The following is a 72,089-nucleotide window of genomic DNA, read 5'->3' on the forward strand; positions in this document are numbered from 1 at the left end:
TGAAAATTTCTTTTCTGAAAATATTTGTGCTTGTCTTCAACCTTTCCACTCTCTGTTTCTTCACAAAAGTTTAAAGGGAATTCTCCCTTCGATTTCTGGTTGTTTTAAGTCAAGAAAATGACTTGATCTGAAGCTAGTGTTGGTTATTACTGCTACATCTTTGTTGCTGGTTCTACTGCTTCCTGTGGTCCCTTCTTGAATTCAGAGATTTATTCCCTTATTTTGTTTGTTGTGTCCAGGTATGTAGGATGAATATCTTTTGGCTATCTAATCATGAACATAAAGCTTTGGATCATTTGCCTCTTCTTTCTAAAATGTCATATTGACTATGTAGATTGATTTATATTTTTTGATTTTGTTCTTGTTGTCCTTACTTTGTTTTCGATGTTCCCTTTTAGCGAGCTAGAATCTAGCTGTGAATGTATGTAGTAATTGTCCCAGTTTACGTAGGATTGAATGTTGTAAGAATTTTGTTTTGTTTAAAAGCTTAGTGGGATAGGATTGTTAAGGGTGATGGCCAAATATGAACTGCATGTTGATGTCCTGGTAAATTACATTGAGTACATGAGTTTCATTTTCTCAAGGATTTGATGCAAAGATGCTGTTTAGATTGATGAGTATCATGTTCTGTTTGTTTTACTTTAGCTATGATGGTAGTGTGATGCCAAAATGCATAAATAGATGTCCATCAAATCTGAATTGGTTTGAATAAGAAGAGTTCATGTAATAGTTCAAGTCTATTTTCTCACTATGTGGTTAATGCATGAGTATTGCTATATGAAGGGAAGATGATATAAAGTTAGTCAAATGATTCCTTTGTAATCTTGCCATGCTTCAACCTGAGTGAAATTTTTATTAACTCGTTTACCTCTTGGATCTACTTGCTGTAAAATTGATATTCATTTACTAGTTAGTTGAAAGTGGCATTTGTTGCCATTGGACCAAAAGAACAGAACAAGGCCATAATAGATAAAGCTATGTGACAATGAAGATTTTCCTGCTTAGGCCCAATGGTTCAGAAGCTTTAAAAGCATGTGCCGATCTAAATACTTTGGTAGTAATCTAGCTTGTTATCAAACTTTGAATTAGTCTTGAGGATGCGTGAATCTCGTAGTTTGCTTTAGGCGTGTTAATTAAATAATTGTCATAGCTACGGGTACGGTTCCCGTAACGTGGTCATGACATTTGATTTCTAAAAATTCGGGGGTATATTCATGTAACCCAGCCACAATTTAATCTTTTTTAATAAAATAAACATGTTGTGGATTGTGGGTACGGTTCCCGTGACATGATTCGCAAACGTGTAATCAACAATTAGCTGTATAATAATTGGATTATTAAAGAAATTTTTTAAAAAAAGAGTTTTAAAATGCACATAGGTCTCAAAGATGTTTAAAATCAAGTAAATAGGCCAATAATAACAGTTGAGCGACCGTGCTAAAACCACGGAACCCGAAAATGCCTAATACCTTCTTTCGGGTTAACAGAATTCCTTACTCAGATTTCTGTGTTTTGGGACTGTAAAACAGAGTCAATCTATTCCTCGATTTGGGATTTAAAATGGTGACTTGGGACACCATAAATTATCCTAAGTGGCGACTCTGTTTTTAAATAAATAATCCTGTTTCGATTGTCACTTAAATTGGAAAAACTCTCTTATATCCCTTCCGGGGGTACGAAAAGGAGGTGTGACAATCTCTGCTCTCTCTCTTGTGCTATCTGCTACTGTTAGTTGAATGCAAGCCGAGGCTAACCATTTGTGCTCTCTTGTTCTTTCATTTTGCTTACTCTCCTCTTCACTGGTATGTCCTAGTTTCAATTTAAAGTTCCAATAACAACATGCTTCTCCTATTGTTTCAGTTTCTCTGGTTTCTGGTTTGTTTCTATTTGTGGTTCTGTTGTGAAATTTGTAGTTAAGAGTTACATTATCAGCATGTTATTATGTCTTCCCCTTCCTTTAGATTAGTACATTCCCCTTATGTGTATTTATGAGCATGCCTTACCATTTATCTCTTGCTTGTTGTGTACTTACCATTCTATATCCTATGGATCCCCAAATCCCTATCACCCTTCTATGTGTTTGTGTTTTTCATGACTGGTTCTGTGACTATGCCAGTGTTACTGTTTCTGAGCTTGTCTCAACCAGCCCTAAAACCTTTGCTGGGTTATGTGTTTGCAGCCAAATGTTCTATGTGACTCAAACCCCTTAACCCCTGTGTGACTACTGAATTCACTTGGTTCTGTGAACTAGCTGTGTATGATCCTATCCTAAGGGGTTTTGAACTTTGTTTACTACTCCAATCTCTTTTCCAAACAATCTCTGTTGCTTTACTAAATTACTTTCAACACAGATTTTCTAATAGTCTTTTATTGAACCTTTTTAAACTTGTGTCCTTCACTTTCACTCTACCCTTAGTCAATAAGTTCTGCCCCCTCTAGTATGTGTACTGCCTTGGGATCTTTTTGAGAGCCCTCTGAACTCTGGCATACTGAGGCGACCTTTTCACACTACACTTGTTCAATTCTTTGGTTATTAAGTCTAGGTGTAAGCATTGCCCGGGGTCCTTGAGACCCTTAAGGAACTTTGATGCACCTAGACTCTATTTATCTATGGAACTGAGGCTTATGAGACCATTGGAGGCTTTGGGAAACCAGGGCCTACTTGAAGGCTCCCTATAGAATAGCTTCTTGATTTTCTATTTCTACTTATGTAATTCATTCATTGGTCTATAATAATTTGTATACAGATATTTGGGGTATTTAGTAAAAGGGATGGGTAGATGTATACTTTATGGGGTAATACGGGTAGAAATCCTGCTCTTAGGATCTTACTTTTAGAGTATGTCTGCTTTACTCAATAGAAAACATGCTCATAGGGTTTCACTCTTTAATCTGATTGCTTTAATAGAAAACATGCTCATAGGTTTGCTCTTTAATCTGATTGCTTCGCCTAATAGAAATCATGTCAATAGGATTTCACTTTTATGTTTGTTTGCTCATCAAGTAGAAACCATGTCTAGAAGGTTTGCATTCTGACATGTTAGAAACCATGTTTATAGGTTCCAAACAATCATGTCTTAAATTAGTTCAATAATAGATGCCATGCCTATAGGACTCAATTCCAATTCAGTTATAATGAGTATTTCTTTATGTTGCTGCAAATCGATTAAAATCAGTAATCTACCTAGATATCATGCCTATATGGATCTCTACTCACAATACTGTCTGATAATTTAATTTAGTCTAACAAATCAACTTCATTACGCCTAGTTCATTTTTAAACTGGTCTTATTAAGTATTAAGCATTTTTTGAAACAAGCTCTTTCAAATTGTCTCAACCTCATTAGATATCATGCCTATAGGTATTTAAGGAGATTATTTCAAAATCTGTTTGATTTCTGCATTAACATAGACACCATTATTCTGTATATAGGCAAGCCTAAGGGCGTTTTCAACAATTGCATTTCTCTGAAACTGTCTCTGTCACTTAACGTTTCTGATTCTAACAGGCTTTTAAAAAGAGTCCCTAGGCAACCACTAGGGTGTAACTTCTGAGTCTAAAAAAGGGGGTTGTTTGTTTCTACATATTCACTTGGATATCCTGCTTTAGGACATTTTTTAATAAAAGACCTTAACTGTGTTTGAGCCGTGCTGCTTATGTGTTTGTTTGAGGAGGAAACTCTGAGCCTCTTAATTGCTCCCATTATGTGAAAGTCCTGAATATTTTGACTGTTGCCTTAGAATTTTCGCCTTTCTAAACCTTAGGGGTATGTCTAGAACTACCTATAGGTAGAGGTCCTAACTCCCTGTAGGACCATTAAGAAGGGACGGGTAGCAGCACGCAATAGGAACCATTGACCAATCACTCGCTTTGCATGACCAATAAGGGGATGGGAAAGGTAGACATGGGATATGATGACTACGCAATAATATTATGTGTAGCCCCTCATTGAGGAGTGTTTACTGGACATTGCGTAGGGTGATCCTATAGGATAACCAACCTAGGACCCATCCTTACCTAAATCATCTCTTTATTTAAACCTTTGTTTTACAACTTGTCCAAACCTTTATCTTGTTACTTGAGTTATCCAACGGGCTTTGCTTGCAATTTATTTGATTCAACTATTTATATGGACTAATTTGTGAATCTAAGTTCGGTCGGGACCCACAGTTGTGGATCAAGAGGGGTGCCTAACACCTTCCTCTCGATGTTACTTCGAGCCCTTACCCTAATCTCTAGTAATGTAAACCAACCCAAGAGTTAATCGCTCTAGGTTCCCTAACGCACCATAATCCGTTAGGTGGCGACTCTTCAAATACCCATCCCAAAAGGAAATGAGTCATTACACCCCGTGAATGTCGAAACCCGGACCTCTTCCCCCGTCAAAAAGGGGAGGGAAAAAGGGGATGCGACAGCATGGCGACTCTACTAAGGATATTTTTAGGCTCTTACCATAACGAACTTGTCTTTTACAAATTAGTCTAAGCATGCTTATCCCATACCCTGCACCCTTATTTGAATTTAATTGTCTATTTATCAAGTATTTATGATTTCTTTATTGCCCTGAAACTGACTTGTCTCTTTGTTTTCTTTTTCTTGTAACTGTCTTTCAATCATTTAAATGTTGTATTTACTTTTCCTACATAAAACTACTTGCCTACATGTTATTAATTGCTGTATAAATCATGCTCCACATCATATTCCACTCGTGCGTCTCAAATCCTATAGCAACGCTTTAATGAGTGGTTATGCTCTTCCTATTTACTACCCTTAAATTTGGAAAGGCTTATTTGCGGTAAAACCAATCGATCAACGGTGCAGTCGACGGTTCTGTTCCTTCCCCCTCAAGTTGTCCGCTTGAGGGTACCAGTCTAAAACCCCATAGAAACCTTACTCTATTTAAATTTTCCATGCATCATGGTCAAACCTAGTTGGATCAGTTATGTTATCCACATAATGATCCTTTAAGATAAGCCTTATCCAAAGTCCATCAGGTTTTTCATAATCCCAACGGATGAAGCCACGTTCCGTGCATTAATTTGGAGAACTAAATGCCTATATGCTGATCATAAATGTATAAATAGTCAAGTCCGATGGGGGGTAAGGTCTAACCTTTTGTTTTGCAGGAAATGAGGCATGAGGTCCCCAGATTCGGTATGGTTAGCACACCTTCACTCTTGCTAGACTGGTGGAGGAATCTCCTATCAAGTGACCAAATCAATGAATGGAAAGAGAGTGCCATCAAATCTAGTGAGAAACTGGAATATCTGGAATACAGCCTGCTAGAATTTGAAGGAAAGTGAGGAAGAGAGTCACCGACTGCCAGAACACTAAGGGAAACGAAGGAGAACATTTGGAAAAGGCATTCTTACTAGTGAACCTACGCAAACTGGAGGCTTTGATTAACGAGAACATTCAACCTGAGGAAGGTCCTTCTGGGACCAAATAGATTAGACTTACTTGTTTTTCTTAAAATGTAATAAGGCCAAGTGCCAGTAGCAACTTGTTTTATTTATTATGTTAGTGTTGTTTTGGATTCGTCTACTTTTATATTATGAAATGAAACATTTATTGGCATTTGAAGTTCTCTAAATCTTTTTGTCACTAGGCCTACCTCGGGCATAACGAGGATCCCAAATTAGGATACGAGTTTACATTTCGCAATATGTGTTTAAATACTGCAAACATTTCAGAATCCTCGCTAACTTGTTACTTTTTGTTTTTGTTTATTTTTATTATTATTCCCATCCCCTTAGGTTGGTTCGCTCATACTAGCCTCATCAGCATATCATACTAGATCTAGAGGCCCTCCACCTCCTCCTCCTCCTCCAAGCAACACAAAAGGCAGAGGAAAATCAAAGATGGACGACTTAAGTGGAATCCGAAAGGAAAACGTTGAGAAGCAGAGACTTCCGACGGCTGCAGTACTCCGACCCCTAATGACCTGGTTTTTAGACTAGAATAGAAGATACTAGAACTGCAATGAGAACTTGAGCAGGTCCGCAATTTGGCAAACTTATCACTCACCCTCAATGTCCCTGATATCCACCAACAGAATGCAAAAACCCGACACCTCCTCAGAATACACAAAACCAACAGCCACAAAATCCTACCGTACCAAATTAATAAGCAACTCCACCCCAAAATATCAATCCATTGCCAATACCAACTCCACCACAACAACATCATCAACCAATTTAGTACCCACCAACTACCACTTATCACACTCCCCAAAATATACTTATTCCCGATCCACAAAACTCCACCAATGACCATCATTATACCCAAGTCCCTGGTACCCATCAGAGCAACCCCATATACGTGGAAACTATACCACATTCTACCCAACCAATCTCCCATGCACCAGAATCCTCCGAAAAGGACCTGCTCATTAAGAACATGGTCGAAGAACTCAAGAAGTTAACAAGCTGAGTTCAAGGTGATAAAGGAATAGAAGGTTTGAACTACGAAGATCTGTGCATACAACCCGATGTGGAATTGCCAGAAGGGTACAAACCTCCCAAGTTTGAAATGTTCGACGGTACAGGTGATCCTAGGGTTCACCTAAGGACCTACTGTGACAAGCTTGTCGGGGTTGGAAAGGATGAAAAGATTCGAATGAAGCTCTTCATGATGAGCCTTACTGGGGACGCGTTGTCTTGGTATATCAGCCAGAATCCCAAGAAATGGTCAAATTGGGTAAGCATGGCGTCAGATTTCATGGACCGGTTTAGGTTCAACACAGAAAAGGCACTTGATATCTTCTACATTCAGAATCTCAAGAAGAAGCCTACTGAGACTTTCCATGAATATGCTACTCGTTAGAGGTCGGAAGCCACCAAGGTCAGGCCCGCTTTGGATGAAGAACAAATGAATAAATTTTTCGTCAGAGCATAGGATCCACAATATTATGAGAGACTGATGGTCATCGAAAATCACAAATTCTCTAATATCATCAAGCTTAGGGAAAGGATCGAGGAAGGAATCAAGAGCGGGATGGTAACAAATTTTGAGGCACTGCAAGCCACGAATAAGACACTCCAATCAGGCGGCATATCGAAGAAGAGAGATGTTGGGGCAGTAATGGTGGCCCAGGGCCCAAAAACTCCACTCACATATCAAACACCTCAACCCACCTATCAAACACCTCCACCCACATATCAAGTATTGCCACCTACATATCAACCTTCATCTCCCAAATATTCCCAACCAGTCATTGTCCATCATACCTACAATTCCCAACCATCCCACTTCCAATCACCACCAACTCGCCAAAATTATCCAAGACCAAGACCCAACTTCGACCGCAAGCCACCTAGACAATACACCGCCATTGCTGAGCCCATCGACCAATTGTATAAAAGGTTAAAGGCTGCAGGTTATGTCACTCCTATTCCCACTGTGGCGCTAGAAAATCCATCCCAATAGGTCAATCCGAACAAAACCTGTGCATACCACTCCGGTATGAAAGGGCACACCACTGTTGAGTGTTGAACACTGAAGGATAAGATCCAAACACTCATTGACAACAAGGTCATACAAGCAAAGGAAGCCTCGCCTAATTTCCTCAACAATTCCCTCCCTGATCATAGAGGTAACGGTGTGCATGTTATAGAAACAAATGAGGAATGGGACCCTGAGGGGTCAATCGGGCTTATCCGAGAAGGCGATGACTATAAGGTTGCATTTACACTCAATCCTATCGTGGTTCAAACTCAGGCACCTATTGGTATTGAGGTAACTGCATCAGTTCCATTCGAGGTGGAAGTAGCTCTGCCCGCAACCACCTCCGCTCCATTTGAAGTAGAAGTGGTCACACCTTTTACTGTGACAGTGTCAACCATACCCCCATTCAACTCAAAAGCAATACCCTAGGATTATGTCGCCGAGTCTCAGCAAAAAAGGAAAACTAAGATAGAGGAATCTGATGCCGTACAAGGAATGACTAGAACTGGAAGAGTCTACACACCTGAACACCTGGGAGGTTCAAGTAAGAATGCCACTACTAGGCGGCCTGTCATTGAGATCGGGCCAGATGACCTATGGAGGAAAGTACATGCAAAAGATTATTTTGTTATTGACCATCTGAACAAAGTCCCTGCTCAGATATCTATCCTATAACTATTACATAATTCATAGGCACACAAGAATGCCTTGATGAAAGTACTGAGCGAGGCTTATGTACCCAATAATATCACTGGTGGAGAAATGGCCAATATGGTTGGTCAAGTGCTGGAGAGCCATAAGATTATCTTCCACAAAGATGAGCTACTGCCCGAAGGTCTGAATCACAATCGAGCATTGCATATTACAGTGCAATTTAAAGATAAGTTCATTGCCAGGGTCTTAGTTGATGGAGGTTCTAGCCTGAATATTTGTCCACTGGATACCCTGAAAAGGTTGGACAAAGGTTTCCATGAAATACGGACCAGAATCATGAATATGAAAGCTTTCGATAGGTCCTAGAGGGCCACGATCGGGGAAATCAACCTTTGCTTGCAGATGGGGCCAACTTGGTTCGACGTTGAATTCCAAGTGCTCGATATACCGGCCTCATATAATCTTTATTGGGCCGCCCATAGATCCATGTTGCTGGAGCCGTGCCCTTCACACTACATCAATTCATAAAATTTAAATGGAACCGTCAGGAGGTAATCATTCATGGAGATGGGAATAACCCCATCTACACTAGTCAATCTATTCTAGCCATTAGACAAAGAAGGAGGCTAGGAGGGAAAACCTGTCATCATATTGAACGGGTCAACACCGTCGAGAAGGATAAGTGGTGGAGTAACAAAATAGAAAGCATACCAGCATGGTCTAGATATGAACCCGACAAAGGGTTGGGAAAGAACCTCTAGGGTATCACCAAGCCGATACAACTGAAAAATCCTGGTACCACCTTTGGGCTCGGATACTAGTATACATGGCAAGAGTACAGAGAGTGGTTGCCTCTATGGCGTGGACCATATTACCTTCTTGAGCAGCCGGTACCACGTTTGGAACAAGCTTTTCATCAGGCAGACACAATATAGGGAACTGCAGAAGAGGAAGCACTAGCTGGACTAAAGGATTTGTTCTTGGAAGATGAGCATATGGAATGCGGTGCCATAATTGAGGAGGAGGAGGAAGAAGGCCTCACCATTCAGACTGTGGCAAAAGGAGCTATTCTCATAAACTAGACCGCCACACCATCCCGAGCCCGCCGAGTCCCTGGGTAGCTTGGCAGAATTTATAGCTGTTCTAGGCATTTAAATTTTTTCAGTAATTTTGTTTTAATATTTCTTTGTTTCAAAATAAATGCTCGATCTACCGAGCCAAGCTTTGTTTGAACAATTTTTTCAGTTTTAATCAAACACATTTATCCTTTATCATTAATCATTACTATTTTTATACTTTTCCCTTCTACAGTATTATTATTACTTTTCCTGATGAACCAGTGACTGTGACATGTAATAGGGCAATGCAACATGAGAATAGTGACTCAGAGGAAGAAGATGAGATACCTGAGAAAATTGTTAGAGAAGTTGAGAATTTTGAGAACAAACCTAAATCCAATTTGGACGAAACAGAAGCAGTAAATCTAGGAGACGTCAAGACCGTCAAAGAAACCCGCATCAGCATTCACTTGTCACCAACAGAAAAGGAAGAGTACATCCATTTTCTAAAGGAATAGGAGGATATCTTCGCATGATCGTATGATGATATGACCAGTTTGAGCACATATATAGTAGCTCACAAGTTGCCTACCAATCCCATGTGCCCGCTAGTCAAGCAGAAATTCAGAAAATTCAAACCAAACATGAGTCTGAAAATCAAGGAAGAAGTTACCAAGCAGATCAAAGCCAAGGTTCTCAGGGTGGTTGAGTATCCAACATGGTTAGCTAACATTGTGCCAGTTCCAAAAAAAGACGGGAAGGTCCGAGTATGTGTTGATTATCGGGATTTAAACAGAGCAAGTCCCAAAGACGACTTCCCACTGCCAAATATACATATCCTGATCGATAATTGTGCCAAGCATGAACTCCAATCCTTTGTAAATTGCTTATCAGGTTATCACTAGATCTGGATGGATGAAGAAGATGCCGAAAAGACGGCTTTTATTACGCCTTGGGGTGTATACTGTTACAAGATGATGCCATTCGGTCTAAAGAATGTTGGGAATACTTACATGAGGGCCATGACAACCATCTTTCATGATATGATACACAAGGAAATAGAGGTATATGTGGACGACGCCATTATCAAATCCAAGAGAGCCGCAAATAACATAGAAGACTTGAGGAAATTCTTCGACAGGCTCAGGAGGTACAATTTGAAGTTGAACCCCGCAAAGTGTGCATTCAGGGTTCCCGCAGGAGAGTATTGGGATTCATTGTCAGTCGTCGAGGGATCGAGCTAGATCCGACTAAAGTCAAAGCTATTCAGGAGTTACTACCACTAAACGCAAAAAGGACTTGATGAGCTTCCTGGGACGACTCAACTACTTCAGTCAATTCATAGCACAGTCCACAGTAATATGTGAGCCCATCTTCAAGATGTTGAGGAAAGATGCCGAGACGAGTTGGACCAAGGATTGTCAGAAAGCTTTTGACAAGAACAAGGAATACCTGTCCACACCACCAGTTCTGGTCCCGCCAGAACCAAGATGACCTTTGCTACTTTATCTATCCGTGTTAGATGGAGCTTTCGGATGTATTCTGGGTCAACATGATGAAACAGGAAGAAAGGAGCAAGCCATATTTTACTTGAGTAAGAAATTCACACCTTATAAAGCACGCTATTCTCTACTTGAACGCACTTGCTGTGCTTTGACCTGGACAGCCCAGAAATTGAGGCATTATTTTTGTGCCTACACCATATACCTTATATCCAGGATGGATCCCCTAAAGTACATATTTTAGAAGCCCATGCCTACTGGGAAGTTAGCTAAATGGCAGATACTACTGAGTGAGTTCGACATCGTCTGTGTAACTCAAAAGGCAGTCAAGGGACAAGCATTGGCAGATCACCTCGCTGAAAATCCGGTAGGAGGAGAATACAAACCTTTGAAAACATATTTTCCTGATGAAGAAGTATCATTCGTAGGAGAAGACATTACTGAAGCATATGGCGGTTCGAGGATGTTCTTTGATGGAGCTGCAAATTTCAAAGGAGTAAGCATTGGAGCAGTTTTGGTGTCAGAAACGGGTCAGCATTATCCCGTATCTGCTAAACTCAGATTTCCCTAAACCAACAACATGGCGGAATATGAAGCATGCATTCTAGGGCTCAACATGGCAGTCGACATGAGCATTCAATTATTGGTGATCGGTGACTCAGATTTGCTTGCGCACCAGGTACAAGGAGAGTGGGCCACCAAGAATTCCAAGATATTTCCATATCTGCACCATGTGCAGGAATTGAAAAGGAGGTTCACAAAGATAGAATTCCGACATGTGCCAAGAATTCAGAATGAGTTTGCCGACTCATTAGCCACTTTGTCATTCATGATACAACATCCAGATAAGAACTATATTGATCCCATCCTGGTGAGGAACCGTAATCAGCCGGCATATTGTGCTCATGTTGAGAAAGAAGTGGATGGAAAGCCTTGGTTCCATGACATCAAGGAGTATTTATCAAAAGGAAAATACCTAGAGCATGCAAATCACACTCGGAAACACACGCTCCGGAAATTTTCAAATCACTTCTTCTATAGCGAAGGAAACTTGTACAGAAGAAACCCGGATTTGGGTTTACTAAGGTGTGTCGATGCAAAGGAAGCTTCTAAGCTACTTGAGGATGTGTATGCTAGGACCTGTGGTCCGCACATGAACGGCTTCATCTTGGCTAAGAAGATACTTAGAGTCGGTTACTTCTGGATGACCATGGAGACGGATTGTATTTAGTATGTCCGCAAATGCTTTCAGTGTCAAGTGCATGCCAACATGATAAAAGTGCCGCCAAGCGAGCTCAATGCAACAAGCTTACCTTGGCCTTTCGCCGCCTGGGGAATGGATGTTATTGGTCTGATTGAGCCCACTGCTTCAAACGGACACCGGTTTATTCTAGTAGCCATTGATTACATCACAAAATGGGTAGAAGTTGCATCTTACAAAGCTATAACCAAGAAAGTCGTTGCAGATTTTGTCAAGAATCATATTGTCTGCCGATTCGGAGTTCCTGAGTCCACTATTACTAACAATACCGCCAACCTCAACAGTGATCTGATGAAAGCTATATGTGAAACTTTCAAAATCAAACACAAGAATTCCACCGCCTACAGACCTCATATGAATGGAGCCGTAGAAGCCGCCAACAAAAACATTAAGAAGATACTAAGGAAAATGGTAGAGAATCACAAGCAGTGGCATGAGAAGTTACCCTTTGCTCTGTTAGGGTACCGCACCATAGTTCGTACATCAGCTGGGGCAACCCCCTACATGCTGGTTTATGGTACCAAGGCTGTCATCCCAGTCAAGGTAGAGATTCCTTCTTTAAGAGTCATACAGGAAGCTGAGATCAGCGATGCAGAATGGGTAAGGAGATGCTATGAACAATTGGCCCTTATCAATCGAAAGAGAATGAACGTAGTGTGTCACGGCCAACTTTATCAGAACAGAATGTCTAGAGCTTTCAACAAAAGAGTCAAACCAAGACAGTTCGCACCAGGGTAGCTGGTATTGAAGAAAATCTTCCCACACCAAGACGAAGCCAAAGGGAAATTCTCTCCCAACTGGCAAGGATCGTACATGGTTCACAGGGTCCTGACAAGGGGAGCATTCATACTTGCAGAGATGGATGGAGAGATCTGGCCAAAACCAATCAATTCAGACGCAGTCAAGAGATACTATGCTTAGATTAATTTGCATTTTCTTTCTGATGTAATTGAACTACCCTTGACCTTATTCCCGTTTAAGAGGGGATAAGTAGGCAGCCTTATGGGTTCGGTCATATCATAATAAAATTTTATTTTCCCTAAAAACATATATTGGGCCAGAATTTTGAGGAGAGTCCTCAAAATTCTAGAGCAAGCCCAACCAGTGCCATCACATGCCAGGAAGTCAGTAGTCAGTCAAGAACTGGGGCAGAATTTTGAGAAGGATTCTCAAAATTCCGAAGAAGATTAAGCAGGGTCCGCCATCCGCAAACAATTAAAATCATCTACCATACTAGGGCAGAATTTTGAGGAGGACCCTCAAAATTCCAACATAAGAGAGCTGCAATGCCTTTGAAATGTGTCACAGTCGTTAAGTTCATCAAAAACTACTTGATATATCAATACGCTTCCAGAACGATTCTATTTTATCAATGAATGCATATTTTTCGAAAATTCTATTTTCATAATGGTCAGGTGTTATCTAAGGGGGCTTCCAGAGCGGAGCGGAGCAAGGCCGGCAGACGAAGCAAGAACCAAAATCCCCTCATAAAACTTACAATTATTCTTTGAACGCAGGAACATTTGACATAATGGTAGCATTCGCAAAACATATGTGCACAAAGCAAATTCCCCATCCATCCGGCCATCAGACACTGAACATATCCTAGCTAAGACATACTCTACCCTTATCTGTTATTCTCTCTTTGCATGAGTCTAATCTCTGACTCCACATTTGCATGAGTCTAATCCTTGACTCCACATTTTCATGAGACTAAGCTCTGTCTCCAATCTTGCATGAGTCTAATCTCGGACTCCATATTTGCATAAAGCTAAGCACTGCCTTCTTTTTGTATGAGTTTAAGCTAGAACTCCATATTTGCATAAGGCTAAGCACTGCCTTCTCTCTGCATGAGACTAAAACCTGTCTCCATATTTGCATGAGTCTAATCCCTGACTCCATATCTGCATAAGGCTAAGCACAGCCTTCTCTTTGCATGAGACTAAGCTCTGTCTCCAATCCTGCATGAGTCTAATCCCTGAATCCATATTTGCATGAGTCTAATCCCGGACTCCATATTTTGCATAAGGCTAACCCCTGCCTATTATTCGCATGAGTCTAATCCTTGACTCCATAGTTGCATGAGTCTAATCCCGGACTCTATATCTACATAAGGCTAATCCTTGCCTCCCCGCTTGCACGGGACTAAGCAATGTCCCCGTTTGCACCAATATTGCTCTATCTACTTGCTTTTCAATAGGGCTAAGCTCTACCCTCCACTTAGCAAGACTAAGCCTTGTCTTGTTACATCATACTATTGCATATCATGGGCTGAAACATCGCCAATCTATCCAAAGGCATCATAGTCTAAAGGCACCATCCTCATAGCCGGAAGACAACATGCCATGGCCTGAGGATCTCTCAAATTTGCATATCATTATTCAAAGGTGTCATGGTTCGGAGGCACCATTTTCATGGCCCGAGAACACCATTTCATGGCCTGCGAATCCCTCACTAAACAATTCATGGCCCAGAACGTCATGGTCCAAGGACGTCATCTTTAATCCTCCGAAGACAACCTTCATGGTCTAAATGGAATCTGCATCATGTTTAAATTTTCGCAAATATGTTTGTAGCATCTTTTATCTGCAGGTAACCAGTAAGCAACCGCTATCCTAGAAGGAGTGATCTCGCTCCAGTTCCCTCTAGCCGTCCCGAGCCTTAACCGCTCATCATAGCCGCTTCCACATCTCGTGTCCGTTCTTGCAATAATTTCATCGGCATACTCCACGAGTGAATCCAGAACTACACAGGGCCTAATTCCTGTAAAACCAGGGATATGTAGGCAACTCAAAAACCAGAGTCCGGCCTTTGTCTTTCAAAACATCCCATCTGGTCAAAATTGGCCATCATTTCTTTACCCGAAAACTCTTTCATCCTTCCCGGGTAAAGAGGGGCAGTTGTTGATACCCAATTTTTCCCTATATATTTTTTATATGCATAAATACCTTCAAAATAGCATATATATATATATATATATATATGCATATATAAGCATGCACAAGGTTTATAATTTTCCCATAATTTTAAGGATTTAAATTGATTTATTTTCTCCCTTTTTATTCATGAAATCCCCGATAATTATTTCCAAAATTATAGTTATAATGATTTATTCATATAATTTCTATACTTATACCAAAATATGGCTAATATATTTTTTTATGCATTTTTATAATTACATTTAGTATTTTTAAGCTAAATTGCACATAATTGCAATGTTGACACATTTTAATGTATAATTATATTTTATATGTGTAAATTTTGGCCCCTATATTTTTAAAATGATAGTTACATATTTTAAATCATTTTTTTATATAAAAATTATTTTCAGAAAACTATTTATTATTTATTATAATTAAAATAGGGAAAATGGCTATTTAATTTATAGCCAGATTTGGCTTTCAATTTTAGCCAAATTGGACCCAATCCCCAACCCAATTTCCTGCCCAGTCAATCTTACCCAGACCCTATAAACTCCTACCCAAACCCGGAACCCATTTACCCGATTAAATCCTGGTCGTTGATCTCCTAGATCAACGACCCACATCACTTCTTACCTTTTTTAATTCATACAACCCCTAACCCTAGGTCATTTCCCAAATTTGCCGCCTTCAGATGCTCTCATCCTTCTCTTCTCTCTCAACCTAACCCTAATCTTTCTTCAACCACTGCCTCCCGCTTCGGCCATCTCCGGCGACCACCTTTCAACCCCAAGCCTCCAATGGTCCCTCCATCGCCTTGCTCATCATCTCTGAGGTCTTCAAGGGCCCTGGTCCATGCCGATTTGTATCTAGGATTTCTGGTTTGGTTGTTCACGGCTTCTCCGGTGTGATTTTGGGCAAAATCACACCATATATGTTACGATCTTTGAAGCTTATAGCAGGTTTCCTTTGAAACCCTAACTTTTGTTTATATCTCTCAGATCTGTCCTCTTTATAACTATTTAAGTCTGTTTCTTTCTATGTTTTACACTATTCTCAAACTTCTTCTGAAAAATCCTCAACTTTAAACTGTTTTACTTTCTTTAAAGTTAAGGTTTCTCGGAGTTTCTTCTACACTTGTTTAAACATATTTTTCTTTATGTTTAAACCTCTTTCCTCGCATATCTTGAATGATTTTATGTTCTTAATGCTTTTTCAACTCGACTCTTTTAAAAGCCCTAATATCATAGATCTTCTTTGTTTTGTTCTGTATGTTAGCATGACTACTTGATTTTTGTTAAGTTTCTATGGTTACCATGCTTCGAATGAGTTTTCTACTGAGTCTTTAGCCTACTTGTATCACCTCTATGTGATTGTATTCATCTTGATTATTCATCTCTTGCTTCTTTCTGTCGATATGGTTGACCTTGCATGTTTGCTACGTCTGTTGTTCTTCTCTATTTATATGTTAAAATATAGAATCATGACTCCCTCTTGATAGATTATGATTTCCTTAATTGATGATTTGATTGAAATATTTTCTTTTAAAACCCTAAAATTCTACCTCGTCTGTTTAAATTGACTGATTCTCTACCTTATTTGTTGTGGTATTTTATTCTGACTGAATCCTTTCCTTAATTAGAATTTGCTGAACTTAGTCCTAATTGACTACTCTATGCTTATTGAATTTTGATTCTTTCCCTATAAATCATGTACTTATCTTTCTTGCCTTATATATTGGTTCTTACCGTTTGAGTTAACTCCCTTAACTTAAGGAGTACTTGCCTTGATTTCTGACTGACTCATTCTGAGTTCCTTAATTACCATGCTACTATGATTCTTACCTCATTTTACTACCTGTTTTAACTATAAATACTCTAGTCTTTCATTAGCATAAACAGGAACACTTGGTTTTAAAAACTATCTCTCTTACTAAAAATCTCTGCTCTCTCGTGTATTATCTGCTACTGTTAGCCGGCTGCAAGCCAAGGATAACCATTTATGCTCTTTTGTTCTTTCATTCTGCTTACTCTCCTCTTCACTGGTATGTCCTAGTTTCAATTTAAAGTTCCAATAACAACATGTTTCTCATATTGTTTCAGTTTCTCTGGTTTCTGGTTTGTTTCTATTTGTCTTTCTGTTGTGAAATTTGTAGTTAAGAGTTACATTATCAACATGTTATTATGTCTTCCCCTTCCTTTAGATTAGTACATTCCCCTTACGTGTGTTTCTGAGCATGCATTACCATTTATCTCTTACTTGTTGTGTACTTACCATTTTATATCCCATAGATCCCCAAATCCCTATCACCCTTCTATGTGTTTGTGTTCTTCATGATTGGTTCTATGACTATGCAAGTGTCAGTTGTTTCTGAGCATGCCTAAACCAGTCCTAAAACCTTTGTTGGGTAATGTGTTTGCAGCCAAATGTTTTATATATCCCAGACGGGTAGAAATTTGGGGTATTTAGTAAAAGGGATGGGTAGATGTATACTTTATGGGGCGGGTAGAAATCCTGCTCTTAGGATCTTACTTTTAGAGTCTGCCTGCTTTACTCAATAGAAAACATGCTCATAGGGTTTCACTCTTTAATCTGACTGCTTTAATAGAAAACATGCTCATAGGTTTGCTCTTTAATCTGATTGCTTCGCCTAATAGAAATCATGTCCATAGGATTTCACTTTTAAGTTTGTTTGCTCATCAGGTAGAAACTATGTCTAGAAGGTTTGCATTCTGCCATGTTAGAAACCATGCTTATAGGTTCCAAACAATCATGTCTTAAATTAGTTCAATAATAGATGTCATGCCTATAGGACTCAATTCCGATTCAGTTATAATGAGTATTTCTGTATGTTGCTGCAAATCGATTAAAATCAGTAATCCACCTAGATATCATGCCTATAGGGATCTCTACTTGCAATACTGTATGATAATTTAATTTAGTCTAACAAATCAACTTCATTACGCCTAGTTCATTTTTAAACTGGTCTTATTAAGTATTAAGCATTTTCTGAAACAAGCTCTTTCAAATTGCCTCAACCTCATTAGATATCATGCCTATAGGTATTTAAGGAGTCTATTTCAAAATCTGTTTATTTTCTGCATTAACATAGACACCAGTATTTTGCATATAGGCAAGCCTTAGGGCATTTTCAATAATTGCATTTCTCTAAAACTATCTCTGTCGCTTAACATTTCTGATTCTAACAGGCTTTTAAAAAGAGCCCCTCGGCAACCACTAGGGTGTAACTTCTGAGTCTCAAAAAGGGGGTTGCCTGTTTCTGCATATTCATTTAGATATCCTGCTTTAGGACATTGTTTAATAAAAGACCTTAACTGTGTTTGAGTCGTGCTGCTTATGTGTTTGTTTGAGGAGGAAACTCTGAGCCTCTTAATTGCTCCCATTATGTGAAAGTCCTAAATGTTTTAAATAATGCCTTAGAATTTTTGCCTTTCTAAACCTTATGGGTACGTCTAGAACTACCTATAGGTAGAGGTCCTAACTCCCTCTAGGACCATTAAGAAGGGACGGGTAGCAGCACAGAATAGGAACCATTGACCAATCACTCGCTTTGCATGATCAATAAGGGGATGGGAATAGTAGACATGGGATATGATGACTACGCATTAATGTCACGTGTAGTCCCTCATTGAGGAGTGTTTACTGGACATTGCGTAGGGTGATCCTATAGGATAACCATCCTAGGACCCCTCCTTACCCAAATCCTCTCTTTATTTAAACCTTTATTTTACAACTTGTCCAAACCTTTATCTTTTTACTTGAGTTATCTAACGTGCTTTGCTTGTAATTTATTTGATTCAACTATTTATGTGAACTAATTTATGAATCTATGTTCGGTCGGGACCCATAGTTGTGGACCAAGAGGGGTGCCTAACACCTTCCCCTCGAGGTTACTTCGAGCCATTACCTTAATCTCTGGTAATACAAACCAACCCAAGAGTTAATGCTCTAGGTGCCCTAACGCACCATAGTCCGTTAGGTGGTGACTCTTCAAATACCCAATTCCCAAAATAAAATAAGTCATTACACCCCGTGAATGTCGAAACCCGAACCTCTTCCCCCATCAAAAAGGGGGGCGCGACATCATGGGATTGTTTTCTTCCATTAGCAGAGTTCGCCTACAACAACAGCTTCTAGTTGAGTATCTATATAGCTCCTTATGAGGCCTTATATGGGAGGAGATCTTTGGTTGTTTGGTTTAAGACTAGGGAGGCTAAGTTATTGGGAAATGATTTAATCTGTGATGCCTTAGAGAAGGTATAGTTGATCCAGAAGCGGCTTCGCATAGCACAATCCAAATAGAAGAGTTGTGCTAATAGGAAGGTTGCATATATGAATTTCAGCATGGTTTAGTTAGATGGGGATTTGACTTATAATGTGGAGCCGGTGGGCATTTTGGATCGACAGATTCGGAAGTTGAGGTCAAAGAACATAGCGTCAGTAAAGGACAATGGAGAGGTCAGTCGGTCGAGGATGCTACATGGGAGACCAAGCAATAGATGCAGAGTAGATATCCACACCTATTTGAGACTCCAGGTATGAGTCTAGACCCATTCGAGGATGAACATTTGCTTAAAAGGGGGAGAACATAACAACCCGACAGGTCGTTTTGTGTATTGTCCCTAATTATTGCCTCTTCTATGTTTGTTTGTGGTTTTGTCTCTTGCCGGAGTGGTTGGTTTGGGTTCTGGGATGTTCCGGAGTGAATTGAAACACTTAGTCTCAAGGTTGGAAGCTTAAGTTGGAAGAGTTGACCAGAGTTTGACTTTTGTGTAGACGACTCTGAAATGGAGTTTTGATGGCTTCGATAGTTTTGTATGATAATTTTAGACTTAGGCGTATGTCCTGATATTAATTTGGAGGTCCGTGGATTGGTTTGAGGCTTTTTGGCGAAAGTCGGAAAGTTGAAGGTTTGGAATGTTGGGATGTTTGATCGAGAATTGATTTTGTCGATATCGAGTGTAGATTTCGGTTCCCTAGAGTTGGGATAGATCCGTTGTTCCATTTTTTAATTGGGTGCAAAATTTGAGCTCATTCAGAATTAATTAGTTTGATATGATTCGGCATTAGTTTTAGAAGTTGGAAGTTCATTTGTTCATTAGTCTTGAATCGATAATTGATTAGCGATTTTAGTGTTGTTTGATGTGATTTGAGGCTTTGAGCGAGTTTGTATTGTGTTTAAGGACTTGTTGGTTTGTTGGATGGGGTTATGGGGGACTCGGGTATGATTCGGATGAATGACAGAACATGTTTGCACTTAAGGAGATGGCTGAAATTTCTGGTACCTGATGCAATTGCACCTGTGATGGTTTTGCTGCAAGTGCGAGGAAGCAGAAGTGGTAGGTTGAACGCAGATGCCGAGGAAATCTGGAAGCAGGGAGATCGCAGATGCGTGAATGTTTTTGCAGAAGCGAAGTTACTTCTGCGATGAGGGAAGCGCAAAACCAGAGGGACCTCAGGTGCAGAAGATTCTCTGCAAAAGTGGATGCATAAATGCGGGAGCCCGACCATAGAAGTGATAGGTCGGGATTTAAGTGAATTATGCAGATGCACATTTTTGACCGCAGAAGCGGACTTATGAAGGGCAGAAGCGGGATAAATGGGCAGGTTATTAAAATCGAAGGGTTTGAGGTTTTTCTCATTTGGAGAGTTTTGAGAGTCGGCTAAGGGCGATTTCTGAGAGGGTTTTTGCTACAATTCACTTTTGTTGATAAATACTCCTATTGATACCCATTGATTATTACGCCTAGATTATGTAAATTTGAAGTAAAATTAGGAGATTTTAGACCATGGTATTGGAGAGTGAGATTTGTAGATTTTAGGGTCGATTTGTGGATGGAATTGGATGAAATTAGTATGGTAGGACTCGTAATTGAATGGGTATTCGAATTTATAAATTTTGTCGGGTTCTCGGTGCGAGCACTGGGTTGACTTTACATATTTGATTCAAGACTTTAGCTTTATCATTTGGAACTGTTTCCTATAGCTATTATTGATGGTATTAAGTTATTTTTGTTAGCTTTGAGCCATCCGGAGCTTGATACGCACAAAAAGGGCTTGTTAGAGGAGTGATTTGACTTGCTTGAGGTAAATATCTTGCCTAAAATTGGTTAAGGCACTAGTTGCCTAAATTATTTATGATAGTTACGTGTTATAAACACGCATATGTGTGGGGTTTGAGCCCATGTGCGAGCACCGAGGTATTTATCCATATTCGGAGTAGTACTTAAAATATGATGTGCCTAGAATTGACTGTTAAGTTTTAAGCTATAATGTTTCTCATATTTGTAACCTTGTTGTGAACTAGTTGAGCCATGTTTGAGGTTACATTAATTTCTTGAATGAACTTGATAATTGTTATTTCTGAGATGAAATTGCTGATTTGAGTTGTGATAGTACAATTTGCACATGCCTACACTTTAGCATGTCATTTATACCAGTCAAGGAGCATGAGATCTATTATTCATTTCATTCATCACATACATGTATCCTTATCAGGGGCAAAGGCACACTTGGGTTAGGGTGGTTAACTGACCACCCTTTGTCGGTAAATTACACTGTTTATATAGGTAAAATATTGGATTTTAGAGGTACATAACATGTATTGAACACCCTTTATCGGATTATTTTTTACTTATTTCAAGTATGAACACCCTTGAGAAAATTCCTGTCTTCGCCACTCATCCTTATATATTTGCTCCTTTGTGATATGATTGGACAGTATGCATGTTACCACGCCGGACGGATTGTGTTATTATGCATGTGACCACGTCGGGGGAATTGTGTTGTGGTGCTCGTGACCATGCCGGGCGGATTGTATTGTTGTGCATATGACCACGCCGGGTGCATATGACCACGCCGGGTGGATTGTACTAATATGCATGTGATCACGTCGGGCGGATTATGATCTTGAGCCTATGACCATGCGGGTTGGTAACATGTTTAATTGGACGTGCTTGCGTGTGGATATGGATCCGTCCTCTTTGGGTCACCTTCTCATATTTCTTTTTTGATGGTGTACACGCAGATCCATCTCCCTAGGGTCACCCCTAAACATAGCTAGGTCTGTTGCATGCATCTGTAACGTGAGCATCTGCCGAGTCACGAAAACTTCTGGAACACTACAAATTTTGAGTTAAGCGATTAGGCTAAAACATAGGAGTTTGTGGATTATTTGTTATTTATACGGAGAGGTAGATACACCCAATTGAGACAGTGGACTGAGTTGTCAACTATGGTTTTGTATAGACTCGTTGGTGATTAATAAAATCGTTTAATTACAACCAAAAAAATAGTAATGCAAAAATTAATAATATCGGGATTGTAATATATAAATTATTTTTTATCCTGTGCTTAGTATTAAAAATTGAATATATGATGTATAACTTAAGTGCTTGGTTTAAAATGGTATAACATTTTGTTTACAATTATACCCCTGAAATTCTTAATACTCCCTTCGTCTCAAATTAGATGAGGTACTTTCCTTTTTAGTCTGTTCCAAAATAAATGATACATTTCTAAATTTGGAAATAATTCAATTTAAACTCTTCATTTTACCTATTTTAACATTAATGAAAAGATTTTATAACAATACAAATGTCATGTATTTTATTCCTTAAGCTTTTAAGATCACAAGTTTCAAAAATCTTTTTTTTCCTTAAATTTCGTGTCGAGTGAAACTACGGAGTAAGTATAATATTTCTTGCTGACAACAATGTAATTTTCAATATAAGGCCTTCTCTAAGTATAATATTTCTTGCTGACAACAATGTAATTTTTCAATATAAGGCCTTCTCAGTTCATTGGAGTTGGAAAATAATACGGCAATTCCCATATAAGTTATACTGTTATTGTTACAAGGGATTGAACGAATACAAATTTCTATACCATGATTATCATTCTAGTACCTCAAAAGTTCCTGTATTTCCTATATTGTCCTTCATTTCTACACTAAATATTTTAATAAAAAGACAATCCAGCAAAAGAACATACATAAAAGTTTTATTCTTTTTATTTTTTCGATTTTCTCAAAATATGAACAGAGGAGCCAACATTCTTGGCTTTGGGTTGACCATTTTAGACTAAACACCAAATATGCAGCAAAGTCATCACTATCATCTCTATACTTCCAAGTTGGCCATTAAATGACTTTTTCTCCATTTTCAAACCACGCTATTTAATGCATCATCTAAGCCACTGCCACTCACCCACCCACTTTTCTTCTTTCTCTTAATCTAATTGACCTCTTAACACTACTCTTCCTCTTCTCCCAATGTCCACCGTTTCCTCCTCCATCTACGGCGGCCCACCACCTCCTCCTCCTCCTCTAGCCACCACCAATATCCTTATCAATTATCCAAGACCTCAACAAAATCGGCCTGGGCTACGCAATTGCAATTGCCCTAGGCTTCCTCTTCCTCCTCTCCACTTTCCTCCTTCCCTCTTACCTCTGCTGTCGCTCTGCCGCCGCCGTCAAGCCCAAGCCCATGCCCGAAATGGGAATACGGAAAATAACGGAATATATCTCCCCCGCGTAATTTTTGATGCTGATGAAGAAGAAAACGACGACATTTCATCCCAAAATACTGTTTTAGGCCTTGATCAAGCCGTAATTAACTCGTACCCGAAATTAGTATACTCCAAAAGAAATGGAAGTGGGAACGACGTCGTGTGTACTATTTGTTTGTGTGAGTACAAGGATTCTGAGATGCTAAGGATGTTACCAGACTGTAAGCATTATTTTCATGTGATGTGTGTAGACGCGTGGCTGAAGTTGAACGCGTCGTGCCCAGTTTGCCGGAACTCTCCGTTACCGATGCCGTTGTCGGAGGTGGTCCCACTTTCTCAGTATTCCGACGGTCGGAGGAGGCATTGATGACTAATGGATGACGCGGTAGAATTATGGAATTTTGGCAGTTTGGAAGTGTGAATAAGTTTGTTTTCCAAGTGTACGGCACTTGGAATTTACTGCTAAATGCTGATAGTGCCTTTTTTTTGTATGAAGTGAGAAGAATTCCTTTTCAAAGCTTTACTTCTTGTATTAACTATTGATTTTTTTCTCGCTAGTTGCGGAATCTACACTACGTACTAGAGATGATCATGAACCGTGAAAAAACACCTACACTCTTTCCGGAGGATTTAGGATTTAAAGGTGGCGTAATTTTCTTTAATATATACATTATAGTGACTAATAAAAAAATTGTTAGGGACCTTTATTCGATTTTTTTGAGTTCATTCGGGTCAATCTAATAGGTATTTTTTTTTATTTGTAATAAAAATTATATTTTAAATATAAAAAAAAAAAAAGTAATTAGCATTTTAAATAAGGAATCACACCTTTATTATAACAATGCAAGTAAAATTAACATTTTTACTAGGAAATTAAATCTTTTCTGTCTATTAAAAATAAATTTACACAAGTAAAATAACACATTCAATAAGAAAATTACATCAATCAGGATAAGAAAATTTAAAAAAATATCTTCAATAAATAAATTATACCTCATACGTATAAAATTAAATTAACTACAAGTTTCCAAAAATAAATCTCATATTTTTTAAGAAATGCATACGAAATTTTTATCATAATTTAATAGTAAAGATATTTAAAATATATTTAATAATCATAGAATAACACAAATTTTTATAATATAAAGAGGAAATTTTTTTATCTCAATCCAAAATTCTCATTAAGGTCCAAGTTTTTCGGATTTGAAAGAAGAAAAATCATATATTTAAGATTAAGAGGAATGCTTATTTTATATAATTTTAAAATTTTAGAGCCTATTTTTTTAGTGTTCTTTCTAGAGACCACATATAAAATAGTAGAATATGTCACACCTCTTTTTTTTCGAGAAGGGATATAAGGAGTTTTTTCAATTTTAGTGACATTATTCGAAATGAAATTATTTATTTATTTTCAGAGTCGCCACTTGGGATAATTTATGATGTCCCAAGTCACCAGTTTGTTTTAAATTCCAAATCGAGAAAATTGAGTTTATTTAAAAGTCTGCGAAACCAGAAAAACTAGGTAAGGAATTATGTTAACCCGGGAGAAGGTGTTCGGCATTCCCGGATTCCGTGGTTCTAGCACAGTCGCTTAACTATTAATAATTGGCCTAATTATCTGATTTATTACATATTTGAAAATATATTGTGCATTTTTAATCTTTTAAACTGCTTTTAATTATTTATGGAGTTATTTCTGGAACAAGTCACGACTGTCGTACACTTGTTTGTTTTTTATACACGTTGCAAATTATGTCATAGGAATCGTACTCACGATCTATAACATGTGAATTTTATTATTGTTCAAAGTTATGGTCGGGTCACATGAAATATGCACCCGAATTTGGAAATTAGGTATCACGACTATGCCACGGGAACCATACCCATAGTCGTGATGATTCATTTAACAATCGTGCCTAAAGCAAACTACTATGTTCAAATTATTTTCTAAACTTATTTTGAGATTATTGTAAAGGTCTGTGGCAGCATTTGGGAATACCAGAAATTTAACTATTTGGGATTATCCAAAATTAATTGTTATGGACTCAAAAATGAGAAATGGGCCAACTAACTGTTTACAAATCTGGCCCAGTCGCAACTCTAAATGGACTGGGCACGTTATGATTGTGTTTCAGCATGAAAAAATCGCAAGGCACACATTGTCCAAGTCCAATACGGTTCACACGAGAATGAGAATCATATAAGAATATTATTGTATTTATGTTTGACGTAACGTTGCTAGCATGATTTCTAACACCCTAAATCAGAATTGGAATTATACTAATTTTAAAAATAAGTTCATAATTGGGGCCAAGTTATTGGGCTTAGTACCCATGCCCAGCTGCCTGGAGTCCAAAATTCCATTCACCATAAAGGAACGAAAGCTAGGCCTATTGGAGTGCCTGTCCCAGTTCATTTTAATCGGCCAAAATTTTAAGAAAAAAAAATAGAATGTCTAACTAACTCATATCATTATCAGTTTGAACCAACATTATGCTAAATAAAACTAATTAGAACATTAAGAAATCAGTTTGGACTAATTTGAAATACGTTAATGAACCATTCTATCAATTACAATCATTATTTACAAACTTGATCAGAATAAGACTTCAAACTAACTCTTATACTTTTGCTTTCAGCACTGGCGATGAACAAACAGTAGAATTACATGTTCAAGCTCTGCCACTCATGAATTTGTGAACCAGACACTCCACAGAGACGGATCTGACCAACTGGTGGTCAGATTTATCCCTTGGCCATTCTTTACCCTTCCTTCAAGTGTAAATCAACATTAATACCAAAAAGAACAACACAGCAAGAATTCAGTCAACTTAAACTTAATCAGGACGTATGTGTTACTTGTCACAACAAAGAAATTAAAAGCTTAAAGTTCATTCAATAAAAAAAGTGAAAGCACCACAGACACCCTTAGCCTTACTTCAGAAATTTGCAAAGAGTAAGCAAGAATTCAATTTTTATCCTTAAGTCAACAAATGCATCCAAAGAAGAACTTATATGAGCTCATTTGATTTAATAAAAACCTTAAATCAAGATAGGTGGACAAAGTAACACATTAGCCTAGTTAATGAGTTAACATAGCATGTGTATTCAACTTAGAATTAGGCAAAATGAATCAGATTTCAGACATCGAACAAAGATGGATAAATTTAATCCTACAAACATCATAGAACACATGAAATAGGCCATAAGCACAATATCAATATGTTTAGTCTATATTTCCAGATTCATAAAGGTTACAAGGAAAGAATTTCACATACCTTCTATGAGAGATAGTAAATGCCAAATAAAGGCAAAAAACTGGAGAAATAGATTCAGCAAGCTCAAAAATAGCAACAACCAAACAGGTACAGCAGCAATGAATAAACCCAGAACAAGTTTCAAACTTCAATCCAGAATCATCTTCGAGAAGGATCAGAAATGAATGAAGAGAAAACAGAACTTCTTAGGGATTTCTAGGAACTATATTTTTGTTTTTCTGCTAAGAATGCCAGAGAAAGGAAATGCAACAGTTTTTCTATGTGCTTTCAGATAATTCTTAGAGTGAATAGGCTAATGGATATGTGTGTGAGTGACTGATGGTATATTCCTTATATAGAGTGTATAAAAAAGCATAAAAAGGGAATGTTCTACCCTAAAATTCAGAAATATCAGATAGTACAACATCTTTTAACAGATTTGGTACAATTGTCTGTACTTTTTACCCAAATTCAGTATTTTCATACTAAATATAGGGACATCTGTCCAATACTAGAACTTTCTAATATTTTTCCCCATTTTAACTTTTCAATTTACCCTTTTAAGTTCTTATTATTGCCCTTTCACCCCAATCTGACCTAATTTCAGTCGTTTGATTACCCATTAATCCCTTCTGGAACCTCCTAGAACCATCTAGGCAATTCTAGACTTAGGTTCCCTGATTTGGTTCTCAATTAAATCCCTTAAACCTTTGGTTATTACGCTTTTCAATTCTTTAAAGCATTTAAAACTTAAAATCAACTGAAACTTATTCAAAGCATCCTAGCTAAAGCAAAATCCTGATTTAAAACCTAAGCTAATAATTGAATCAGGACGTTTATCTAATTAACCCTATAAACCCCAAACAAAACTGAATTCCCAAAACAACAAAATAAAAGAAAAACAGCAACAAAACAAAAAACAAGATCACTGATGCAATAAAACCTAATAGTTAACCTAATTTATCTAAACTTGATTAAATTAAATAAAATATGCAATTAAACTAATTACAAGTAATTAAACTAATTTTCTTTAACCAAACAGTTTAGCATGTTCGAATAATATTTTAAAGTTAACCTAAATAGTGAATGCTAAACCAAACACTAATTAGTCTAGAATCAAATGACCTTAACTTAATATAACGGCTAAACACATGCACAATCAAAGAAAAGGAGAAAGAAGGAACAAGAGAAAGAAAAGAGGGAGAAAAAACAGAAAATATACCTAGTTGGTCTAAAAGGACTCCGGCAAATCCAAAAAGCTCCGAAATAGATCAAAAATAACGTTAATCAATCGTTCTCATTTCGAACGATAAACTAACATAGGTTTCAATCCAAATCGATTCTTGAAAACTCGAAGAAAAACAAAAAAATTGGAAAAGAGGGTAAAATAGGGTTTCTGCTATCTAGGATTCGAACAAATCAGTGGGAAATTTAGGGAAACCAAAGGTGGATTAGTGAAGAGGAGAGGCTGGGGATTATCTGGTTAAGTTATGGAGTGGTTTGGTGGTGGTCCGGCGCCGTGAGGCAATTTTCGGTAGAATTACATGTTCAAGCTCTGCCACTCATGAATTTGTGAACCAGACACTCCACAGAGACGGATCTGACCAACTGGTGGTCAGATTTATCCCTTGGCCATTCTTTACCCTTCCTTCAAGTGTAAATCAACATTAATACCAAAAAGAACAACACAGCAAGAATTCAGTCAACTTAAACTTAATCAGGACGTATGTGTTACTTGTCACAACAAAGAAATTAAAAGCTTAAAGTTCATTCAATAAAAAAAGTGAAAGCACCACAGACACCCTTAGCCTTACTTCAGAAATTTGCAAAGAGTAAGCAAGAATTCAATTTTTATCCTTAAGTCAACAAATGCATCCAAAGAAGAACTTATATGAGCTCATTTGATTTAATAAAAACCTTAAATCAAGATAGGTGGACAAAGTAACACATTAGCCTAGTTAATGAGTTAACATAGCATGTGTATTCAACTTAGAATTAGGCAAAATGAATCAGATTTCAGACATCGAACAAAGATGGATAAATTTAATCCTACAAACATCATAGAACACATGAAATAGGCCATAAGCACAATATCAACATGTTTAGTCTATATTTCCAGATTCATAAAGGTTACAAGGAAAGAATTTCACATACCTTCTATGAGAGATAGTAAATGCCAAATAAAGGCAAAAAACTGGAGAAATAGATTCAGCAAGCTCAAAAATAGCAACAACCAAACAGGTACAGCAGCAATGAATAAACCCAGAACAAGTTTCAAACTTCAATCCAGAATCATCTTCGAGAAGGATCAGAAATGAATGAAGAGAAAACAGAACTTCTTAGGGATTTCTAGGAACTATATTTTTGTTTTTCTGCTAAGAATGCCAGAGAAAGGAAATGCAACAGTTTTTCTATGTGCTTTCAGATAATTCTTAGAGTGAATAGGCTAATGGATATGTGTGTGAGTGACTGATGGTCTATTCCTTATATAGAGTGCATAAAAAAGCATAAAAAGGGAATGTTCTACCCTAAAATTCAGAAATATCAGATAGTACAACATCTTTTAACAGATTTGGTACAATTGTCTGTACTTTTTACCCAAATTCAGTATTTTCATACTAAATATAGGGACATCTGTCCAATACTAGAACTTTCTAATATTTTTCCCCATTTTAACTTTTCAATTTACCCTTTTAAGTTCTTATTATTGCCCTTTCACCCCAATCTGACCTAATTTCAGTCGTTTGATTACCCATTAATCCCTTCTGGAACCTCCTAGAACCATCTAGGCAATTCTAGACTTAGGTTCCCTGATTTGGTTCTCAATTAAATCCCTTAAACCTTTGGTTATTACGCTTTTCAATTCTTTAAAGCATTTAAAACTTAAAATCAACTGAAACTTATTCAAAGCATCCTAGCTAAAGCAAAATCCTGATTTAAAACCTAAGCTAATAATTGAATCAGGACGTTTATCTAATTAACCCTATAAACCCCAAACAAAACTGAATTCCCAAAACAACAAAATAAAAGAAAAACAGCAACAAAACGAAAAACAAGATCACTGATGCAATAAAACCTAATAGTTAACCTAATTTATCTAAACTTGATTAAATTAAATAAAATATGCAATTAAACTAATTACAAGTAATTAAACTAATTTTCTTTAACCAAACAGTTTAGCATGTTCGAATAATATTTTAAAGTTAACCTAAATAGTGAATGCTAAACCAAACACTAATTAGTCTAGAATCAAATGACCTTAACTTAATATAACGGCTAAACACATGCACAATCAAAGAAAAGGAGAAAGAAGGAACAAGAGAAAGAAAAGAGGGAGAAAAAACAGAAAATATACCTAGTTGGTCTAAAAGGACTCCGGCAAATCCAAAAAGCTCCGAAATAGATCAAAAATAACGTTAATCAATCGTTCTCATTTCGAACGATAAACTAACATAGGTTTCAATCCAAATCGATTCTTGAAAACTCGAAGAAAAACAAAAAAATTGGAAAAGAGGGTAAAATAGGGTTTATGCTCTCTAGGATTCGAACAAATCAGTGGGAAATTTAGGGAAACCAAAGGTGGATTAGTGAAGAGGAGAGGCTGGGGATTATCTGGTTAAGTTATGGAGTGGTTTGGTGGTGGTCCGGCGCCGTGAGGCAATTTTCGGGCGGCGGAATATGGCGGAGCCGGTGGGGAGTTCAAAGGCGGCTAGGGTTTGGTCTCTGAATGAGAGAAGGGAGAAAGAGACGAAATGGGGAGAGTTTTAAGGTTGGGGGGTGGGGGAGTTTCGGACAATTATATAGTTGGGGCAAGGTCAGTTGCGAGCCATTGGATCAAAATGATCCAACGGCTCAGATTAGGAGTTATGAAACAACGTCGTTTCGTCTATTAGGGGGTGGACTGGATTTTTGAAAGGAATTGGGCTGGACCAGGCAGATTTGGGCATTGTTTCTGGGCTATTTAAAATTTTGGCCCAATTTCAAACACTTCTTTAATTCCCCCTCCCCCCCTCCCCCCCTTTTGTATTTTCTTCTTTTTCTTCTTCCTCTTCTTCTTTTAATTTAAAATCCTAAATTAATTAATATAAAAACCTAAATTAGGTTCTAAATCAAATCAAAATTATGAAATAAACCTAATTAACTATTTCTACTATTTGAATAGTCAATTTTAAAGCTAATGAAATTACTAATTTAAAGCTAAGGCTAAAATGTAACATGAATTTTTTTTTTTGTGATTTTCTATTAAATAAAGAAATTAACAAACAAATTAATTCTAAAAATACAAACACAAACCAAAAATTTAATGCATGAAATTTTAACATTTTGTGGTATTTTTCATGATTTTAAGGATATCAAATGTGCACAAAATGCAAATAATTAATTAAGAAAATTCTACAGAAATTCTATAAAATTAAAAAATAATTTAGAAAACCTATTTTTGAATTTTTATAGGAGTATTTCTAGCCGGGCAAAAATCACATGCTCACAGAATATAAAAAAGGAAAATATAAAAATAATGAGACGACAAATAAAAAATTGGGGGGGGGGGTAAACGAAAAGGAAAATCACTAGGGCAAAAGGAAAACAAAAAGCACAAAGAAAAGGGAAAGTCAGACAAGGTTCAAGACAATTTCCAACTTAAAATTTACACACGGGAAAAACTTTCAAAAAAATCTACCAGCATAGCACATTTGTCTAATTTATGATTGCGGGTGGCCGGATAAGATATTTAACCTAATTTAAGAAAATTTAAACATAAGGTATACAAAAAATTTTATCATGTAATTAGTGGGTTCCATGCCACCCCTTCCTAAAGGGGTGGATCCGCCACTGCTCCTTTCTAATGATTTTAGAAGTTTTCATTACTGGGGATGTAAATAATTTTTACCATTTTTAATTCTTCGGTAATTTTTCTTCAATTCTTTTTATTTTATGATAATAAAGTATAAGATCTCCATTAGTTACCTATTGTATTGTATCGTATTGTTACTTTAATACAATGTTTGTTTTGGTTGTTACTTAAATTTTATTGTATCGTATCTTTAAATCCGTCGTTACGTAACGACGAAATGTGCCGCTTTAAGTAACGACCGATTTGATATGGTTGTGTCGTTATCTTGTCTTTCTTTTCTCATCTCACCCTTCATTATTATTAAATACTTTTATTCTATCATTTACCGTACCTTTTTATATAATAAATTTATCTCGTATCATAATTTTCTTTATAATATTGCAAATTTATTCTTCATATTACCGGTACATGATATCATGAAACAACGGCAAACGATACAATCTATCCAAACATTGTATTCATCAAACGATATAGTACAATACAATACAATGCAATCTGATACATTATGAAATGATGTGTAACAATTAAATCTGTTAATCCGACCGGGCTGGCCCGTTCACAACCCGGTTCGGCTCGGTTCAGTCCAGGTTAGCCCGGTACTGTAGGGGTTGGGGGCAGGCTGGGATAGGTTGGGTACGAAGCAGGTTTTGGATGAACATTTTTTGGCTACCGATGCACCGGAACCCGCTTAGCCTGGTTACCCGTTAACGGATTTTTACCGGGCTACAACCCGATTTCCGTTACAAATTTTTTTAAAAAATTTCTGGACCGTTTCCAACGATCAAATTCAAAAATAACCGTTGGGCAATGACTATTTTTTTGCAGAAATAGCCATTTCGGCCTACCCACCTAAGAAAATAATCCCCCACCCCTAATAATTGATAAATTACAATTTTAACTTTTTAAAAACTATAAATAGTCCTCCTTCTTCTTCATTTTTTCTCACAATTCACTTTCTTACTACTCTAATTCTCTCTAGATAATATTGATTATTGTTCTTAAATTCTCAATTACTTATTATTTCAAGTTTCATCAAATATTTAGTTTAGCCATTACAAAATTATTATTATCAAATATCAAGTATTCAAGTGAAGTGTGGTATCAAGTATCGGTCTATTAATTGGAGTTCATTTGATTTTTTATATCAAATTTAGTGCGGCATCCGGAATCCCGGTACACTCGTTCCATCTCTTTCTCTTCTTTGGTGTATATTTATATTTTATTATTTACAATTATTAATTTAATTTCTTAATTTAATTTACTTAATAGATTTATTAAGAGCAGCCAAAAAAGCGTGCACTAGTATGGGTGGTAATAGTAAGAGTAAAACTTCTAAAAAATCAACAGGTGGTGTTGGTTCTTCTAGTAGCTTTACACATATTATTGAAAGTTCACCTGAAAATTTAAATGTAGATTATGAGCGGCTTCAAGAAAATTATGGTATAAATGATGATTTAGATGATATTCAATCACCTGATAATCTTGAAACACCACCAGCTACACCTGATAATGCTAGTCAAACTTAAAATATTAGGGGTGGAGGTCGTGGTAATACAAGTAGGCCTCCCCTCACTATTAAGAGGAATCGAAGATTAAGAAGTAAGTATTGGATTTTTTTTAAAAGACTAAAAAAAGATAAAAATTATGTAAGATGTAAAATTTATAAGAATGTTTATAAACATGAGACCAGTAATGGAGGGGAATGGGTCAACTTCGTAGGCACATGGTAGAGCACCACCGTATTGATTGGGAGTAGATGAGGAAGATGGGCAACAAAAACTTAACCCGGGTACTGAGGGGTTAATTGGTGATACGATATTAAGAAAGATCGGGAAGAATTAGCTAAAATAATTATTTTAGGTTGTTTACCTTTTAATTTTACTGCTTCACCATATCTTGTTACTTATATTCAAAAAATTTATAACCGTTTATTTAAAGGTATTCCTAGAAGTACTTGTAGAGCTGATATCTTTAGGCTTTTTGGACAATATCAGACATATATACATTATTTGTTCGCCAGTCTTTCTTGTAGAATTTCTCTTACTTCTGATATTGGTCATGCTGTAAATGAAAATGATTATTTGATTGTTACATGCCATTGGATAGATGATAATTTTTGTATGCAAAAATGTATTATTGGTTTTAAATATGATGAAGATCAAAGTCATACTGGTGCATTTATAAGTAATATTATCCATGAAGTTGTTATATTTTATAATCTTGCAGGAAAAGTTTTGTGTATGTCATTTGATAATGCTTCTAACAACAATGTTGCTATTACAACATTAAAATTGCATCTACCCTCACCACTTCCTGAAATATTTCATGTTAGATGTGCATGTCATATTTATAATTTAATTGTGAAGAGTGGTCTTGAATTATTTAGAGATAAGACCACTTTAGTTAGAAGAGTTGTTGGTGTAATTCAAGGAAATAATAGAAATGCTAGATTAAATGCATTTAAGGAAAAATGTGTACAATATGGACTAAAACCAAGACTCATGCCTGAATAAATAGTTACTAGGTAAAAATTATACTTATTTATTCTTAAGATGTTGTTATAAATATAAAATGCCTATAACTGAAGTTGCTAATTCTCATTGTACCGATCCTAACCATTTGTTAACATCTAGAACTTGGGATGTCATTGAAGATGTTGTAAAAAATTTACAAAAATTTTAGGTGGCTACACTTGAGTTTTCTGGAGCTTATTATCCTACTATTGCAAATGGTTTAGTTCATATTGCTGAAATTTCTCTTTTACTTCATAATTTGAAGAAGAAAAAAGGATATACTTTTGTTGTTGAATGCTAGATAAATTTAAAAAATATTTCTACTCAATTTCCCCTAAACCCTTCTATCAAAATGGCCACTTGTCTCCAATTAATCACTGATTTATATACTTATATTGATATTGGACCAACTGAAACTCTGATATTGAAACTTGTATTTCTGATCTACACAAATATTTACAAACTTTATATAATTATTATGCTAACATTTTTTATGCTTCTCCTGCTGTAGATGTAAATATTCCTTCAAGTTCAATTTCAACATCCGGGACCAGTGCTTTGGATGATAATGATGGTGTTGAAGATTATTTGATTTGGTCTACACTAGGAGAGCATCAATAAATCAGTAGCATGAATATTGATGAACTTCAATTCTACTTGCAAAAGTCATCAGATCCCCGCACAAAGGAATTTTAACCGCTGGGTTGGTGGAGGACCAACTCAAATCAATTTCATATTCTTTCGGCCATGGCTCGAGATATGCTAAATGCGTCGATTTCAACAGTCGCATCAGAGAGCACACTTAGCCAAGCAAGGCAGCAACTAAGAGATATACGTGATTCATTAGGCAGCAACGTTTTGGAAATTCTAGTGTGCTTCAGAGATTGGATAAGATAAGAACGGCGAAATAAAGGGCGTGACGAGGTAGATGAAGCGGAGGACCAAGAAATTGGAGATATAATGGTTTATGGTTCCGATTCAAGCAATGCCAGAAACCAAAAACCTAATGTTGACATGGATGAACTTACAAAAATGATGCAAAGAATGTAATGTACTATTCTTATTTTTTTATAATTGTTGTAAACTTTTAATTTGCAAGTTCAAAAATAAAAAAATCAAAATAGAACTTACAAATTAATTTGAAGTATTATATATTATTCAATAAAAATATAAAATGAAAGCCTTCGGAGCTTGATCCTTACATATTGCCTATTGGTCTTATTAAATAATTTTTGTAGCCACATACTTAAAAAATTCAATTTTAGAGGATTTGTGATTATGTTATTGTTAGACCCTGTAGGTTTAACAACCTTGATACCGTTATATACATTTGATATGGTATTTTGAGTGAAATATTTTTGTAAAAAATTTAAAAATATGATTTTATATATTTATTAATATTACTACTTTCGAATAAGCTTTAAATTTGTCACGACCCCAGTTCGCCCTCCGGGAACTATCGTGACGGCACCTAGTCTTTACGACTAGGTAAGCCTAACAAATGCGGAAAAGAACCAATTACGGAAAGAAAATAATATAAAACCAAAATAACAAAATGAAATAGTGTTTAAGATGCCGCGTGGCATATAAACAATACAAGAGTCTCAACCTAACACTCCCAAAATTCGGAACTCCATGAATCACAAGCTAAGAGATACATAAAAAGCGCTAACTCCAGAAATGTCTATCAAAAGGAAAATACAGAAGGGCTATACTAGTATACTAGACCGGGTGCAGTCTCGTAGTTCCAATATAAAAGTGCAGGGGGATATCACAGAATACCGATCTGTAGTCCCAAAGTAAACATGCAGGGGATCTCCTGGGATACCGTCCCGTAGTCCCAAAGTAAACACACAGCAACAACAAGAAGGATAGGCAGTTCAATTCAAATTCCATACCAAGGTAAAACAGGTATTTCTAGCCTAACATGCTGCACATAATCCAAATAAGGCAGTTTGAGCAAGTAAAGCAATTAAGTCAATTAGACATGCTTCCCTAAGCTAAAAACGGGCTAAAATTGCAAGTAGTATAAACAGGAAAAGAAACACAATTATAATTACTTAATGAAAATCGGATTTTCAATAATTAGCACAAGTACGCACTCGTCACCTCATATACAGGGCAATTCAAATATCAATAATACCAAATCCTTAGGGGTGTTCCCCCACACAAGGTTAGACAAGCCACTTACCTCGAACCGGCTCAAAATCAACCCGAAACCACATTCTTGCCACAAGTACTCGACTCCAAATGACCCAAATTTATTCAATTCAATTGCATAATGTAAATAACACTTCAAGTAACTAATTCTACAAATAAATTCTAAGCTAATACACAAAATTAGGTAAACTGACAATAATGCCCCTCGGGCCCACGTCTCGGAATCAGGTAAAATTTACATTTTCAAAATTCTCATACTCTTACAAGTCTAACCATACCAAAATTATCCAAATCCAATGTCAAATTCTCAATCGAAACTCGAAATTTAAGTCTAAGAACTTTCTCCGAATTTTCCCCCAATTTTCATCCCAAATCCGAAATTGAATGACAAAACTAAGATTAGATTATAGGAATACAACTAGGAAGGGATTAGTAATCGTTACCCACTGATTTCCTCTTCACAATCCTCCCAAAATTACCCTATCCCGAGCTCCAAATTAATTTTCTAACTTTTGAAACTAAACCCTCAAAATTCTTCTTTTCTGCCTAGCAAATACGAATCTGCGGTCCAATTTCCGCATCTGTGAGACCGCTTCTGCGGTCAAGGGAACCTCTTATACGGTTTCCACTTAAATCCCCTTCAGCGCACCTGCGACCCAAAATCCGCTTTTGCAGTCCCGCAGGTGCGGTACACCTTCCGCTTCTGCGGTTTCAGCTCTTCTTCCTCTTGGCCGCTTCTGCGGCTTGATTTCGCATCTGGGGGAGCCGCACCTGCGGCCTCTCAACTGCAGATGCGATTATGACAACAACAATAAACTTCAGCTGCAACTCCAAATTCCTAACTTTCTGTTGATCATCCGAAATCATCCCGAGACCTCCAAGACCTCAACCAAAAGCACAAACAAGTCATGTACCACTATCCAAACTTATACCAATCCTTAAAACACCTAAAACAACAACGAAACATCGAATTAACCATGGATTCAAGCCTAAGAATTCCAAAAACTCTCAATTTATGCTTTTAATCAAAAAGTCTAGCAAACCTCGTCCGAATGACCTGAAATTTGCACACACGTCACATTCAACACTACGGAGCTACTCCAACTTCCGGAATTCCATTCTGACCCCGATATAAAAATCTCACTATCGATTCGAAAGCTTCAAAAAATTCAACTTTCGGCATTTCAAGGCTAAATTAGCTACGGAACTCCAAAACGCAATCCGAACACGCCCCTAAGCCCGAAATCACCCTACGGAGCTAACGAAACCGTCAGAATTCTATTCTGAGGTTGTCTTCACACTGCTCCAACTACGGCCCAAATTCTACAACTTAAAGTCTCATTTAGGGACTAAGTGTCCCAAAACTCTCTGAAACTCCAAATAAATCCTCCCGGCAACTCACAATAGCAAAAACAAATACGGGAAATGCAGTTAATAGGGGATCGTGGCGTTAATTCTTAAAATGACTGGCCGGGTCGTTACATCCTCCTACACTTAAACATTCGTTCGTCCTCGAACGAGCATAGGGACATACCTGAAGTAGTGAAAAGATGAGGGTAACGGCTGTACATATCCTGCTCGGTCTCCCAGGTCGCCTCTTCGACCGGCTGACCCCGCCACTGAACCTTCACTGATGCAATGTTCTTTGACCTCAGCTTTCTAACCTGCCTGTCCAATATCGCCACTGGCTCCTCAACATAGGATAGATCCTTGTCCAACTAGACTGAACTGAAATCTAACACGTGCGACGGATCACCGTGATACCTCCGGAGCATCGAAACATGAAATATCGGATGAACTCCTGCCAAGCTAGGAGGTAAGGCAAGCTCATAAGAAACTTCCCCAACATGCCGCAATATCTCAAAGACTAATAAACCTTGGACTCAACTTCCCTTTCTTCCCGAATCTCATAATGCCTTTCATAGCCGAAACCCGAAGCAGAACCCGCTCTCCAACTATATTGGAAACATCGCGAACCTTCCGGTCTGTGTAACTCTTCTTTCTGGACTAGGATGTACGGAGTCTATCCTGAATTACCTTAACCTTCTCCAAAGCATCCTGAACCAAGTTTGTGCCCAATAATCTAGCCTCACCCGGCTCAAACCAACCCACCGGGCATCTACACAGCCTACCATATAAGGCCTCAAACGGTGCCATCTGAATGCTGGACTGATAGCTGTTGTTGTAGGCAAACTCCGCCAATGGTAAGAACTGATCCCAAGACCCTCCAAACACAATCACACACGCACAGAGCATATCCTCAAGAATTTGAATAGTGCGCTCGGACTATCTATCCGTCTGAGGGTGAAATATTGTACTCAACTCCACCGAGTACCCAACTCATGCTGTACGGCCCTCCAGAACCGTAATGTGAACTGAGTACCTCTATCTGAAATGATAGAAACTGGAATACCATGCAGACGAACAATCTCCCGGATATAAATCTCTACCAGACGCTTCGAAGAATAGGTAGTACACACAGGAATGAAATGTGCAGACTTGGTCAGTCGATTCACAATCACCCAAATGGCATCGAACTTTCTCAAAGTCCGTGGGATCCTAACTATAAAGTCCATGGTGATCCTCCCCTATTTCCGCATCGGAATCTCTCTCTGCTAAAGCAACCCACCCGGTCTCTGGTACTCATACTTCACCTGTGACAATTGAGGTATCGAGCTACAAACCCAACTATATCTTTCTTCAGCCGCCTCCACCAATAGTGCTGCCTCAAATCCTGGTACATCTTTGCGGCACCTGGATGAATGGAATACCGCGAACTATGGGCCTCCTCTAGAATCAACTCCCGAAGCCCATCAACATTGGGTACACATACCCGACCCTGCATCCTTAATACCCCATCATCACCAATAGTCACATCTCTGGCATCGCTCTCTGATACGATCAAATAATGAAGACCGAGAAACCACGCAAGCTAGAACCCGACTGGGTTCCGAAAGATCCAACCACACAAACTGGCTAGCTAAGGCCTGTACATCCATCGCCATGGGCCTCTCCACTGCTGGTAAATAATCCAAACTCCCCAAACTCTCTGCCCGGTGACTCAAAGCATTGGCCACCACGTTGGTCTTGACCGGGTGATACAAAATAGTGATATCATAGTCTTTCAGCAGCTCTAACCACATCCTCTAGCGCAAATTAAGATCCTTCTGCTTGAACAAATGCTGTAGACTCCGGTAATCAGTATAAATCTCACAAGGCACACCGTACAAATAATAACGCCAGATCTTCATGGCGTGAACAATAACAGCTAACTCGAGATCATGGACATGATAATTCTTCTCATGTACCTTCAACTGTCTGGATGCGTAGGCAATCATCCTACCGTCCTGCATCAATACCGCTCTAAGGACAATCCTCTAGGCATCACAACAGACAATATAAGACCCCGAACCTATAGGCAATATCAAAACTGAGGCTGTAGTCAAAGCTGTCTTGAGCTTGTGAAAGCTCGCCTCACACTCTTCCGTCTACTGAAACGGAGCACCATTCTGAGTCAGCCTGGTCATAGGGGCTGCAATCGATAAAAACCCCTTAACAAAACAATGGTAGTAACCCACCAAGCCAAGAAAACTGCGGATCTCTGTGGCTGAGGATGGTCTAGGCCAACTCTGCACTGCCTCCGCTTTCTTCAGATCCACCTGAATACCCTCACTCAATATCATGTGGCCTAAGAATGCCACGGGATCCAACCAAAACTCACATTTTGAGAATTTTGCATATAACTTATTTTCCTTCAAAGTTTGAAGCACAGTCCTCAGGTGCTGCTCATGATCTTCCCGACTCCGGGAATACACCAGAATAACATCAATAAAAAAAATGATGAACAAGTCAAGATATGGTTGGAACACAATGTACATCAAATGCATAAAGGCTGCTGGGGCATTGGTCAACCCAAATAACATAACAAAGAACTCGTAATGGATATACCGAGTCCAGAAAGCAGTCTTCCGGATATCTGGCTCTCGAATCTTTAACTGATGGTAACCTGAACGCAAGTAAATCTTAAAGAACACTCGTGCACCCTGTAGCTGGTCAAACAAATCATCAATACGAGGCAAATGATAACAGTTCTTCACTGTAACTTTGTTCAACTGGCGGTAATCAATGCACATACATATAGAAGCATCCTTTTTCTTCACAAACAAGACAGGAGCACCCCAAGGTCATACACTAGGCCGAATGAATCCCTTATCAAGCAATTCCTGTAACTAATCCATTAACTCAGAAGGGTCTATACAATACAGAGGAATAAAAATGGGCTGAGTGCCTGGCAACAGATCAATGCCAAAATCAATATCTCTATCGGCCGGCATTCCCGGAAGATCAGCTGGAAACACATCAGGAAAATCCCGTACTACTGGGACTGAATAAACTGTAGGGGTATCAATACTGACATCTCTCGCATTAGCTAGATACGCGTCACACCCCTTCTCAACCATAAACTGAGCCTTAAAGAAATAAATAACTCTACTAGAAGTATGATCTAAGGTACCCCCACTCTACTCGTAGTACCCCTGGCATAGCCAGCGTTACGGTTTTGGCGTGACAATCAAGAATAGCATAATAGGGAAACAACCAGTCCATGCCCAAGATAACATCAAAATCTACCATGATGAGCAATAACAAATCGGCTCTTGTCTCAAAACCACTAAGAGCAACTACACACGACCGATAAATACGGTCCACAACAAGAGAATCTCCCATATGAGTAGAAACATAAATAGGGGAACTCAAAGAATCCCGAGATACACCCAAATGTAGGGCAAAATAAGAAGACACATAAGAATAGATGGAGCCTGGATCGAATAAAACCGATGCATCTATGATAAACCAAGACAATACCTGTGATGAAAAAATCAGAGGCGACAGCCTCGGTACGGGCAGGAAGGGCATAATATCTAGCCTGGCCTCCCCCTCTAGGGAGACCTCTACCTCCCCGACCTCCACCTCTAGCTGGATGAGTAGGTAGGGTAGAACTGGTGCTGTAATCATAGCCTGAGAACTTTGCGGGGCACGCTGTGGCTGAGAAGTGTATGGAGGTGCATCCCTCCTAAGTCTGGGGCAATCCCTCACCATATGGCATGTGTCACCACACTCAAAACAAGCTCTAGGAGGACATGGCGGCTGTGACTAGCTCGGACCAGGTCTGCTAGACTCACCACTGAAAGCACCCCGCGCAGGAGGCGCACTAGATATTGGAGGTGCATAATAAGGCTTTTGCGGCCTAGGAGGAGCTGGAATACTATTGGCTGCTGGAAGAGCTGAATGAATGGGGCAAATCGTATAACGCCTACCATGATGAACTGCAGCTGGCGCACGGGTACCAGAATAATGGCTCGGCTCTCGAGACCTCTCAGCCTCCCTCTCATCTCTCTCCGTAGCATGCATATCCTCTATTCTCCTAGCAATCCTTACCACCTGCTGATAAAAAATATCTATCTCCAACTTACGAGCCATGCTAGACCTGGTGTTGGGAATAAGCCCCTCAATAAACTGGCGAACCCTCTCGCGAATAGTAGAATCCAAGGTTGGGGCATGTCTAGCCAAGCTAGTGTAACAGACAACATACTCCGAGATAGTCATAGTACCCTAGCACAAATGCTCAAACTCTGCGCGCCATGCGTCCCTGAGGCTATGAGGAACAAACTTGCTCAGGAACATATCTAAAAACTGAGTCCAAGTCTGGAAAGCAGCCTTATTCAAACTGTCTAACTCATAGGTGCGCCACCACTCATAGGCGGCTCCTCGAAGCTGGAAGGCAGTGAAAGAAACCCTACTCGATCCTGATATACCTATAGTGCGGAGGATACGGTGACAGTCCTCTAGAAATCCCAAGGCATTATCTAATGCTAACCCACTAAATACAGGAGGATCATACTTCTTAAACCTCTCAAGCCTCCACTGCTCATCCTCTGAAGCTGCTGCCCTGTCCTCGGGCTGATCTGGGACTACAGGCGGTACAAGAATAATCTCCGAGACCTGATCAACATGCACTCGCTGCTCAGGAGTGCGGGCGGCAGGAGTCTGTGCTCCTCCCCCAGCTTGAGATGTGGTTGTAGCAAGGGGAAGCAACGCTGCCTGAGCCAGAATGGTGTACATGCTCATGAATTGTGCAAGAGTCTCCTGAAGCGCTGGAGTTGTAGTAGCAGTTGGCGTATCAGGTGCCTGGACTCCGGTTAGAACTGCTGGTGGTACCTTGGTAGCAGCTCGCGTGGGTGCTCTAGATGAACCGTATGCACGTCCTCGGTCTCTACCTCGGCCCCAGCCTCTGACGGCTCCAGTAGGGAGCGCTGGTGCTTGATCATGTCTGGTAGCACGTGTCCTCACCATCTGTGAGAGAATAGAAGATAGAAGCTTAGAATTGTGATATCAAAAATCTCGCACGACAAGGAAATCAAATGAAGTGGAATTTTCCTAACAATTGCATAGCCTCTCACAGATAAGTACAGATGTCTCCATACCGATCCACGAGACTCTAATAAACTGGCTTATGATTCATGACTCTTATGAACCTAGAGCTCTGATACCAACTTGTCACGACCCCAGTTCACCCTCCATGAACTATCGTGATGGCACCTAATCTCTACAACTAGGTAAGCCTAACAAATGCGAAAAAGAACCAATTACGGAAAGAAAATAATTTAAAACCGAAATAACAAAATGAAATAGTGTTTAAGATTCCGCCTGACATATAACAGTACAAGAATCTCAACCTAACACTCCCAAAATCCAGAACCCTATGAATCACAAGCTAAGAGATACATAAAAAGCTCTAACTCCAGAAATGTCTATCAAAAAGAAAATACAGAAGGGCTACACTAGTACAGAAAATAGAAAGGGACTCCTCGGTCTGCGGATGCGGCAGATATACCTCGAAGTCTCTACAAAGCGCCTCGGCTCAAGGATGATAAGACTGAGTGGAAGTACCTGGACCCACGCATGAAAAATATGCGCAGAAAGGGCATGAGTACACCACAGTGGTACTCAGTAAGTGCCAAGCCTAACCTCAGTCGGGTAGTGATGAGGAAGGTCATGGCCCTACTAAGGTTAAATGAAATATAAGGTATAACAGTGTAGGACAAGACAATATAAGAAGGTGCAATAGTAAAAGTAACACAGGGTAGAAAGAACAACAACAACTACAACAAAGACAAAGTAAACACAAAAAAGAATACAGTTCAACATAGAGATAACAACCGAGGATCTCCCAGGATACCGTCCTATAGTCCCAAATAAAATATCCGGTGAATCTCCCGCGATACCGTCCCGTAGTCCAACTCATCATGTGCGGGGATCTCCCAGAATACCGATCCGTAGTCCCAAATGTAAATACTCAGTACAGGGGTAATCTACCAGGTGAAGTCCCATAGTTCCAATATAAAAGTGTGGGGGGATCTCCCAGAATACCAATCCGTAGTCCCAAAGTAAACATGCAGGCGGATCTCCCGGGATACAGTCTTGTAGTCCCAAAGTAAACACACAGCAACAACAAGAAGGATACACAGTTCAATTCAAATTCATAACAAGGTAAAATAGGTATTTCTAGCCTAGCATGTTACACATAATTCAAATAAGGCAGTTTGAGCAAGTAAAGCAATTAAGTCAATTAGACATGCTTCCCTAAGCTAACAACAGGCTAAAATTGCAAGTAGTATAAACAGGAAAAGAAACACAATTATAATTACTTAATGAAAACCGGATTTTCAACAATTAGCACAAGTACGCACTCGTCACCTCACGTACATGGCAATTCAAATATCAATAATACCAAATCCTAAGGGGAGTTCCCCCACACAAGGTTAGGCAAGCCACTTACCTCGAATCGGCTCAAAATCAACCCAAAACCACGTTCTTGCCACAAGTACTTGACTCCAAATGGCTCAAATCTATTCAATTCAATTGCATAATATAAATAACACTTCAAGTAACTGATTCTACAAATAAATTCTAAGATAATACGTGAAATTAGGTAAAATGATCAAAACGCCCCTCGGGCCCACGTCTCGGAATCGGGTAAAATTTACATTTTCATAATCCTCATACTTTCATGAGTTTAACCATACCAAAATTATCCAAATCCAATATCAAATTCCCAATCGAAACTCGAAATTTCGGTCTAAGAACTTTCTCCAAATTTCCCCCCAATTTTCATCCCAAATCCAAAATTGAATGACAAAATTAAGATTAGATTATAGTAATACAACTAGAAAGGGATTAGGAATTGTTACCCACTGATTTCCTCTTCACAATCCTCTCAAAATCGCCCTCTCCTAAGCTCCAAATCAATTTTCTAACTTTTGAAACTAAACCCTCGAAATTCTTATTTTCTACCCAGCAAATATGCATTTGCGGTCCAATTTCCGCATCTGCGAGACCGCTTCTACGTTCAAGGGAACCGCTTCTGTGGTTCCACTTAAATCCCCTTCGCTGCACCTGCGACCCAAAATCCGCATCTGCCTTCCGCTTCTGCAATTTCAGCTCTCCTTCCTCTTGGCCACTTCTGCAGCTTGATTCCGTATCCGGGGGAGTCGCACCTGCAGCCTCTCAACTGCATATGCGGTTATGACAGCAGCCATAAACTTTAGCTACAACTCCAAATTCCTAACTTTCCGTTGATCATCCAAAATCATTCCGAGGCCCCCGGGACGTCAACCAAAAGCACAAACAAGTCATATACCACTATCCCAACTTATAACAATCCTTAAAACACCTAAAACAATATTGAAACATTGAATTAGCCGTGGATTCAAGCCTAAGAACTCCAAAAACTCTCAATTTACGCTTTCGATCAAAAATTCTATCAAACCTCGTCTGAATGACCTGAAATTTTGCACACACGTCACATTCAACACTACGGAGCTACCCCAACTTCCGGAATTCCATTCCGACTCCGATATCAAAATCTCACTATCGAACCATAAGCTTCAAAATATTCAACTTTTGGAAATCCGAACACGCCCCTAAGCCCGAAATCACACTACAGAGCTATCAGAACTGTCCGAATTCCATTCCGAGGTTTTTTTCATACTGCTTCGACTACTGCACAAATTCTACAACTTAAACTCTTATTTATGGACTTAGTGTCCCAAAACTCTCCGTAACTCCAAATAAATCCTCCCGGTAACTCACAATAGCAAAAATAAACATGGGAAATTCTATTAATAGGGGATCGGGGCATTCATTCTTAAAACAACTGGCCGGGTCGGTACAAAATTATACGTACAATACGAGAAAGTTTATGAGATTTTCTTTATTGTAAAGATAGAAAGTTTTTTTTCACAAGAAAAGAAGGTTATCTTTTTAACATTTTAAGAATTAAGCATACAAAAATTTGTACTCTTTATATGAGATTAGGAAAATTAGAAGTTGAGAAAATATATGTATTTTATATGGATATTTTAATAAAATAATAGTGTATGTATTGATTGTATATGGTACATTAATTTGTTAATATTTTAATAGTAGTACTTTGGGATGAGGAGGAGACTATTTTTGAGGTTATAAGTATTTATGCTACTTCAAACAAGTGGTAAGTAAATTCGTGAAGGTCAGAGGGTAAACGAATCGAAGAAATTGAGTATCGCCGAAGTTTGACAATTTGGGATAAAATACGATCCAAGCTATAATACCCGCTATTTATGGACTAGTGTCATACAAGGTACCACATGACCATGATAGTAAGGTGTATAATGTTACACACTCCTAATATTATGTCGATGTTATGCCCCGTAGTAGGGGGATTAATTATAATACTACTAAGTCTAGCAAGATAGCATGTGGGATATAGACATATAGCATTCTAAATATCTCATCTAAATAAGGATGAAACTTAGTAATCTTTAAGTGGATTCTACCTAACTTTGCCTTATGTATCCATATACTTTTGGGATAAGCATTGAATGAAATAAGTGGGATGCCCCTCCTATTTAACTTAGTCTAGAAGCAATCTAAATTATATATATATATATATATATATATATATATATATATATATATATATATATATATATATATATATATATATAAAAGATTGCATGTAAAGCAATTGGGGAAAATTAGATAGAACCTAGTTGCTACTACGTTTTGGATTCAAAGTCGTTGCCATCTTCTTAGCTCCATAGTTGATGTCATGTTCTTAGCTTCATAGGTGTTGCTATAATCTTCCTCCTTGAGATTAAAGTACTAATGGGCTGAACCAACATTTTATGGTTAGGAAAACGACAAAGGTATGTTAAGGCTAATCCTTCTTTCTTTTGGCATGATCCAAGTAACAATACGTAAACATAATGCTATTTCATAAGTGTTTCTACTCTTAGTAGTTAAGAATGTCTATGTTATTCATTCCTGTAAAAGTAATATTCAAGCATGTCTAAGTATGTCCTTAAGTCTCTAATGAGGTATATGATAGAGATGTTAATGTTTATAATATAGTGATACATGTACATGCATCTTTATGCATTTACCACTGTGCTACAGTCGGTCGGACAGTTACCATTGGTTGGGCAGTTATGTATCATTATTTACCACCGGTTGGGTAGTCATGCATATTCATTTACCACCGAGCTACGGCTGGTCGGATAGTCATACATTTACCACCAAGCTATGAACGGTTGGGCAATTACACATTTACCACCGAGCTAGGGCCGGTCGGGCAGTCATGCATTTACCACCGCGCTACGGCCGGTCGGGCAGTTACCATTGATCTGTTGGGAAGTCATACATCATATGATATGGATAGTAGTCTCAAATAGAAGCATTATATATATAAGTATAATAAGTATGTATATACGGTGACACTTCAGAGATTTAGGTTGATTCTTATATGTCTTTAATTAATGTTGACTTATTGTTATGTTTCAATTCTGTCTTACATACTCGGTACATTATTCATACTAACGTCATTTTATTGGGGACGCTACATTCATGCCTGCAGGTATAGATAATCAGTTTGACGAGCCCTCATAGTAGACGAGGTTAGCATTCAGTGAAGGATCGGTAAGACTCCACCTCATTCGGAGTGCAGCCAAGTCTATGAGTCATCGTGTTAGAGTTTTGCTTCAGACTTATGGGTAGGCCGGTACCCTATCCTATTTGATGTTAAATAATCTTAGAGGCTTTGTAGACAGAGGTTCATTTTGTATAGTATGTCAGGGACCTTAACGACCCATATGTATTCACGTTTTAAGAACGATGGTTCATTGATACAATGCTTGCCCACTTATAGTTATACATTATGAGTTGTGGCCATGTTGGCCCATGATAGTTACAAAAAAAAGAGTTACAAAGTGGTTTGCTTGGGCCCAGTACGGTACCGGGTGTCAGTCACGCATCTCCAGGTTTGGGGCTTGACACATTGAATAAAAAAATAAAATTTAGTTAAAAAATAATAATTAGCCCGGGCCGGTCCGGACCCGTTAAGCCCGAACCTGGATGGGCCTAAAAAAATCTGAAAAATCACAGCCCGCTAACCAGCCCAGAACGATAACCGATCGGGCTGGATTTTTTTGTGTACAACCTGTCCCAGCCCGCCCGTCAAACACCTATGGTAACAACCATCCAAACAAGCTGTAAATAAGAAAAAGAATTATTCAACCAATAAAATTAATGGTGACTGATGGTAATTTACATCTTAATATTAATAGATTTTCTTACGCTCTAACTGATTCAGCTCAAACTTATAGCCAAAATGAGCTCGTATCGCCAGATCTTACCCGATTGAGCATATATTATTCATTTTTTATATTTTTCTTTTACCCAATAGCCTGTATAGCCAACCAAATTTACGATCATTATTCAGATGCTGTAGCATTCTCTGATAATCAAGAACCCTTGCTAATCTTAATAAGATCTATCTTCTTGATATTTATATATGTCATGACCCCAACCCCGGCCGTGATGGCGCCCAACACAGTGCTAGGAAAGCCCGACCAACTAGCATCTCACAATCTCTTTCTTTATAATTCAATGCCAATTTTCGATATTTAATACCAATTTAATATAAATAAAAGTATGAATTTAACAGATGAAATGTGCGGAAAACCATAATCACGAGAAATCTCTATAAAACAGCCCACTGATCCGGTGTCACAAGTCTGAGCCTCTAATACAAGGTTTCAACAATCTAATACAGAAATATGCCTAAAATACGGAATAATAAGTGGAGATAGAAGGAGAAATCGGGTCTGTGAACGCCATGCAGCTACCTCGATAACTTCGATGAAAACAGAATGGCAGGAAAGCTCGCTCTATGCCTCAGGAATGCCTGTACCTGCACACATGGTGCAGGGAGTAATGTGAGTACTCTGACCCAGTGAGTAATAACAATAAATAATGGCTGACAGTATGAAATCACGTAAAGGCACTAAGCAGTTCTATATCAAAACAATAAAATCATTTAAACATTAGTGAATAAGGAAATCATGTAAAATTCTTTTAACCAGGTAAAACAGATATAATCAGTACAAATCAGCTCCTCAAGCATTTTAGTTCATCTATTCGATCTTATCCTCAGTTCTCAATTCATATACTTCTCACGATAACCGAGTCAACAAATATATATACCGCTGTGGCGTGCAGCCCGATCCGTATATCGCTGTGGCGTACAGCCCGATCCATAATAATAATAGTCGATGGCGCTCACTGGGGGTGTGCAGACTCCGGAGGGGCTCCTTCAGCCCAAGCGCTTTATAATTGTCGTGGCGTGCAGCCCCATACATAATATATATATATATATATATATATATATATATATATATATATATATATATATATATATATATATATATATATATCTGCTGCGGCGTGCAGCCCGATCCATATCATATAAAATATCCTCACTATTGGGTCCTCGACCCCTCTCAGTCATTTAAAAATCACAGCCTCTCGGGCATAATGTACGGTCGGGATCTCGGCCCTCATATCTCTTCCTATTTATGGTTAACATTTCAAAAATTTGGTTCATATCATTCTTAAACAATTGGAAACGTGACTAAGGATATAAATTCTTTAACAAAGTAAGTGAGGAAAACCAGTCAAAAATCCCCTAAGGGTTTTACAGGTCGGCACAAGGCTCCAAGCATGGCAACAAGCCCAATTCACAACAATAAAGTATATGTCTCAATCAAAAATGTAGTAAAATATCATTCGGGGTGGACCAAGTCCCAATCCCCATAGTATTGAACCTCACGCTCGTCACACAGCGTGTATCTCAACTTAGTATAGCACTACGTTGTGCAAATCCGGGGTTTCAAACCCTCAGGACATCATTTAAAATTATTAATCACCTCAAACTAGCCAAAACTCTAGCTCTCTATGCCCTTGCCTCTCAAATTGGCCTCCACGCGCGTCGAATCTATCCAAAATCAGAACGAATACGTCACAATATACCTAGGGAGCAAAGCCCAAGCGAAAACATTCGAAAAATATCAAAAATCTCGAAATTAGCAAAACCCAAGCCCCGGTCCCACATCTCTGAATTGGGTAAAATTTACATTTTCAGAATCCTCATATCCTCACGAGTCTAACCATACCAAAATTATCCAATTCCGATACCATTTGGTCCTTCAAATCATCATTTTACATTTTTGAAAGGTTTCATAATTTTCTTCCCAAATTCCATCTCAAATCACGAATTAAATGATGAATTCAGTGATAGATTCATGTATTATAGCCAAATCTGAGTTAAAATCACTTACCCCGATGAATTTCTTGTAAAACCTTCGAAAAATCGCCAAAATCTGAGCTCTCTAGGTCAAAATATTAAATAAAACCCAAAACCTCGTATTTATAGGTACCCCTCAGGTTTCAACTCACGCGGGCCGCACCAAAACGCATGCGGTCCGCGCAAGCCAGTGCGGTCCGCACAAAGTGGTGTGCGGCCGCACAGGCCTCCCTCTGTAGTGACAGGCTTTAGTATTTTGGCCAAAACATTTGCTACAGATGTCCAAATTGTAATATCGTTACCTTTATGGAATCTAGACACGAAGGGCTACAACTTTCGTTTTTGAATCACCTCAAAATTCCTTGTAGATTAAGAGATATGAGCTTCCGAAGTAGGACCAGCGGATCGTTCCCCAACGCGGCCGCACACCACTTTGTGCGGTCCGCATGACACCTACCACTGCAGCATCCGACTTTGTGTGGTCCGCACTAAACTCACCGCAGGCGCACTCATTTTTGTGCGGACCGCATGGTTGAGTTCTGGGGTCTGCAACCCCTGTAGGCCTGCTACAGCTATGATTTTTGTACTAAAACATCCCGGATCTACCCGGAACTTCAAACCAATTGTACCAACACATCTCATGACATCGTTCAAACTTGCTCAAAACTTCGGAACGCTCACAACTACATCAAATCACCAATTTAACATAGGATTCAGGCCTAAGAACTCCAAGAACTCTTAAATTATGCTTTCGATCAAAAGGTCTATCAAATCTCGTCCGAATGACCTGAAATTTGCACACACATCCCAAATGACACAATGAAGCTACTGCAACTCTCAGAATTCCATTCCGACCCCTATATCAAAATATCGCCTATCAACCGGAATTTGCCATAATATAAATTTCGCCAATTCAAGCCTAAATCTTCTCTACAACTCCAAAACCCATTCCGATCTCGCTTCTAAGTCACAAATCACCTCCCGAAACTAACCGAACCCTCGGAACTCACTTCCGAGCCTTCTAACACATAAGTCAATATCCGGTTGACTTTTCCAACTTAAGCCTTCTTAAAATAGACTAAGTATCTCATTTCTTACCATATCCTCTCCGAACTCGAACTAATAAACTCGATCACATAAAACACAGACAACGAAGCGTAAGGAAGCTAAAATGGGGGAAATGGAGCGGTAACTCATGAGACAACTGGCCAGGTCGTGACATCCTCCCCGACTTAAACAAACGTTTGTCCTCGAACGAGTCAAGAAACATACCTGAAGCCTCAAACAGATGAGGATATCTGCTCCGTATCTCCCGCTCGGTCTCCCAGGTAGCCTCCTCCACGGGCCGACCTCTCCACTGCACCTTCACTGAAGCTATATCCTTTGACCTCAACTTCCAAACCTGGCGACCCAAAATAGCTACTGGCTCCACATCAAAGGTTAAATCATCATCCAACCAAACCGCGCTGTAGTCCAAAACATGAGACGGATCCCCACTATACTTCCGGAGCATAGAAACATGAAATACTGGATGCACACTCGATAGGCTGGGTGGTAAAGCAAGCTCATACGCCACCTCCCCAATCCTCCGAAGCACCTCAAAAGGCCCAATGAACCGAGGACTCAACTTGCCTTTCTTCCCAAAATCTCATAACACCCTTCATGGGCGAAACCTTCAGCAAGACCTTCTCACCGACCATGTACGACACATCTCGAACCTTCCGGTCCGCATAACTCTTCTGACGTGACTGCGCTGTACGAAGCCTCTCTTGAATCACCTACACCTTCTCTAAGGCATCCTGAACCAAATCTGTCCCCAATAGTCTAGCCTCGCCTGGCTCGAACCAACCAACCGGAGATCTACACCGCCTCCCGTACAAAGCCTCATATGGAGCCATCTGAATACTCGACTGGTAGCTATTGTTGTAAGCAAACTCTGCAAGTGGTAGAAACCTATCCCATGAACCTCCAAAGTCAATAACACAAGCACGCAACATGTCCTCCAATATTTGAATAGTACGCTCGGACTGTCCGTCCGTCTGAGGATGAAACGCTGTGCTCAACTCTACCTGAGTACCCAACTCTCTCTGCACGGCTCTCCAAAACTGCAAAGTAAACTGAGTACCTCTATCTGAGATGATGGAAACAGGAACGCCATGCAACCGAACAATCTCCCGGATATAAATCTCTGCCAACCGCTCTGAAGAATAGGTAGTACACACAGGAATGAAGTGCGCAGACTTGGTCAGCCGATCCACAATCACCCAAATAGCATCGAACTTCTTCAAAGTCCGAGGAAGTCCAACCACAAAGTCCATCGTGATTCTCTCCCACTTCCACTCGGGAATAACCATCTGCTGAAATAAGCCACCCGGTCTCTGATGCTCATACTTCACCTGCTGACAGTTGAGACACCGAGCTACAAATCCCACAATATCTTTCTTCATTCTTCTCCACCAATAGTGCTGCCTCAAATCATGATACATTTTCGCGGCACCCGGATGAATGGAATACCGTGAGCTATGGGCCTCCTCCAGAATCAGCCCTCTAAGCCCATCCATATTGGGCACACAAATCCGGCCCTGCATCCTCAACACACCATCATCACCGACGGTCACATCTCTAGCATCATCATGTTGAACTCTGTCCCTAAGGACAAGCAAATGCGGATCATCATACTAGCGCTCTCTGATGCGATCATATAAAGAAGACCAAGAAACCACACAAGCCAACACACGACTGGGCTCTGAAATATCCAAGCTCACAAACCGATTGGCCAAGGCCTGAACATCAACCGCAAAAGGTCTCTCCCCAACTGGAATATATGCCAAACTCCCCATACTCACTGCCTTTCGGCTCAAAGCATCGGCCACCACATTGGCCTTTCCCGGATGGTACAATATAGTGATATCATAATCCTTAAGCAACTCCAACCATCTCCGTTGCCTCAAATTAAGATCCTTTTGCTTGAACAAATGCTGAAGACTGCGATGATCAGTGAACACCTCACAAGATACGCCATACAAGTAATGCCTCCAAATCTTCAATGCGTGAACTGTGGAAGCCAACTCCAAATCATGAACGGGGTAGTTCTTCTCATGGGGCTTCAACTGCCGAGAAGTATAAGCAATAACTCTACCCTCCTGCATCAACACATAACCAATCCCAACTCTTGAAGCATCAGAATACACAGTATATAAACCTGAAGCTAATGGCAAAACCAACACTGGAGCTGTGGTCAAGGCTGTCTTGAGCTTCTGAAAGCTCTCCTCACACTCGTCCGACCATACGAATGGAGCACCTTTCAAAGTCAACTTGGTCAAGGGCGATGCAATGGATGAAAATCCCTGAACAAATCGACGATAATAGCCTGCTAACCCAAGAAAGCTACGAATCTCTGTAGCTGAGGACGGTTTGGGCCAACTCTGAACTGCCTCTATCTTCTTCGGATAAACCTGTATACCCTCACTGGACACCACGTGCCCCACGAAAGCCACTGAACTGAGCCAAAACTCACACTTGGAGAATTTTGCATAAAGCTTCTCCTCTCTCAGTCTCTGCAACACAACTCTCAAATTCTCTGCATGCTCCTCCTGACTATGCGAGTACACCAGAATATCATCAATGAATACAATAACGAACGAATCCAGATAAGGCCGAAATACACTGTTCATCAAATGCATGAATGCTGCTGGGGCATTGGTTAGCCCGAAGGACATAACAAGAAACTCATAATGACCATATCTGGTCCTAAAAGCAGTCTTAAGAATATCTGAATCCCTGATCTTCAACTGGTGATAACCCGAATGGAGATCAATCTTGGAGAACACCCTCGTTCCCTGAAGCTGATCAAATAAATCATCAATGCGAGGCAAAGGATACTTGTTCTTAATTGTTACTTTGTTCAATTGCCTATAATAAATGCACATTCTCATCGTGCCATCCTTCTTTTTCACAAACAAAACCGGTGCACCCCAAAGGGACACACTAGGCCAAATGAACCCCTTATCTAGGAGTTCCTGAAGTTGTTCTTTCAATTCCTTCAACTCTGTTGGTGCCATACGATATGGAGGAATAGAAATGGGCTGAGTTCCCGACACCAGGTCAATACCAAAATCAATATCCCTGTCCGGTGGCATGCCCGGCAGGTCTGCAGGAAAAACATTGGGAAAATCCCTCACAATTGGGACAGAATCAATACTAGGAGTCTGAGCTCCAACATCCCTTACAAATTCTAGATATGAAAGGCAACCCTTCCCAACCATACGCTGGGCCTTCAAGAAAGAGATCACTCTACTAGGGAAAAAATCAGTCACACCACGCCACTCGATCCGCGGTACACCCGGCATAGCCAAAGTGACTGTCTTAGCATGGCAGTCTAGAATAGCACGACATGGAGATAGCCAATCTATGCCCAAAATGACATATACACCATGCTCAATAGCAATAGATCCACTCGGGTCTACAGACCCCCAATAGTCACCATACATGACCGGTACACACAGTCTACAACAACAGTATCGCCCACTGGGGTAGATACATGAACAAGTAAAGCAAGAGACTCACCGGGCGTACCCAAATAACGAGAAAAGTATGATGACACATAAGAAAAGGTGGAACCAGGATCAAATAATACAAAGGCATCTCTGTGGCAGACTGAAACAATACCTGTAATGACAGCATCTGAAGCAAAAGCATCTGGCCTGCCAGGAAGTGCATAGAAATGGGCCTGACCGCCCCCTGATCGACCTCCCCCTCTGGGGCGACCCCTAGCTGCATGACCTCCACCCCTAGCTGGCTGGGCGGGTGGTGAGGTAACTGGAGCAAAAGTCGAGGGCTGACCCCTTTGCTGATACTGACCATCGCAAAGTCGAGGACACTGCCTCCTCATATGCCCAAACTCTTCGCACTCATAACAACTACCCGGTGCTGGAGATGGGAATTGAAGGGAACCCCTCACACCGGAGTGACCAGCTGATGCACTCGGCACAAAAGAACCCTTAGCTGACGAGGCACGAGACGAACTCTAGGCTGGAAGGGCACTGAGTGATGACTGGCCCTACTGTGACCCATGATAACCATGACCTGAGGATGCCCCACGATACTCTGGACGGACCAACTGAGCAGGCCTAAAAGAACGACCTCTACCCTGCTGGAACTGGCCCCTCGAAGGAGCACCAATGAAACTGCCAGTGCCTCGAGGCCTCTTGGCCTCCCTCTCCTCTCTATCCTGACGGTGAACCATCTCAATCTCCCGAGCGATATCAACCACCTCCTTGAATGTAGCACCCAATACCCTCTCTCTAGTCATCAAGATACGGAGATGGTAGTTAAGGCCATCCACAAATCTCCTGATCCTCTCCCGATCGATTGGAACCATCCAAACGGCATGACGAGCCAACTCAGAATACCTCGCCTCATACTGTGACACAGTCATATCTCCCTGCTTTAGCCATTCAAACTGCCTACGCATCTCCTCCCTGCGAGATTGCGGTACATACTTCTCCAAGAAGAGAGTGGAGAACTCCTGCCAAGTCAAGGGCGCTGCACCAACCGACCTACGCCTCTCATACGCCTCCCACCAAGTGAAGGCATCCCCAGTAAACTGAAAGGTGGTAAATGCCACACCACTAGTCTCAAGAATCCCTACTGTACGGAGCATCCGCTGACACTTATCAAGAAAACCCTGGGCATCCTCGCCCTCGGCACCACTGAATGATGGAGGCTGGAGCCTACCAAACCTCTCAAGACGACTCTACTCATCATCCGGCATAACTGGCACAATAAACTCCTGAGCTGTTGTAACCGGCTGAGCTGGAGGTGCCCCCGGTGTCTGTAGTCCCTGCACTACCTGCTCAGGTGTGCGAGCAACGGGGGTCTGGTTGCCTCCCCCGGCCTATGAAGTAGTTGCTGCTGTAGTGGCTGAAACTGCCTGAGCCAGGCCAGTGCATACTGATAAGATCTGTGCCAAGGCCTCCTGAAGACCCGGAACCACGATAGGCACAACTGGTGCCTGAACTGGTGCTGCTGGAGCATCCATAGCGGGAGCCTGATCCGGAGCCGGGGCAGCCGGTGCATCAACAGGTGCTGCCCTCGCTGCTCTGCCTCTGCCACGTCCACGACCGCGTCCACGACCTCTGGTAGGCTTAGTGGGTGGCACTGGTGGTCGTCCACCTCGTCCGGTAGCTCGCGTCCTCACCATCTGTGAGAGAATGAAATATCAGGAGTGTAGTATTCGGACCATAAGTTCGCACGACAAGAGTTTCAAGAATATGAAATTTTTCCTAAAGGTTCTGCAGCCTCTCGAGGATAAAAACAGACGTCTCCGTACCGATCCACGAGACTCTACTAAACCTGCTCATGACTCATGAGACCTAAGTAACCTAGGCTTTGATACCAACTTGTCACGACCCCAACCCCGGCCGTGATGGTGCCCAACAAAGTGCTAGGCAAGCCCGACCAACTAGCATCTCACAATCTCTTTCTTTATAATTCAATGCCAATTTTCGATATTTAATACCGATTTAATATAAATAGAAGTATGAATTTAACAGATGAAATGTGTGGAAAACCATAATCACGAGAAATCTCTGTAAAACAGCCCACTGATCTGGTGTCATAAGTATGAGCCTCTAATACAAGGTTTCAACAATCTAATACAGAAATATGCCTAAAATACGGAATAATAAGTGGAAATAGAAGGAGAAATCGGGTCTGCGAACGCCATGCAGCTACCTCGATAACTTCGATGAAAACAGAATGGAAGGAAAGCTCGCTCTATGCCTCAGGAATGCCTGTACCTGCACACATGGTACAGAGAGTAATGTGAGTACTCCAACCCAGTGAGTAATAACAATAAATAATGGCTGACAGTATGAAATCACGTAAAGGCACTAAGCAGTTCTATATCAAAACAGTAAAATCATTTAAACAATAGTGAATAAGGAAATCATGTGAAATTCTTTTAACCAGGTAAAACAGATATAATCAGTATAAATCAGCTCCTCAAGCATTTTAGTTCATCTATTCGTTCTTATCCTCAGTTCTCAATTCATATACTTCTCACGATAACCGAGTCAATAAATATATATACCGCTGCGGCGTGCAGCCCGATCCGTATATCGATGTGGCGTACAGCCCGATCCATAATAATAATAGTCGATGGCGCTCACTGGGGGTGTGCAGACTCCGGAGGGGCTCCTTCAGCCCAAGCGCTTTATAATTGTTGCGGCGTGCAACCTGATCCCTATAAGTAGTTGTTGCGGCGTGTAGCCCGATCCATAATGTATATAATATATATATATATCTGTTGCGGCATGCATCCCGATCCATATCATATAAAATATCCTCACTATTGGGTCCTCGACCCCTCTTAGTCATTTAAAAATCACAGCCTCTCGGGCATAATGTACGGTCGGGATCTCGGCCCTCATATCTTTTCCTATTTATGGTTAACATTTCAAAAATTTGGTTCATATCATTCTTAAACAATTGGAAACATGACTGAGGATATAAATTCTTTAACAAAGTAAGTGAAGAAAACCAGTCAAAAATCCCCTAAGGGTTCTACAGGTCGGCACAAGGCCCCAAGCATGGCAACAAGCCCAATTCACAACAATAAAGTATATGTCTCAATCAAAAATGTAGTAAAATATCATTCGGGGTAGACCAAGTCCCAATCCCCATAGTATTGAACCTCACGCTCGTCACACAACGTGTATCTCAACTTAGTATAGCACTACGTTGTGCAAATCCATGGTTTCAAACCCTCAGGACATCATTTAAAATCATTACTCACCTCAAACTAGCCAAAACTCTAGCTCGCTATGCCTTTGCCTCTCAAATAGGCCTCCACGCGCGTCGAATCTATCCAAAATCAGAACGAATACGTCACAATATACCTAGGGAGCAAAGCCCAAGCGAAAACATTCGAAAAATATCAAAAATCTCGAAATTAGCAAATCCCGAACCCCGGGCCCACATCTCGGAATCGGGTAAAATTTACATTTTCAGAATCCTCATATCCTCACGAGTCTAACCATACCAAAATTATCCAATTCCGATACCATTTGGTCCTTCAAATCATCATTTTACATTTTTGAAAGGTTTCACAATTTTCTTCCCAAATTCCATCTCAAATCACGAATTAAATGATGAATTCAGTGATAGATTCATGTATTCTAGCCAAATCTGAGTTAAAATTACTTACCCCGATGAATTTCTTGTAAAACCTTCGAAAAATTTGCCAAAATCCGAGCTCTCTAGGTTAAAATATTAAATAAAACCCAAAACCTTGTATTTATAGGTACCCCTCAGGTTTCAGTTCACGCGGGCCACACCAAAATGCACGCGGTCCGCGCAAGCCAGTGCAGTCCGCACAAAGTGGTGTGCGGCCGCACAGGCCTCCCTCTGCAATGATAGGCTTTAGTATTTTAGCCATAACCTTTGCTACAGATGTCCAAATTGCAATATCCTTACCTTTCTGGAAACTAGACACGAAGGGCTACAACTTTCGTTATTGAATCACCTCAAAATTCCTTGTAGATTAAAAGATATGAGCTTCCGAAATAGGACCAGCGGATCGTTCCCCAATGAGGCCGCACACCACTTTGTGCGGTCCGCTCACCTACCGCGGCCGCATCCGACTTTGTACGGTCCGCACGGAACTCACCGTGGGTGCACTCATTTTTGTGCGGACCGCATGGTTGAGTTCAGGGGCCTGCAACCCCTGTAGGCCTGCTACAGCTATGATTTTTGTACTAAAACTTCACGGAACCTACCCGGAACTCCCGGAACTTCAAACCAATTGTACCAACACATCTCATGACATCGTTCAAACTTGCTCAAAACTTCGGAACGCTCACAACAACATCAAATCACCAATTTAACATAGGATTCAGGCCTAAGAACTCCAAGAACTCTTAAATTATGCTTTCGATCAAAAGGTCTATCAAATCTCGTCCGAATGACCTGAAATTTTGCACACACATCCCAAATGACACAATAAAGCTACTGGAACTCTCGAAATTCCATTCCGACTCCTATATCAAAATCTCGCCTATCAACTGGAATTTGCCACAATATCAATTTCACCAATTCAAGCATAAATCTTCTCTACAACTCCAAAACCCATTCTGATCGTGCTCCTAAGTCACAAATCACCTCCCGAAGCTAACCGAACCCTCGAAACTCACTTCCGAGCCTTCTAACACATAAGTCAACATCCGGTTGACTTTTCCAACTTAAGCCTTCTTAAAAGAGACTAAGTATCTCATTTCTTACCATATCCTCTCCGAACTTGAACTAATAAACTCGATCACATAAAACATGGACAACGAAGCGTAAAGAAGCTAAAATGGGGGAAATGGAGCGGTAACTCATGAGACAACTGGCCGGGTCGTCACAATATACTACATAGCAAGAGAAAGAATGAACATAATATCTGAGGAAAATGTATGCACTCTAATAATAATAATAATAATAATAATAATAATAATAATAATATAATAATAATAATAATAATAATAATGTATAAGAGTCTGTAAATTGTTTACCGCGAAAATGGTAATAATAATTAGATTTGATTTTGTGGTTCTTATAGGAAATGGATGCTAAGTAAAAGACTTGGAAACAAGATAATAGCTTGAAAACAATGTGATAATCAAACCGAATGGCTAATAATCGGGGCCTCGAGATCGAGTCGGATGCCCTACCGAGGATAGTCGATAGGGGATTAACAGTTATGAAAACCTTTATGGAAGCCTTTTATGACTAATAATGAGCAATAAATGAAGAATAATAAATAGAACACTAAGAATATAAGCAATAAATGTAGGTTGTGAAATTATGAGAATATGTTGAGTTAGAGAGAAGAGAGAATGTTCTTGTATATTCAATATTGTGTACCGGATGTGTTTATAAAATGACAAAGATCCCCTTTATATATGTGGGGAGAGTCCCAACATAGTACAAATGCATTTATTATAAAGATATATGGCTAGTACAACCATTTAATGCCACGGTACATGCTCATGCTAGCCTAATAGATCTAGGTCAGCTTTAATTACATGCTTTAGGAACTTCCCATCTGTCCATCATAGCCTTTGCTTTGTACTGCCTCAGGGTCGACCGTTGAGAACCCTTGGGGGCGAACTCTGAGCTAAACTTCGTGCCTTCCAGGGGTGGTCTCTACTGTGACGACCCGACCAGTCGTCTCATGAATTACGACTCCATTTCCCCCATTCCTGCTTCTTTATGCTTCATTATCCGTGTTTTTTGGTATTGGGTTGGTCCGATCGAATCCAGAATGATTTTGGTAAGGTTTGAGACACTTAGTCTCTTTTAAGGAGGTTTAAGTTGGAAAAGTCAACTGGATATTGACTTAGGTGTTAGAGGGCTCGGATGTGAGTTTTGATGGTTTGGTTAGCTTCGGGAGGTGATTTATGACTTAGGAGCGTGATCGGAATGGGTTTTGGAGTAGATTTAGGCTTGAATTGGCGAAGTTAATATTTTGGCAATTTTCGGTTGGTAGGAAAATTTTGATATAGGGGTCAGAATGGAATTTCAAGAGTTGCAGAAGCTCCGTTGTGTCATTTGGGATGTGTGTGCAAAATTTCAGGTCATTCGGACGTGGTTTGGTTGGGTTTTTTATCAAAAGCGAAATTTGAAAGATTTTAGAAATTTAGGCTTGAATCCGATGTGTTTTGGTAGATTTGATGTTGTTGGAGGTGTTTTGATGATTGGAACAAGTTTGAATAAGGTATTGCGTTATGTTTGTGCTTTGGGTTGAGGCCCCGGGGGCCTCGGGGTGATTTTGGATGGTTAACAGAGGAGTTAAGATGTTATTGCAGCTGCTGAAGTTTTGCTGCTTCTGGCGGTGACCGCAGGTGTGGCGCCGCATATGCGATGGAGTGGCTGCAAGAGCGGATTATGAGGATTTGTTAGTGATTGCAGAAGCGGTAAGGATGGCCGCATCTGCGGAGCCGCAGATGCGGAAGGCATATTGCAGATGCGACTTTTGGGTTGTTAGTGATTTCCGCAGAAGCGGAGGAATTAACCAGAAATGCGGTATTGCAGAAGCAGGTTTGGACCGCAGATGCGGGTGTCCCTGGGCAGAAGGTATATAAGTCTTCCTTGGCGATTTTTGAAGGTTTTCACCATTTTTGAACACGGATTCGGGAGCTTTGGGCGATTTTGAAGAGTGAAATCAAGGAGACTTCGTTAAGGTAAGGATTTTGGACCTAAAACACATTTCTGTGGTAGTATTTCATGGATTAAGGCTATAATTAAAGGAATTAAAGGGCTAAAAATGGAGGATTAAGGCTTGAGTTTAAGATGCCTTTAAAGGAGGATTTGAGGGGTCATTTGGACTCTGATTTTAGTATTCTTGATATGTATGAACTCGTGGGGAGATAAGAAATCTATTGGTGCAAGAATTTCTGAATTTCGACACGTGGTCCCAGGGGGTTGGGTTTTGGTAATTTCGGGATTCGTGCCCTTTATTGATCATTTTTGCTTGGGCTTTGTTCCCTTAGCATATTTTGACGTCTTTGTTCTGATTTTGGATAGATTCGACATGCGTGGAGGCCGATTCGAGGGGCAAGGGCATCGTGAGCTAGAGATTTAGACGGTTCGAGGTGAGTAATGATTGTAAATGATGTTCTGAGGGTTGGAAACCTTGGATTGCACATCGTAGTGCTATGTTGAGGTGAGACACACGCTTGATGACGAGCGTGAGGTTGTGCACTTTTGGGGATTGTGACTTGGTCCGTCTCAGTTGATGATTTTACCGCGTATTTGACTGAGACTTAATTGTTATCATCATTATTTGGGCTGAATGCCATATTTGGGCTTCGTGCCAATTATTTGAACCTTTCAGAGATTTTTATTACTATTTCCTCACTGTTTTGACTTATTACTTGAACTCAGTCATGTTATTTTCCATTATTTTACTACTCAACCATTTTTACTTAGCTTTGAGACTTAAATGATATTTTAAACGATGTTTGGGCTGAGAAACACTATTTTACTATTGCTCGAGTGGCTTGTGATGATTTTTGACTGAGTAAGGCCGAGGGCTTATATTGTGAGGAAACACTGATACTGATTGGAGGCCGAGGGCCTGAGATATGTACGCCACGATGTGGCTTGATTGATATGAGGCCGAGGGCCTAGATTTGATGCCACGAGATGGCTTGTTATTGTGCTTGGGCCGTAAGGGGCCCCTCCAGGAGTCTGCACACCCCCAGTGAGTGCGGGTACCCATTGTGATATGAGATTGAGCCCGAGGGGCTGGTATTGTTCTATGATGTTGCCCGAGGGGCAGATTTGCTGATACTGTGCCCAAGGGGCGAACTTCTATTTGTTTACTTTACCTTAATTACTTGTCAATTACTTGTTTACTTGTTGAAAGAAGGTTTACTTGATTTTTCACTAGTTTACTGCTTTTAAATGATTTTTACTTCTTTATTATAGAATGTCATGTGCCTTACGTATTTTCTTACTTTTAGTCGTTATTTATATTTGTTACTCACTGAGTTGGAGTACTTACTTTACTCCCTGCACCCTGTGTGCAGATTCAGGCGTAGCTGGTCCCGCTCCCAAGTGCTGATTCATTCCAGCTTCAAGCGGATCTTCGAGGAGTCTTTAGGTAGTTGTTGGCGTTTCCCAGCCTGGAGCTCATCCCTATCTCTTTCTCTTATGTCCTTAGTTCAGTATTTAAACTCAGTAGTTACATTTGAGGACATAGTGTTGTTAGATGCTCGTGACTTGTGACACCCTAGTTAGGGCTGTGTCGGGTTGTACTTCCGCACTTACTTGCTGTTATTCGCTACTTAGTATCGTTAAATCATGTTTTAGACTATTTTTATGTTGTTTAACTATTTAAAAAGTGAATTGGGTTTAATTGGCTGGCCTTATCTTCACGAGAGGCGCCATCATGACCGGGTTTGGGGTTAGGGTCGTGACAAGTTGGTATCAGAGCCTAGGTTACATAGGTCTTACGAGTCATGAGCAGGGTTAGTCGAGTCTCGTGGATCGGTACAGAGACGTCTGTATTTATCTTCGAGAGGCTACAGAACCTTTAGGAAAAACTTCACATTCTTGAATTTTTCTCGTGCATCCTTGATTCAGCTTGAAAAGTAACTCTTTGAATTCCTTCCACTCGTTCGTATGCGCGTTTGAGCGCTCGGTATCGGATATGAATTGATGGCTTGTGATTCCCTGATCGAGGGGCGAGATGTGATCTCTGTGCATTGATGTTGGGCTAGTCTGGAGGACTCGACGCCGGATTTTTGCCTATAGCTTGAGCCCTGTGCTGTTGATTTTGTGAGCGTGTGTCTCTGGATCCATATGTTCTGTTGTGTCCCTATTAAGGGAGGTGATGACTGGATAGTTACGTGATGAGTGTGATGTGACTACGAGATGTATTCATGTGATTTAGAAGCGATGAGAAGGGTCTGCTAGAGGATAGAAGGACTATTAAGTGCTCGATTTTCATCTTGATTTGAGGTATAGCCCCGAGTTATGGGTGTGTGAAGAATCTTTCCATGTTTCCTAGTTGGGAGTAGAGTAAATTTCATGTTGCGGTCTGAGTTCAAACTCAGGAAGTTTAAGTGACTGCGTATTGTTTATAATGGTGGAAGGTATACAGAAATATTAGTTTGAGGCAAAGCATGTGGGGTTATCTCCTGCAGATTGTTCTGAAGTTTGCGTAATCCTTTGTGTCATTTATTGGAAGATCTTTGTTACCAGGGAAATATGTGTTTTACAATTTGAATTTGGGTTGCTCAAGAGAGTAGGCTTGGCTACTACGAGAATGAATGCGAGATTTGCAGAAGATATAAAGTACCATATGGTTTGTGTTCCACAAGCTTATGAAGGATTGAGTTTAATATTACTATGGTATTATGGCAGCAATAAAGTATATGCGTTATGAGTTATTGTGTATGTTTTGGTCTATGGCTTCGAGCCAAGTGGGGGAGTCCACTATTAATTAGTCGATTGTACAGTTATGTGCTATGTTGGTTCCAGTTTGAGGCATGTGGGTGAATCAGTCATTGGCTTCAGCGCCAGTTACTTCATCACCACCCGCCCAGCCAGCTAAGCATGGAGGTCAGTTAGCTAGGGGTAGCCCTAGAGGGGGAGGTCGATTAGGTAGCGGTCAGGCTCGTTTCTATGCACTTCCAGGCAGACCCGATGCTATTGCTTTAGATGCTATCATTACAGGTATTGTCTCAGTCTGCCACAGAGACGCCTATGTATTATTGATCCCGGTTCCACCTTTTCTTATGTGTCATCATACTTTGCTCGTTATTTGGGTATGCCCCGTGAGTTTCTTGCTTCATTTGTTCATGTATCTACCCCAGTGGGCGATACTATTGTTGTAAACCATGTGTACCAGTCATGTATGGTGACTATTGGGGGTCTGAAGACCCGTGTGGATCTTTTATTATTATGTATAGTGGATTTTGATGTCATTTTGGGCATGGATTGGTTATCTCCATGTCGTGCTATTCTGGACTGTCACGCTAAGACAGTCACATTGGCTATGCCGTGTGTGCCATGGATCGAGTAGGGAGGTGTGACGGATTATGTTCCTAGTAGAGTTATCTCTTTCTTGAAGGCCTAGCGTATGGTTGGGAAGGGTTGTCTTTCATATCTAGCGTTTGTGAGGAATCTTGGAGCTGAGACTCCCAGTACTGATTCAGTTCCAGTTGTGAAGGATTTTCCCCATGTGTTTCCTGCAGACCTGTCGGGCATGCCACCGGATAGGGATATTGATTTTGGTATTGACCTGCTGCCGGGCACTTAGTCCATTTCTATTCCACCATATCGTATGACACCAGCGGGGTTGAAGGAGTTAAAGTAGCAGCTTCAAGAACTCCTAGATAAGGGGTTCATTCGGCCTAGTGTATCCCCTTGGGGTGTGCCAGTTCTGTTTGTAAAGAAGAAGGATGGCACAATGAGAATATGCATTGATTATATTCAATTGAACAAGGTAAAAATTAAGAACAAGTATCCTTTACCTCGCATTGATGATCTATTCGACCAGCTTCAGGGAGCTAGATTGTTCTCCAAGATTGATCTCTGTTCAGGTTATCATCAGTTGAAGATCAAGGACTCAGATATTCTTAAGACAGTTTTCAGGACCCGATACGATCATTATGAGTTCTTGGTGATGTCTTTTGGGCTGACCAATTCCCCAGCAGCATTCATGCATTTGATGAATAGTGTATTCCAGCCTTACCTTGACTCATTTGTCATAGTCTTCATTGATGATATTCTGGTATATTCGTGTAGTCAGGAGGAGCAAGCGGAGCATTTGAGAGTTGTGTTGCAAAGATTGAGAGAGGAGAAGCTTTATGCAAAATTCTCCAAGTGTGAGTTTTGGCTCAATTCAGTGGCTTTCTTGGGGCACGTGGTGTCCAGCGAGGGTATTCAGGTTGATCCAAAGAAGAAAAAGGCAGTTTAGAGTTGGCGCAAACCATCCTCAGCCATAGAGATTTGCAGCTTTCTTGGTTTGGCGGGTTATTATCGCTGTTTTATTCAGGGATTCTCATCTATCGCATCGCCCTTGACCAAGTTGACTTAGAAGGGTGCTTCATTTGTATGGTCGGACGAGTGTGAGGAGAGCTTTCAAAAACTCAAGATAGCTTTGACCACAACTCCAGTGTTGGTTTTGCCATCAACTTAGGTTCATATACCGTGTATTGTGATGCTTCAAGAGTTGGTATTGGTTGTGTATTGATGCAGGAGGGTAGAGTTATTGCTTATGCTTCTCGTCAGTTGAAGCCCCATGAAAAAGAACTAGCTCATTCATGATTTGGAGTTGGCTGCCATAGTTCACGCGTTGAAGATTTGGAGGCATTACTTGGACGGCGTATATTGTGAGGTGTTCACTGATCATTATAGTCTTCAGCATTTGTTCAAGTAAAAGGATATTAATTTGAGGTAGCGGAGATGGTTGGAGTTGCTTAAGGATTATGATATCACTATATTGTACCATCTGGGAAAGACCAATGTGATGGCCGATACTTTGAGCCGAAAGGCAGTGAGTATGGGGAGTTTGGCATATATTCTAGTTGGGGAGAGACCTCTTGCAGTTGATGTTCAGGCCTTGGCCAATCGGTTCGTGAGGTTGGATATTTTGGAGCCCTGTCGGGTATTGGCTTGTGTAGTCTCTCGGTCTTCTTTATATAATCGCATCAGAGAGCGCCAATATGATAATCTGCATTTGTTTGTCCTTAAGGATAGAGTTCAGCATGATGATGCTAGAGATGTGACCATTGGTGATGATCGGGTGTTGAGGATGCAGGGCCAGATTTGTGTGCCCAATGTGGATGGGCTTCGGGAGTTGATTCTGGAGGTGGCCCATAGCTCGCGGTATTCCATTCATCCGAGTGCCGCGAAGATGTATCAGGATGTGAAACAGCATTATTGGTGGAGAAGAATGAAGAAAGACATTATAGGATTTGTAGCTCGGTGTCTCAATTGTCAGCAGGTGAAATATGAGCATTAGAGACCGGGTAGCTTGCTACAGCAAATAGATATTCCCGAGTGGAAGTGGGAGAGGATCACTATAGACTTTGTTGTTGGACTTCCATGGACTTTGAGGAAGTTCGATGCTATTTGGGTAATTGTGGATCAGCTGACCAAGTCCGCGCACTTCATTCCTGTGTGTACTACCTATTCTTTAGAGCGGTTGGCAGAGATCTATATCCGTGAGATTGTTCATTTGCATGGTATCCCAGTTTCCATCATCTCAAATAGGGGCACTCAATTTACTTCACAATTTTGGAGGTCTGTGCAATGAGAGTTGGGTACTCAGGTTGAGTTGAGCACAACTTTTTACCTTTAGACGGACGAGGAGCCCGAGCGCACTATTAAGATATTGGAGGACATATTGCATGCTTGTGTCATTGATTTAGGAGGGTCATGGGATCAGTTTCTACCGCTTGTAGAGTTTGCTTATAACAACAGCTACTAGTCGAGTATTCAGATGGCTCAGTATGAAGCTTTGTATGGGAGGCAGTGTAGATCTTCAGTTGGTTGGTTCGAGCCTGGTGAGGCTAGGATATTGGGGACAGACTTGGTGCAGGATACTTTAGAAAAGGTAAAGGTGATTTAGGAGAGGCTTCGTAGAGCGCAGTCGAGACAGAAGAGCTATGCTAATATGAAGGCTCGGGATGTGTCCTACATGGTTGGCGAGAAGGTTCTGTTGAAGGTTTCACCCATGAAGGGTGTTATGAGATTTGGGAAGAAAGGGAAATTGAGTCCTCGGTTCATTGGGCCTTTTGAGGTGCTTCGGAGGATTGGGGAGGTGGCTTACGAGCTTGCTTTGCCACCCAGCTTGTCGAGTGTGCATCCGGTATTTTATGTTTCTATGCTCCGGAAGTATATTGGGGATCCGTCTCATGTCTTGGATTTCAGCACGGTTTAGTTGGATAATGATTTGACTTATGATGTGGAGCCAGTAGCTATTTTGGGTCATCAGGTTTGAAAGTTGAGGTCAAAGGATATAGCTTCAGTGAAAGTGCAGTGGAGACGTCGGCCCGTGGAGGAGGCTATCTGTGAGACCGAGCGGGAGATGCAGAACCGATATCCTCACCCGTTTGAGGCTATAGGTATGTTTCTTGATTCGTTCATGGACGAACGTTTGTTTAAGTTGGGGAGGATGTGACGACCCGTCCAGTCGTCTCATGAGTTACCGCTCCATTTCCCCTATTTTTGCTTTTTTATGCTTCGTTATTCATGTTTTATGGTATCGGGTTGGTCGGATCAAATCCGTAATAATTTTGGTAAGGTTTGAGACACTTAGTCTCTTTTAAGGAGGTTTAAGTTGGAAAAGTCAACCGGATGTTGACTTAGGTGTTAGAGGGCTCGGATGTGAGTTCTGATGGTTCGGTTAGCTTCGGGAGGTGATTTATGACTTAGGAGCGTAATCGGAATGAGTTTTGGAGGTTTGGAGTAGATTTAGGCTTGAATTGGCGAAGTTGATGTTTTGGCGATTTCCGGTTGGTAGGCGAGATTTTGATATAGGGGTCGGGATGGAATTCCTAGAGTTGCAATAGCTCCGCTGTGTCATTTGGGATGTGTGTGCAAAATTTCAGGTCATTCGGACGTGGTTTGGTTGGGTTTTTGATCAAAAGCGGAATTTGGAAGATTTTAGAAACTTAGGCTTGAATCCGATGTGTTTTGGTAGACTTGATGTTGTTGGAGGTATTTTGATGATTGGAACAAGTTTGAATAAGGTATTGGATTATATTTGTGCTTTGGGTTGAGGCCCCGGGGGCCTCGGGGTGATTTCAGATGGTTAACGGAGGAGTTGAGATGTTATTGCAGCTGCTGAAGTTTTGCTGCTTCTGGTGTTTTCGCACCTGCGGTTAGGGACCGCAGATGCGGCACCGCATATGCGATGCAGTGGCCACAGAAGAGTATTGTGAGGATTTTTCAGTGACCGTAGAAGTGGTAAGGATGGCCGCATCTGTGGACCCGCAGATGCGACTTTTGGGTTGTTAGTGATTTCCGCAGAAGCGGAGAAATTAATTACAAATGCGGTACCGCAGAAGCGGGTTTTGGACCGCATATGCGGATGTCCCTGGGTAGAAAGTATATAAGTCTTCCTTCGCGATTTTTGAAGGTTTTCACCATTTTTGGACACGGATTCGGGAGTTTTGGGCGATTTTAAAGAGTGAAATCAAGGAGACTTCCTTAAGGTAAGGATTTTGGACCTAAAACACATTTTTATGGTAGTATTTCATGGATTAAGGCTGTATTTAAAGGAATTAAAGGGTTAAAAATGGAGGATTAGGGCCTGAGTTTAAGAGACATTTAAAGGAGGATTTGAGGGGTCATTTGGACTCTGATTTTAGTATTCTTGATATGTATGAACTCGTGGGGAGATAAGGAATCTATTGGTGCAAGAATTTCTGAATTTCGATACATGGGCCCGGGGGGTTGGGTTTTGGTAATTTCGGGATTCGTGCCCTTTATTGATCATTTTCGCTTGGGCTTTATTCCCTTAGCATATTTTGACGTCCTTTTTCTGATTTTGGATAGATTCGACACGTGTGGAGGCCGATTCGAGGGGCAAGGGCATCGTGAGCTAGAGATTTAGACGGTTCGAGGTGAGTAATAATTGTAAATGATGTTCTGAGGGTTTGAAACCTCGGATTACACATCGTAGTGCTATGTTGAGGTGAGACACACGCTTGATGACGAGCGTGAGGTTTTGCACTATTGGGGATTGTGACTTGGTCCGTTTCAGTTGATGATTTTACCGCGTATTTGACTAAGACTTAATTACTATCATCATTATTTGGACTGAATGCCATATTTGGGCTTCGTGCCAATTATTTGAACCTTTCGGGGATTTTTATTACTATTTCCTCACTGTTTTGACTTATTACTTGAACTTAGTCATGTTATCTTTCATTGTTTTACTACTCAGCCATTTTTACTTAGCTTTGAGACTTAAATGATATTTTAAACGATGTTTGGGCTGAGAAACACTGTTTTACTATTACTCGAGTGGCTCGTGATGATTTTTGACTGAGTAAGGCCGAGGGCCTATATTGTAAGGAAACACTGATACTGATTGGAGGCCGATGGCCTGAGATATGTATGTCACGAGGTGACTTGATTGATATGAGGCCGAGGGCCTAGATTTGATGCCACGAGATGGCTTGTTATTGTGCTTGGGCCGTAAGGGGCCCCTCCAAAAGTCTGCACACCCCTAGTGAGCGTGGGTACCCATTGTTGATACCCAATTTTCCCTATGTATTTTATATACAATGTACTTTCAAAATAGCATGTACATACATATATAAGCATGCCCAAGAGTTTTGGTATGTTTTCCTAATTTTTAAAGATTTTTAAAATCAATTTATTGTCTATTTTAGCAGTATAAAGGCCAATAATTACTTCCAAAATCATCAATTTTGGTGAACAATTTATTTTATTCTCATATTTACACCAAAATATAATTAAGGTGATTTTTGTATATTTTTTAAAAATCTATTTGGTATTTTTAAGCTAATTTGCATGTAATTGCAATTATAGTCTATTTCACGATTAGTAGCATTTTATAATTATAAAATTATTTTCAGTATTTTTAAATTAATATTTATATAGTATTTGTTGGCTCAGTGTTTTAATTTACTTTTAAAATTATTATTACTATTTTCATAAAATAAAAGGGAAAATAGGCTATTTAACACTTAGCCCATTTCTATTTCAATTACAGCCCTTTCACCTTTCAATTTTGGCCCTCAATTTGACCCAATTCTGCCCCCAAATTACCCGACCCCTGACCCGATTTAAAAACCCACCTGGCTCCCCTTTGATCCAGGCCGTTGATCATTTTGATCAACGACCATAAGCTCCCCTTTCCCTTTTTAGTTCCCAAACCACCCTTAACCTAGTTCATTTGCCCTGAGACGCCGCCTTTGAACCCTTTTCATCTCTCAAACTCTCTCGAACTTCTCCGAAACCCTAATCGTTTCCCACCTTATCTCACCATGTTTCCACCAGAATCCAGGGCGTCTCTGGCCATGGACGGTCTGTACTCATCCTTTCTCACCATCAGACCCAAGCTATTCAAGGTTTGAAGCCCGACTTTAATGGCCTTCTTCAGATCCTTCTCAGATCTATAGATCTATGGCTTCTCCGGCCATTATTCCAGCATGTTCAAGCAATATGAGTCTTTTCGACTCAGGATCTGACTTTCCTCAAGACCTTTTTCATTGCTAGGGTTTTCTCTACAACTCTAAGCTGTCTGAGGTTCTGTACCCGCCTATTTTTTTAGATCTGTGATATGTCTAGGCTTTATTTGACATTTTAAAGGTTTTCCCCAAACTTCCTTTTTAAAATCGTTTAGTTTCGATTTTAGAGTTTCTGCAAAAGTTTCTTCAAATATCTTTCTGATTCTTTCCGTTCTTTCTTTATGTGTGTTTATCTATGTTAGGCTCGTATGTTTTCTTTTCTACTACTCATGAGTTTGCTCTCTTGTTTCTTTTCTATTGTGCAAGACTCTTCTATTTTGCTGTCACTCTTATGCTCTTATGTTAATCCGTGTTGTTAATCCTTATTCTTTGCTATATGTGTTTATGGTTGAGTTCTTTGATTTTGTTCATTTACTGAGTTCTGTTTGTGTTCCTGCTAAGCATGTTTCATCTACTTTTTTTTAAAGCTCGTATCATCTCTTTCTTCTGAACTTGTTTAAACTCCGAGTTTTCTCGAGCATGTTCTCATGACTTTGAATCAGTGTTCTTTCTATCGTGTGTTTTTGTCTCTCATAAGTCTTTGGAAAAGACTTTTGAGCCCCTATCAAGTGGCCTGCCTTCTTATCTCCATTGTCTGACTCAATTTGAAACCCTAGGATTTGGGGGTTTCTTTGGCAAGTGGTGTTAGGGACCCTAGGCTTTCAGACTCACTATGAGAATGTAACTGAACTCGAATCCCTTTTGCTTGTGGCTCTGAGACTTTCAATATTAGACTCTTTTTCTAAGAAACCTGACAATTCCTTTTGCTTGATCTGTGTGCTTTATATATGAGAAATTCCTCTTTCAAAAGTTTTCACCAATTAAGTGATTGATTCTGAAATCCCTTAATAAGGCTGATGAATTGTCACAGATTTTTCTTCGATTGAACCTCTTTTACCTTTCTTGACTTGGTTCATTCGAATTGAACTTGTAATTTGTGTTTCATGGCTGTTTGATTGATTACCTTGCCATATTTGGCACAAACCGCATGCCATTGATTGTTTTCCTTAAATAACTTCTATGTACTTACCCCTTTTGTGCTACTTTGAAAAGGTTTTAATTAAAACTTCTTTCCTTAACTAATTTTTTACCCGTTGAAATCAAAATCCCTTAACCAAAGGGAGTTTGATTTCAATGATATGTACTTATCCCTATGTGCTTATTTACAGTCTTCTGCAATCCTGTTCACTTTACTACTCATGTTCAATGATTTATGCTAAGTATGTTCTTTCCCTGCACCTATTTCTATTGTGAATCCTTACACCCTATTCCCTTCTATGTGTTTGAGTTAAGGCTTATGGCCTGGCAGTATTCAAATTGCTTCTCAGGTCATAACCTGATCCACAATGGATCCTAACTCTTAAGATTTGGCTAACAGGCTGGTCGGGGGTGTACCAGCATTCCCAATTGCTGAGCATGATCACCCGCCTACCATGGATTTCCCCTAATTCCCCTATGCACTTACACTTATTCTTAGACTCTTAAGTTCTGC

General features: G+C 39.9%; 1 pseudogene; it reads left to right on the plus strand.

The window, feature by feature from the left end:
- Positions 1-11,931: 11,931 nt before the first annotated feature.
- LOC104248347 (RING-H2 finger protein ATL67-like) lies at positions 11,932-23,867 on the plus strand (annotated as a pseudogene).
- The last annotated feature ends 48,222 nt before the right edge of the window (positions 23,868-72,089 follow it).

Source organism: Nicotiana sylvestris, chromosome 8, assembly GCF_000393655.2.
Source record: "Nicotiana sylvestris chromosome 8, ASM39365v2, whole genome shotgun sequence".
Taxonomy (NCBI): domain Eukaryota; kingdom Viridiplantae; phylum Streptophyta; class Magnoliopsida; order Solanales; family Solanaceae; genus Nicotiana; species Nicotiana sylvestris.